At 39.9% G+C, this 72,089-nt stretch overlaps 1 protein-coding gene, 2 long non-coding RNA genes and 1 pseudogene across 3 annotated transcripts in view; 1 reads left to right on the top strand and 3 right to left on the bottom strand.

Moving 5' to 3' along the window:
* The window catches only part of LOC129136182 (uncharacterized), a 16,023-nt gene extending 11,950 nt beyond the window's left edge, over nucleotides 1-4,073 (bottom strand). Inside the window, exon 1 of the long non-coding RNA XR_008537528.2 lies at nucleotides 3,755-4,073. This is a non-coding gene — a long non-coding RNA (uncharacterized LOC129136182). The remainder of the gene's footprint in view (nucleotides 1-3,754) is intronic.
* Nucleotides 4,074-16,294: 12,221 nt separating this feature from the next.
* Nucleotides 16,295-58,643, bottom strand: LOC129136179 (shieldin complex subunit 2-like). The gene is given in 9 exon segments (XM_063781712.1): nucleotides 16,295-17,279; nucleotides 20,566-20,681; nucleotides 27,475-27,703; nucleotides 31,655-31,861; nucleotides 36,792-36,926; nucleotides 37,094-37,288; nucleotides 50,990-51,097; nucleotides 58,174-58,236; nucleotides 58,239-58,643. Coding segments are annotated over 9 exon segments (1,608 nt in total). The 5' UTR covers nucleotides 58,594-58,643; the 3' UTR covers nucleotides 16,295-17,079.
* Nucleotides 35,960-39,869, top strand: LOC129136183 (uncharacterized). Its single transcript, XR_008537529.2, has 4 exons — nucleotides 35,960-36,069; nucleotides 36,448-36,519; nucleotides 38,229-38,295; nucleotides 38,853-39,869. It is a non-coding gene; the product is annotated as an uncharacterized LOC129136183 (long non-coding RNA).
* On the bottom strand, nucleotides 40,341-41,489 carry LOC129136181 (GTP-binding protein Rheb-like; annotated as a pseudogene).
* Nucleotides 58,644-72,089: the final 13,446 nt, after the last annotated feature.

Below are 72,089 nucleotides of genomic sequence, written 5' to 3'. Positions count from 1 at the left end.
TTGTGTCTGTTTTCCCCTCCTTCCTGTTTTGTGGTGTGTTTGATCACTTATTGTTGAATGCTAACCACTATAATAAATTTTAGTGGCTCCAGGAAACATTATCTGAAAACAATGTCTGTCTCAAGGGAGGGTTTACCATGTCATCTGATAGACAGAGTGGGAAGATTTTACCTTAATCCAATGGTACCGAACTGACTAGAGTCTATGTTGCAGTTTTTGAAAGGCTTCATCTCCATCTCTGGTTTGCCCGTCTATCTAGAGTGTGGTCCTCCAAGGATTCCAACTGAGTGTCTGATGTGATTATTAGGCTTCTTTTCCTTGGTGGGTCCTGAACTCCAACTTTTATCTCATTAATATGACACTGCCAAAACCTGCTGCTTTTCGTAGCCTTTCTGCATAGCTTAACTCAGCAGATGCCTCAAGGGGAAAGTGTTCCTTTTCTGTGTCTCCCTTCTACATGATATCTCGGCCCCTTCAGTTCCAGCTGCCTTGACAACCTCAGTCTCCATTTCTTGTCTCTCCAGCTGAAGACTCTGCTGCCTTTGCTGCCTCTTAGCTATGGCCGTCTGCCCAAATGCTCGGCCTCTTAGCTAAAATCAGCACGTTTCCTGAAGGGAAAAGTAGTTCACAGAGGGCCAGCTTGCCTCCTTGTGTTTTTCTTCTTTTGAGATTATGACCCTTCAAATGTTTGTTAACTGGGAAGCTTTCCAAAAACTTTTTAAAAAAATTTTCTGTGTTTTATTCAGCCTTTCCAGTTGTTCTTGGAATGAGTGTTGGTCTGCCTCAAGCAGAAAAAAAATTCTCAGAATTCTTTTCTCAGAAAAAGGATTCTCAGCAGAGAGTGATTTTATACAGGGAATGGGATTAAACAATTCTTGGGAAAGCTGGTGAAGCCAACGAGGGAACAGTTACTTTTATCAGTGTGCAATTTTTTTTGCTATAATGGTGCATAACAACTAATCACAACATGTCAATGCCATACTTAAATAAGCACTCATTTCTAACACATCTGTGGGTTGGCTGGAGGTGGTCTGAGCTAGGGTAGGCAACTCACTTTTTTTTTTTTTTTTTAGGGTTTCACTCTTGTTGCCCAGGCTGGAGTGCAGTGGCGCCATCTCAGCTCACTGCAACCTCCGCCTCCCAGGTTCAAGTGATTCTCCTGCCTCAGTCTCCTGAGTAGCTGGGATTACAGGCATGCGCTACCACGCCCGGCTAATTTTGTCTGCCTTCCTTCCTTTCTTTCCTTTCTTTCTTTCAACGGAGTTTTGCTCTTGTTGCCCAGGCTGGAGTGCAATGGCGTGATCTCGGCTCACCGCAACCTCTGCCTCCCGGGTTCAAGCGATTCTCCTGCCTCAGCCTCCCAAGTAGCTGGGATTACAGGCATGTGCCACCACACCCGGCTACTTTTGTATTTTTAGTAGAAACGGGGTTTCTCCATGTTGGCCAGGCTGATCTCAAACTCCCGACCTCAGGTAATCCGCCTGCCTCGGGCTCCCAAAGTGCTGAGATTACAGGCGTGAGCCACTGCGCCAGGCCTAATTTTGTATTTTTTAGTAGAAACGGGGGTTTCTCCATGTTGGTCAGGCTCGTCTCGAACTCCGGACCTCAGGTGATCTGCCTGTCTCGGCCTCCCAAAGTGCTGGGATTACAGGTGTGAGCCACTGCGCCGGGCCTGGCAACTCACTTTCAAGCTGGCTGGGCTTGGCTCCTCACATTTGTGCATTCTGAACACAGGCTGCAGGGATAGCTGCTACCCCCAGGGAAAGCTCTTTTCATGGTGAAGGCAGAAGCATAAAAAGGCAAGCTGCATTGTGCAGATGCATATCTGTGTCTCTCCTTATGTTGCGTCATCCAATATCCCATTGGCCAAAGCACGTCACATAGCCAAGCTCCAAATCAAGGGTCAGAGAAGTAAATGATATCTTTTTCCCGAGGGGAACTGCAACACTACAGGGCAATGGACACAGCCACAGGGAGGGGTGAAGAATTCAGGTGGACAATGCAATGAACCATGCTGTTGTTTCCTGGAGCTGGGATCTTCAGGAATCTGTGCTTGGCTGTGCCCATCCAGTCACCAAGGAGGAACCCCCCTACTGCAGAGCTGCTTTTGGGCCTCGATGCCATTGTTGCCAAACTGACATTCCATGATGAAAATGGACTGTAATTTGTACAGCTATTTGCCAGTTACGTTTTTTCTATTTTGCACTGTGGAAATCTTTGCCCAAATTACTGCAAGAGTCTCGAGCATCCTGCTGTCATAAGTGCAGAGTCAAAGGAAGAAAACGATGATTTTTTAAACCATCTTTCTGCTTTCTAGTCTCACCTGAGTGCCTCACATTTGGCAGAATCAACCTGGAATCCTGCTCATAAGACTATCAGGGAAATATAATTCCCAGACTTCCATTTCCAGAAAAATGTAATAAATACTTTTAAAGGGGATGGAGATGGTACCGTGTGCTAATCCCACTCTGAGACAAACCTGGGTCACAGGAACCATAGGCAAGATGTCTGCAGTAGAAGGGGACCTCGAAGTACTCAAGTACTTGGCTCACAACAGCACTATTCACATAAAGCCTGGCCTGCCCCTTGGTGACCTCCTTCCCTTACGCCTCTAGACTCTACTAGGTGATCAGAAATCCCTGCAAGCTAGTTGGGGAGGGAAGAGTGAACGTGAAAAATGGAGAGGAAACACTGCTACCCGCCCAATGCCCGGAGCCAAATGCAAGCCTGGGCCAGGCTTGGGGGAGGAATCAAGAGGAAGCTTAAACTTAAAATGAAATCGAAAGTTTAGACTCCTACATGGGATTGGACATTTTAAATGCTGAACAGAGCCTATTTTTATAGCTAGAAGTTACAGGACACATTTTTGGTTAACTGAGAATGATCCAAAAATCATGTGAATTTTGTGATCCAGAAAGTCACAGAACATGCCCTAGATTTTATCCCAGGGGCAGGGAGGAGTGACCTGCAGAGCAAGTTTGAATTGGTAAATAGAAAACAAGAATAAAATAGTTTGCTGTTTACATTCCATAAGCCTGGCTCTTTCAACATCATGGGTATATTTCTTGGTTGAATTTAGTATGCCACTATGACGCCGGATTGTGATATTTGCCTAGGATGTTTTGTCCTAATATTTAGTATGGAATTATTTGCCCAAATCACCTGCCCCTCTCCACTTGTAGCTTTATTTCAAGAGGTATGTTTCTCAAAGTGGAGTGACTGCCAGAGTGGGAGAAAGGAGCTAGCCCTTACCGCTGTAGTAGGTCTTTGTACATCAGCTTGGTAAATCTGCAAAGCCCCCCCACTTCCCCCCTCCCCCCCAACCCCCCCTTCCTCCCTCCCCCCCAACCCCCCCCCCCAGGAGCCTTCCCCACGTGTGGACAAGAGAGATGGGAGGATCCGGGAGGATGTGCTGTTTCTCAGGGTCCCACAGCTAGAAGGTGATGGAGCTAGAATTTAAATCAGATTCCAAATGTCTAAAAATACTGTCATTATCACATATTACCAGAGACACCTCAAAAAAGACAGAGACGCCCTGCAGGGCCGCAACATTCCCGCAGCCTGGTAGAGTCTGCTGGGGGCCCCATGCCTGTGAGAGCCGTTCCTGCCGCTGCAGCACCGGGGAGGCTGTACATTCAACGAGTCCTTCCTCCCTTCTTTCATTCCATTCCTGCCTTCCTTCCTCCCTTCCCCCTCCGCTCCTTCCCCTAGACCTTCCTTCCGCCCTCCCTACCCCCCACACGTCTCTCCCTACCATCCTTCTTTCTGTATGAATTATCTGTTCATCTCCATTGCTGCAGTACCGTCTGGCAAATGATCTGCTTGGATGCTCCCGGCTTTTTGAGAATCGGCTGGCATCAGGGTGCTGACTGACAAACATCCCGGGGTCTGGGCACTGTGGGGACGGAGCCTGCAGACGGCGGTGTCCCCGCTAGGAGAGCCGTGGGGACGTGATTAACAGGTCAGGCCGGGCCGCGAGGTGGCGGAGGGGCCGCGCTTGCGGGCGTGGGGCGCTGGCAGAGCGCGATCCGCGGCCTGTGGCCCGCAGCCGGACCCGAGCGGCAGCCTCCCGCAGCGTGTCTCCAGCGCCCTCTACTGTTCAGCATCCTCCCTGCCGCGAGGGGAGCCGCGGAAGGGGATTCTGGCTGTGACCGCAGAGCAGGTATTAAAGGATGGATTTGGAGGTGCGAGGCCATACATTGACAACCGGTATACCATGCGTCCCAAAACCTTCCCTTGTGTCCCCTTCCAAACACTACCTCTCCCTCCCCACCAAAATAACCAACGACCTGATTTTTATGGCAAACACTGCTTTTACCACCTAACCATGCAACTTCTCTCTCTCTCTCTCTCTCTCTCACACACACACACACACACACACACACATATATATATGAAGCCTATTGTGATTTTGATTGGGATTGCATTGAGATTTTTTTCTTTTTCCTTTTCTTTTTTTTTTTTTTTTTTTTTTTTTGAGACAGAGTCTTGCTCTGTCGCCCAGGCCGGAGTGCAGTGGCGCCATCTCCGCTCACTGCAAGCTCCGCCTCCCGGGTTCACGCCATTCTCCTGCCTCAGCCTCCCGAGTAGCTAGGACTACAGGCGCCCGCCACCACGCCCGGCTAATTTTTTGTATTTTTTTTTTTTTTTTTTTTTTAGTAGAGACGGGGTTTCACCGTGTTAACCAGGATGGTCTCGATCTCCTGACCTCGTGATCTGCCCGCCTCAGCCTCCCAAAGTGCTGGGATTACAGGCGTGAGCCACTGCGCCCGGGGTTGCATTGAGTTTATAAGTCAATTCAGGGGAGAATTGACATCTTTAAAATACTGGGTCATCTAATCAGTTCACATGGTATGTACTTCTGTTTATTTACCTCTTCTCTCATTTCTCTAAATAATATTTAAAGTGTCATGGACATCTTTAATTAAATTTTTCCCCAGACATTTGAATTTTTATGCTACCACAAATGGTATTGTTTTAAAATGTTTTATTTTCTAACTCTTGCTGGTATACAGAAATAAAATTGGTTTTCCTATTTTGACCATTTATTCAGTCATGCTAAACTCACTAATTCTAATAACTTGTCTCTGGATTCTTTTGAGTTGTTAATATACATACATAGTTTTGTATCTTAGGTCCAATCTTAGTATTTTTATTTCAACTTTTTTGCCTTATTACTCTTGTTAGGAATACCAGGAAAGTATTGAATACAAGTGATGATAATGGACATCTTCGTCTTATTTCTGTTCTCAGAAATGTTTCCACATTTCATTATTAAGGAAAATATTTACCATAGTTGTAGCTCCTTGAGATAAACAGTGTTAAAATTTTTTGGCCACTCTCCATTGATTTAATGTATAGTTTTCTAAAAATGAAATATTTTACATACTGTTTCTGAGTAAGATTTTTTACCCAATGCGCTGTAAACACCAAAATCATATATTTTTATATAGTTTTACTTGGCTTACCTTGTTTTTTGCTTTAACTTGAAAAATATTTCCCTGTTAGGCCAGGCGCAGTGGTTCACGCCTGTAATCCCAGCACTTTGGGAGAGCGAGGCGAGAGGCTCACCTAAGCCTGGGAGTCTGAGACCAGTCTGGCCAACATGGAGAAACCCCATCTCTATTAAAAATACAAAATTAGCCAGGCATGGAGGCACATGCCTGTAATCCCAGCTACTCGGGAGGCTGAGGCAGAAGAATTGCTTGAACCTGAGAGGTGGAGGTTGCGGTGAGCCAAGATCGTGCCATTGCACTCCAGCCTGGGCAACAAGAGCAAAACTCTGTCTCAAAAAAAAAAAAAAAATTCCCTGTTTATTCTTTTTTTATAATCGTTTTATTGAGATATAATTCACATATATGATTCATCCATTTAAAATGTATAATTCGATGGTTATTGGAATATTTACATTTCTGTTTAATTCCCTCAATTAATTTTTAAATCAACTTGTCAACTTGTATAGGCCATCCCTCAGGGACTTTGTTTATTGTTGAATTAACTCTGTATAGTACATCTTCCCAAACAGCAGGAGCACAGTAGAGTGTTCCACTACTTCTTGTCTCCTTTTATTTCCCTCATGATATTTAAATCATTTCCTTTCAATAAATTAAGCTCTTAAAGTTTTTGGTTTTATCTGTGAGCATGATTATTTTTATTTAGAATTATGTATTACTGTTATATGGTAATATAATTTTGTAAATTTGTTATGTGTAATTAATATATTACTAGCATATTTTTTATTTCCTGGGATTATTTTTCTTAATATATATTCTAGTTATTCAAAATAGTGACATTTTAATTTATTTAAGACTTCTTGTTACGATTACATATGTATTTTTATTCTCAAATCATATAGCCAGCATTTCTACTGCTGAACAAAATGCTTTGAAATAGCAATAATACATATATCTGACTTTTATCTAGAATACATATGTCTGATCAGTAAAAAGACAAACAACCCAATAAGATAAATGTGCAGATGACTTGAGAGACACTTCACAAATGAAGGTATACAAATGGCCAATGAGCACATGAAAAGTTGTGCATCATTAGTCATCAGTGAAAGAGAAACCAAAACCAGGAGGTTCCACTTTACAGCCTCTAGAATGGCTACAGTGAAAATGACTGACATCTCAAATGTTGACAAGGATGTACAACAACTGGAAGCCTCCGTTTTGGCTGCGGAGAGTGTAAAATTGCAAAACTTTGGAGCACTGTTTGGCAGATTCTTCTCAAGTGAAATATATACCTATCCAATAAACTGACAATCTCAGTCCTAGCTATTTAAATCCCTGCCCCAACAAAAACTTATGTCCACAACAAGACTTGTTTTAAAAATGTTTTTAGCAGCTTTATTCATAATAGTTCGAAACTGGAAAGAACTCAAATGACCTTCAACAGGCGAATGGATAATATATTCACACATTGATATATTACTGAACAATAAAAAAGAATAAACTGCTGATTCACATAAAAATATGGATAAGCCTGAAAAACATTCTTAGGTTTAAAAAAGCCAGTTACAAAGGAATATATACTGTATGATTTCATTTACATGAAGTCCAAACACAGATCAAACTAGTGTATAGTGACAGAAATCAGAATAGTGGTTGGCCATCATGGATGGAGACTGCCTGGAAGTGGAGATGAACGAAAATTCTAGGGTGATGGAAATGCTCCATATCTTGTTTGGGGTTCAGTTACATGAATGTATATATTTGTCAAAACTCTAAATTGTACACTTAAGACCTGTGCATTTAACTATACGTTTTCATGAAATTTTTTTTTTAATTCCAAGAAAAAGGATCTGATTGACCCAATTTGAGTCAGGCATCCTACTGTCTTTGCATAATCAGTTTTTGCCAAGGAATCCAAACAAGCAGTATAGACGTGACCTAGAGAAGGGGCACCAGCATGGGCTTGGCTCCCACCCACAAAGTTCCAATATCTCCTACGTGATGTCAGTTTTAGGGACCAAAACCATATCATCTTTTTCTATTATTTGGATGTGATCTTTTTATTTATGTATGTTTGTTGTTGTTTTTATTTTTTTAAAGACAGGGTCTCGCTTTGTCATCCAGGCTGGAGTGTAGTGGCAGATCATAGCTCACTGCAGCCTCAAACTCCCGGGCTCAAGTGATCTTCCTGCCTCAGCCTCCTGAGTAGTGTGTCACCATGCCTGGCTAATTTTTTTTTTTTTTTTTTTTTTTTTTTTTTTTTAGTGTTTTATAGAGACAAGATCTTGCTATGTTGTCCAGGCTGGTCTCCAATTCCTGGCCTCAAGCAATCCTCCCATCTCAGGCTCCCAAGGTACAGGGATTATGGGAGTGAGCCACCACACCGGAACTGATCTTTCTAACACAGGGAAATTGTATTCTTTAGAAGTGGAGGAATATATCCTAGTAATTTGATCAAGTAAAAATAATTATAATAAAGAAGGTAAAATCAAGCCCTAATTCCCCATGTAGGGGAATAATATCATTTTGGTAAGATTCTTCCAGACAGTATGATTAGGATGTTACATAAATCAAACTGTGCTATATACAGTATGCAGAGAAGGAAATTCCTTAGCTTGTCTAAAGTCTGATAGTGTGAAGAATTTGCTGACCTGCTCTCCATGCCTGTCTGAGCACGAGTGAAGTGAATCAGAGAGAGATTGCAAGATGGAGAAAGGAGGTACAGTTGGAGAGAGTGGAGGGGGCAGGAAAGACCAGACAGAGCTGCATCTCCCATGAAAACAACTGTGTACATAAGATAGAGTGAGTACATAGAGTACATAGAAGAGTGAGCTCTGAAAGAACTCTCACATGGACCCCAGAAAGAGGAGTACTCAACGCCTGCTGCACAGAAGGCATCAGCAGTTAAGTACTGGCTAGAAAAGCGGAGTCCATCAAAGGAGAGGACCACAGTGGTAGCTGCCTGGTAAGTACCACTGTCCCCTTTCCTTCTTTTCTCCCTCCCCAGCTCACTGGAGGAGCTAGGCCTCAGGAAGCTGGGAAGGAATGGGGAGAATTCACCTTGGTGCCAGTTCACGCCCTCCCTCCAGCTCCAACAGCTGGAGTCAAAGGAAAGGAAGAGTGCACCTATCTCCTCCCCATTCCAAGTCCCTTTAGTGACTAGCTGGACATGCTCTGGAGAAGAGCAAAATGAGGTTGGAATTTAAACAATACCAGACTTTCTAAAACACAATGCCTGGGAAGTTATGTGAGGCATGTGAGACATGAGGGGATGGAAAAGGGATTCAACAGAGCATAGTTGAAATCAATGATTTAAAAAAACAAAAAAACTGGCTGATGGCTCATACCTGTAATCCAAGCACTTTAGGAGGCTGAGGCAGGTGGATTGCTTGAGCCCAGGAGTTCCAGACCAGCCTGGGCAACATGGCAAAACTCCATCTCTACAAAAAATACAAAAATTATCCAGGTGTGGTGGCACATGCCTGTAGCCCCAGTTACCAAGGAGGCTGAGGTGGGAGGATAGCTTGAGCCTGAGAGGCAGAGGTTGCAGTGAGCTGAGATCATACCACTGCACTCCAGCCTGGGCAACAGAGTGAGACCCTGTATCAAAAAAAAAAAAATTTCCATAGTTAATACCCTTTAAATGTGGACTGCTAAATAAAGCTAAAGCTAAGGAACATTAAAGAATACTTTATTAGTTGAAAAAGCATGCTCTTCTTAAATAGTAAGGCTTAACCACTGAAAACATGTCCAAATGATCCATAAATTCAAAGCAATCTCATTAAAAATATCAATGGGATAAAAATGATTCTAAACTTATCTCAAGAACAGATGGCATGCCCACTAGGATGGCTATAATCAAAAAGTCAGATAATAATAAAAAGTGCTGGTGAGGATGTGGAGAAATCAGAACTCCAATGCATTCTCATGGGAATGTAAAATAGTGCACCTGCATTAGAAAAGTTTGGCAGTTCCTCAAATGGTTAAACCATACAACCCAGCAATTCCACTCCTGGGTACATACCCAAGAGAAATGAAAATATACATCCACACAAAGACTTGCACACAAATGTTCATGATAGTATAATTAAAAATAACCAAAAAGTGGGAAAAACTCAGTTGGCCATCAACTGATGAATAGATACATAAAATGCGGTATATCCATACAATGGAATATTATTTGGCAATAAAAACAATGAAGTAGTGATACACGCTACATGTGTGAACCTTGAAAACACTATACCAAGTGAAAGAAATCAGTTACAAAGGACCACATATTGTATGATTCCATTCATGTGAAATGTCAGAATAGTGAAATCTATATAGCCACTAAGTAGAAGAGTGGTTACCTAGGGTTGGGGGAAAGGGGGTGGGTATGGAGGAGCGACTCTTAGCTCCTCTTAAGGAAGAGCTGTGGGGTGGTATAGTTAATGTAACTATGGATGATTCTTTTGGGGGTGATGAAATGTTCCAAAATTGAGTGTGCTGATGGTCACACACTCTGAATATACTAAAAAACACTGCAACATATACTCTTAATGGGGAATAAAAAAGAACAGATGGGCAAAGATGTCTGAGAAAAACAATTTTAATGAAGAAAAATATGGGGGTACTTTTCCTATCAGATGTAAAGTTATAATAATTCTAACTGTATGGTTCTGGCTCAGCAATAAATATAGAACAATGAAACAGACTAGAAACTCCACAGGTAATGCTAGCAGGAATAATAATTTCATATTATAATAAAGATCACATCTACGTCACTGATGGGAAAGAAAGAAATCAATAGTGTTGGGACAACCAGCTGACCATTTTAGGAAAATGAATCAGTTAGATCCATTCATACCATGTGCTAAATTTTAGATAATTAAAGATTTAAATACAAATATAACAATCATAAATGTTTCAAAAATTTTTTTGAAGAAAATGTGTATAATCTTATAGTAGAAAAGAAGCTATCTAGGCATGTCATAAAATCTAGAAACAATAAAGAAAAAGACTGATGGGTTGATCCATGTAAATATTTATGATTTCTGCATGTCAAAACATATATAACAAGCTTGGGAAAAATGTCTGCAACACATGTTAAAAATTACTAACTTTATAATGAGAACATACTAATTTAATAAAAGGCTTCTCCCAAATAAAAATGGTCTAAGGTAAAATATGAAAAAGCAAACTGCAAATGACTGATAAGCATATGAAACAAATGTACAATCACTTTAGCAATAAAATAATTCAATTAAGGCTGGGTGCAGTGGTTCACACCTGTAGTCTCAGTACTTTGGGAGGCTGAGGCAGGCAGATCACTTGAGGCCAGAAGTTCAAGACTAGCCTGGCCAACATGGCAAAATCCTGTCTCTACTAAAAATACAAAAACTAGCTGGGCATGGTGGTGCGCACCTGTAATCCCAGCTACTCAGGAGGCTGAGGCAGGAGAATCACTTGAACACAGGAGGCAGATGTTGCAGTGAGCCAAGATCGCACCACTGCACTCCAGCCAGGGTGACAGAGTGAAACTGTGTCTCAAAAAAAAAGAAAAAGAAAAAAGAAAAAGAAAACCTCAAAAAAAAATTCCAATTAAAACAGATAACCTTTTTTAAACCTAACAACTAGTCTTTTACTTATGCCATTCAGTTTAGAGAGAGTGTGGAAAACTTCTGATAGGAATATATTTCAGGATAACCTTTCTGAGAACATTTTAAAAGTAGGATTCAAGAGCACACACAGATAGATGATGGAATCCTGTGTAGTTGATATGATTTAATCTATGTTGATTGATTTGGAAAGACGTATATGGCAAATTGTGGAGTAAAAAAAGTACACACTAGATATTGGCCTATATGGAATGGTCCCATTTACGTAAAATTGTGTATGTGCATTCACAGATCTGTTTTCTATCAGGGTATGTGGAAAATGTTCAACAAAATAGTAACAATGGTTATTTGTTTTGTTTTGTTTTTTCAGAGACAGGGTGTTGCTCTATTGCCCAGGCTGGAGTACAGTGGTGCAATCATAGCTCACTGTAGCCTCTAACTCCTGGGCTCATGCCACACAATCCTCCTGCCTCAGCCTCCTGAGTAGCTGGGACTACAGGCATGTACCACCTTGCTCAGCTCTCGTTATCTGTTGATACTGGAATTTCTGCTTTTTTCCTGGTACAGATACATACATACAAGTACTTTGACCCCAAAATTCTATTTTCTTAGAATAAATTCCCAGAAGGAATGAAAGATGTGTGCAAAGACTATCAATGAGAATGTTGGCCAGACGTGGTAGTCTACACCTGTAATCCCAGCACTTTGGGAGGCTGAGGCAAAGGGGATCACTTGAGGCCAGGAGTTTAGACCAGCCTGGGCAACATGGCAAAAACATGTCTCTACAAAAAATACAAAAAGTATCCAGGTATGGAGGCATATGCCTGTAGTCCCAGCTACTCATAGGAGGCTGAGGCAGAAGGATCACTTGAGCCCAGGGAGGTTGAGGCTGCAGTGAGCCATGATCACACCACTGCACTCCAACCTGGTTAACAGAATGTCTCTAAAAATAAAATAAAATAAGATGTAGATACATGCAGGAGGCTGAGGTGATGGATCACTTGAGCCCAGGAGTTTGAGTCCAGCCTGGGCAACATTGAAAGACTATATATTTTAAAGTAGACAAATGTACAAAATCATACATGCATAAAACAACTGAAGGAATATCTATTAAAATGTTGGCAGCAATTAGCTTTGGTTGGTAGAATAACAGAAGGGTCACTTTTCTCACTTCGTTCATCCATATTTTCCAAAGTTTTTTAAAAAAAAGAAACGGCCTGGTGCAGTGGCTCACGCCTATAGTCCTAGCACTTTGGGAGGCCAAGGCAAGAGGGTCGGTTGAGCCCAGGAGCTCAAGACCAGCCTGGGCAACATAGGGAGACCCTGTCTCTACAAAAAATAAAAAATCAGTTGTTGTGGTCTGCACTTATAGTCCCAGCTACCAGGGAGGCTGAGGTGGAAGGATTGCTTGCGCCCAGGAGGTAGAGGCTACAGTGAGCCATAATTGTGCCACTGTACTCCAGCCTGGGTGACAGAGCAAGACTGTCTCTCAAAAAAGGCAAAACAAAACAAAACAAAAAACAAGGAACATGCGTTTTTGTTTAAAGGAAAACGTTTTTTTTTTTAAGTTTATAATTTTTTTTTTTTTTTTAAACAGAGTCTCACTCTGTCGCCCAGGCTAGAGTGCACTGGCGTGATCTCAGCTCACTGCAAGCTCCACCTCCCAGGTTCAAGCAATTCTCCTGCCTCAGCCTCCCAAGTAGCTGGGATTACAGGTGTGCACCACCACGCCTGGCTAACTTTTGTATTTTTAGTAGAGATGAGGTTTCACCATGTTGGCCAGGCTGGTCTCGAACTCCTGACCTCAAGTGATCTGCCCACCTCAGCCTCCCAGAGTGCTGGGATTATAGGCGTGAGCCACTGTGCCTGGCCTTAAGTTTATAATTTCTTAACATGGTGTTTAATTAAGCCTATTCACAAATATTCTTAAATAACATACCAAAAGAATTTACTTATACTCTAATAGGAAAGATTCTACATTAGGATGCAGAATCTGAAGGAAACAATCTTCAATTTCTTGACTTAGACATTCTTGGTAACAGACCCACACAGTAATTAGGTAGCACTTATGTATTGTGATATTACCTGGGGTGTTTATAAGCTCATCCTTTAATAAGCTAGACTAAGTGCAGTAAATCAGCTCACTCTGCAACCAACCAGTCCCACCTCCTAACTGCTCCTGAACTGCAAAGACCAAAAGCCTCATAGAAGACATATTTCCCAAAATTTCTTGCAGCTAAAGCTCTCAGTGTGAATCATGTTCCATCAATGAAACACACACACATGTGCAATATGGAAGATGACTGAAATCCAGGCTATCTTCCTGAAGCTACTGTTCCTGGCAAGTGTAGCTGTGGGGACTGAGTTTTGGGCAGCAGCAAATAACTCCCAGCTTCCATGTGCTTAAGAGTCAGTTGCCGGGATGCCAGCAGCTGCATCCTCAGTCTAAGATTGCAGCCAATGGTGATGTTTTCATGAATCCACCGTTCACGCGGCAGCCTCCTGGAGCTCAGACTGATGCCTGCTCCTCCAGCCTTCCAATACCTTTGCAAACACCTGAATTCCACATTAATCTCTCTCTGTTTAGAATACCCAGAGTGGCTTGTGTTTCCTGGGCTGAACCCTGCCTGGTAAGTCCATTTTAACAGGCTTCTAGATCTTTCCTCAAAAACTGTAAAGCTGATGATGGTTTTGAAAAAAATCACGATTTCTTAACAACGTGGAAGCAGAGAGGTCACCTTTAGCAAATGTATGCCTTAAGTGGGTAGAATTCACTTCTTAATAACAAATCAGGTTCGAGACCTCCAAAGACATAATGACAATTAATTGGCAAACCTCATCCCTTCTCACACATTTCTCCCCTGTTGACATTAAATCAAGGGCCAGGATTAAGCTACTGATAAAGATGAACACTTTATTCTAATTGTTCTATGATTCATGACCTGTGTTCCAACACCTAGAAACCCATCAGGATACAAATATATCACTTAAAATAAGGCACATAGGGATGGTTAGTTTTTCTGTCTCATTCTATATTGTTCTGAGAAATTACAGATATTTTCTTCTAAGAAAGGCATGATCAACTATTCAAGTTTTGCTGAATCTAAGGTAATGTCAGAATACTCTTAAACAACTTACGGCCTCAGATCCCAGTAGTTTAGAATTCTAGGGATGATGTAAATTCATAATCACTGTGAAAATGTTATCCTATCAAAACTCTGTAGAAACATCTATGCTTTTGCAATAACAGCGTAAAAGACCTCTTCTGATGAGAGAGAGAGAGAGGGAGAGGGAGAGAGAAAGAAAAAAGAAAGAAAGAAAGATAAATTAGGGAGTTGGGGTAACCAGGTAATTTAGGCCAATGGATTCAACTGTGCCTTAAGCTGGTACTACCCTCATTTACGTGAGTCAATCAAGTCCCCCTTTTTTGCCCAAGCTACTCTGAGTTGGGTTTTTATCACTTGCAACCAAGAGTCATGACTAACAAACCCATCCTACTGTTACCTCTTTTGCCTTGGCTCTGTATTCCACACAGATTTAATCCTGGCGCTGATATAATTTTGTTTAAATATTTCTTCACCAGCTTGCCTGTGAACTTACAGAAGGCAGACATTTGTGTCTTTGCATTCCCAGTGCCTAGCACATGGTAGACATTCAGCGAACGTCTGCAGGGTGGATCATGCACCCAATGTTGTCAACTCATTTGATGATCAGCCCCCTTTCCCCCAACCAAAAAAAAAAAAAAAGATGTAAAATGAAACAGCACTAGTGGGGAGAAAGGTGAATGCCTCTAATGCTGTTAGAAAAAGGATACCTCTGGGGAAACTAAGTGACTAACAAATAAAAATGGTTCTCTAAAAATAGGAGAGCTGTCCCTGCAAGCTGAACTATCAGAAGACGAAGAATGAGGTCTCCCTGAAATGCCCACCATAAGACTGCCACATATGGGACTGCTGGATGACACTCTGGCTACCCCACTGAGTTTTATGAAAACATAACAGAATAAAGACACTTACTTGTCAACTCAGGTAAAGAATACACACAGAAGGTGTCTTAGTCCGTTCTGGGTGCTATAACAAAATAACAGACTGGGCAATTTATAAGTAACAGAAACTTATTTTTTACAGTTTGAAGGCTGGGATGATCAAGGTGCCAGAAAATTGAAAATCTAGTGAGGGCTTGCTCTCTGCTTCAAAGATGACACCTTCTGGCTGTATCCTGTGGCAGAAGGGGACAAAGAAGCTCCCTCGGGCCACTTTTGTAAGGGCACTGATCCCATTCACAAGGGCAGAGCCCTCATGACCTAATCACCTCCCAGATGCCCCACTTCTGAATGCCATCAGAGATGAGGTTTCAACGTAAGAATTTTGGGAGGACACATTCAGACCATAGCAGGAGCAATGGGCTGATCCTGATCCCACTTAAATAGCTCATAACTTCTGTAGATAGCTCAGATTCCTCAGGACTGGAGGAAACAGTTCCCAACCTAAATAAGGGCTCCTGGAAATATGTGTTAATTAATGAAATACATACCAACAACTGTGAAGAGATGTTGGTGTGATCTGTTGACTCACCTGAAATGGTTTAAAGATTTCTTCCCAATAGGATGTGAAGAGCCATCTCTTCCTGGGGATTATGTTCTGGTTGATGTAGGGATTAGGTCTCCACTTGAGGACGAAGTGGGGAAGCGCACACTTAAGCGAACAGCTCTCTTGGTTGGCCTATATTGACTGGGCAGATTTTATATCAGAATTCCAAATCTCTGCCTAGTGTGGTTATAGTTGAGAGAGCACAGATTAGAAGGCGTCAACTACAGGCTCAAGTTTCATCACCCATTCAATGAATCATTGAAGGGAGCCAATGATTTTGTTTGAATTCCAGTCTCTCTAGATACACAATGGAGTCAATTCTTTCTGTACCCACCTTATTAGTTGCTAGACAAAACTTCGGCAATCATTTGCTCTAATTCCCTTATCTCCCCCACAAAGAAACTCATCAGTTAAAGCCTTGTTCTTACCTTTCTTGGTCACAGAACCCTCTGAGGATTTGTTGAAAGCTATGGATCCTTCTCCACAGAAACATGCATTTGTGTGTGTGTGCTCCCACAAAGGCATTTTGGCATATTATTTTTGAAAGAATCACAAAACTCTTGTGGTTCGTTCTTAGGGACGCCAAGTTAAAAAACAACAACCACCTCTGAACCAAAGGAATTTTTAAAAACATACACAGGGTAAAAGAAGCTTGTTCATGTCATCATGAATTTATTTTCAGGCAATGTGATAATCTATTAACACTCAGCATACTCTGAACTTACAGAATAAGTACCACGCCATACTTCCTCATTAATGACTATCATTTTACATGAGCTTCTTCCACAATCACAATGAGAGAACAGATTGCTACATGTTTGCTGGTAAATACATTCGGTAAGGCACTCAAATCCTAGACACGAACTAACAACAGAACGCTCTTCCCTGCTTTAATAAATTGAAACATGATCTCATTTCCTTCATTTTCAATACTTTTTATAGAAAGACACGCTTGTCTTGAACTTGTCTAAACATAGGTTTATATAAACTAATCCATTATCATTATAGTTATAATCAAGGAAATGATTTCACATTGACGGTTTTTTAGGTAGGGATAAGCGAAAGCACTGCAGCAGTTTCTGAAGGAATGTCATCTCTGTGGTTCCCCATACTTAGTACAATGCCTGGAATGTAGCAGGGACTAAATACAGTGAACAAATGGGCAAACCTTTAATTCCCAGGGATCTGCTACATATTGCCTTGACTGGTAGATCATTTCTCCAGAAGAAAGGAAGAAACCAAAAGACAAAAACAATCTTTTTAAACCTCACAGGATTTTCTTAGAAAAAAGTTTTAATTTATATATCTAGTGCAATTCTCTTTGTAAAATATATTTCATAAAAAATCCAAAGCAAAAGCCCTGTCATTCATTTATTTCAAAAGACAAATCATTTCAGTACTTCTTCCTTGAAATGCCTGCAATTTCTTCCTCTGGCCTCAGAGACGGGCATTGGCTCCATGCTTTACAATGTCAGGATAAAAATCCAGGAGGGAGAAATCTTGTTGTAATGGATAGCTGTTTTCATCTAACACAAAAAGGCTCTGAATCTTCAATACACAAGGTTCTGCGCTGACTGCCAACAAGGAGTGGAACAGGTCTGCCACGACCATCCCATAGGTGATCTCTGAGGAAGGAACTGCAGAAGACGAAAACACAGAGCTCTCAAGATCACTGCTAGCTTGACAGGAGCACACACATTGAATGGTTTCATTGTTTCTTTTGGTTCCTCAAGTCTCAAACCCATTTTAAATTTCTCCTCCCGGCCAGTAGCGGTGGCTCACACCTGTAATCCCAGCACTCTGGGAGACGGAGGTGGCCGGATTACTTGAGGTCAGGAGTTCGAGACATGCCTGGCCAACACAGTAAAACCCTGTCTCTACTAAAAATACAAAAATTAGCCGGGAGTGGTGGCACATGCCTGTAATCCCAGCTACTCGGGAAGCTGAGGCAGGAGATTTGCTTGAACCCAGGAGGTAGAGGTTGCAATGAGCTGAGATTGTGCCACTGCACTCCAGCCTGGGCAACAGAGCAAGACTCTGTCTCTAAATAAATAAACAGGTAAGTAAACTACTCTTTCTATACCTTCTCTTTCTAGTTACAAGCTATTGAGGCACTCCAGAGTGACGGCATGTGATCCCCCTGACACAAGAAACAGGCCCAGATAATACACCGTTCAGACCGACAGCAGTTCTGGTTATGCTGCAGTACATCAGACGAGTGCTCTTATCCATCCACAGTTCTTATCACAGTTACTTACGCATATATTCATTTTTTATATAAAAGAATCTTGAATCGGTCACTTAAATATTGAATCTCAATAATAAAAAATACTAAAAGTATAGCTAAATGTGTTATTTTATTTTGCATTTGTCCTACACTCTTCCCCTCACTTTTTTAGGACATGTAATCAAGACATTTGGGAGGTTGTTCAATACCAGAATGACAGAGCACCATCGACCATGCTCAGACCGTACTAACCCCTTGACAATTATCACAGTCTTTCTTGGATGGGGACTACAGAGTCCTGGAGGACCAATGACATATTTTGGGGGGTATGATAATTCTCTACAATAACTTTTAAATTTTGTATTTTCACTGCGATAAACTAAAACATAACCAATATTAGTAATAGTCTGCATGGTCTGATGACCACTTTATAACCAATGACATTTTGACTTATGATCACAATCTAATTAATGCCAAGAAGTACAACTTTAATTGTCTCAAGAATGGACAAAACACTGAAGTATATGTGATATGAGAATGATGCTTCTCTAAGAGATAAAGACTAATTTACATTATGCAAAAAAGAAGAGATAGGCCGGACACGGCAGCTCACACCTGTAATCCCAGCACTTTGGGAGACCGAGGCAGGCAGATCACCTGAGGTTGGGAGTTCAAGACCAGCCTGACTAACATAGAGAAACCCCATATCTACTAAAAATACAAAATTAGCCGGGCATGGTGGCACATGTCTGTAATCCCAGCTACTTGGGAAACTGAGGCAGGAGACTTGCTTGAATCCAGGAGGCAGAGGTTATGGTGAACTGAGATCGCGCCACAGCACTCCAGTCTAGGCAACAAGAGCAAAACTCCATCTCAAAAAAAAAAAAAAAAGAAGAGATAACACTGAAAATATATAAGTAACATTAAGAAAAGGAATGAAAATAGCCAAAAGAATAAAAATGAAATAAAGAAAATGGGGGAAAAAATGGAGAGAGGCTTCTAATTAAGATGTAGAAAGCTGGAAAAAGTGGCTCCTACCCTAACAGTTACTGGAAAAAATTGAATAAATATAAAATCATCATTTTCTTGAATACACATGAGAACCAAGGTTGTAAAACAGCCAAAAAGACTGAAACATAAGGAGACAGGTGCCTCCAGGGAGATGGAACAGGAGCACAGGTTCCCTTGGGGCAGGCCTTGGGAAGAAGACAGGTCCTCCATACAGGCAGGAAAGAAGAATGTGATTAATTTTTATTAATAAATTAATTGCAAAAAGCCAATGAACTGCCAGAGTCAGCAACATAAGGAACATCTGCATCCTCATAGGCTCTTCCACATAGTACGTCTCACCTCCACCAGGTGCTCATAAGACTGGGGGCAGGGCAAGACATCAGAGAAAGCTTCCAACTACAAAACACAAAGCACCATCTGGCCTCCCTTTTAAGGAACAAAAGCCTTCAATTGCTGGAGGAGGGACACCAAATCCTGTTGCCCCAGGGTACAGGTGAGGAACCAGTACAGATGGGGGAAAGAAAAAAGAAAAAAAAAAACCTCCATCCTGGGGGAGGACTGAAAAACCACCCTGGGTCAAGACCATTAGTGGTCCCCTACTGCTGGGGCAGGGCCAGGACCACACAAGACCCACTAAAGGCACAAGACAGAGCTCAGCTGCCATGCCACATAAGGGACAGGGCTACCAAGAAAGCGCCATATGCAACATCCTGTATAAGACTGGGGCTGGACCAGAATCAAAGAGGAACAACCCTGCTCCCACCCACCAGGTTAGGATGCACCAAATAACAACCAACAAAAGCTTGTGCAACTTGGGGAGGTGCAAGAATATGGAAAGAAACTTTCTCTGAGGCCCAGGTGCAGAGTGGAGGGCTATGCTGATGGTGGAGCAGGAATGCTGGGGAACCACTTCCCACCATAAGCACAAGATAATTTGAAACCAGTGGTGACCTGAAGGTAACCAGAGAAACAACAAAACCTGAATCCAACTCAACTTATGACAAGACTGACCATCCTGCTCACCCCTCACCTCCAGTAAACGACCAGAAGAGGCATGCCTGTTTCCAGGTACAAATACTATTTACCTCAGTTTGTACTGTTCTACTTAATATATGCAACGTTCAGCATTCAACCCAAAATTACTAGACACCCCCAACTAAAAAAAAACATGAAAAACAATCTACTATTGAAAGATAAAGCAATCACAGAACCAGATTAGCTCATCAGCTTAGAGGATCTGAGGCTAATGAGAACAGGAATGGAGTTTGAATACCTGACAAATATATTATCTTTGCTTTATTCTTAGCCACTGACAACTAAGACATCACGGTTGAAGATCTTGCAAATCCATTCCACTGACAGTGGACTATCTTCATATATATTATGTCATACACTCATTGACTTCATTCTTATAAAACTAGAGTTAAGTAAAATAGCTTTTGCTTACCAACAGGAAATGTAGGTTAAGAAGAAATTAGGTGCCTCCCGCTGTTCATGTACTAACAGGTGTAAAGCAAGTCAACCTTCTAACTTACATAGGCTTATATTTCACTTAAGCTAAATTATCCTTCTGTTTTCATATGGACAGAAAAGTTCTTAATTTAAAGTACAGTGCTCTTTCTGTTCCGATATACCATTTATACTCCTGAATAAAACAACTTCTTGATGGCACACTGATATATTACCTATCACTCTGTTGAGGCAGTCTGCAGAAATGTTGAGAAGAATCTTCTCTATCAGCTTTGATTCTACACGGATGTAAACATTATGTCTTCCATCAACGGCAGTCATTAACGTTGGCCTACAAAAGAGTAAACAACACACGACCTTCAAAAAGATTTTCAAATAAAAGAAATGCTTAAATGAAAAATAATTCCAAAAAGCACTTGGTTTTTATGCAGGATTAATTTTAATGCTTAAAACAACTCTAGGATGTTCTGTGACATCCTAGAAGGAAAAAAAGGTTTTTTTTTCCCAAGAGCTTCAAATGATAAATTACTACATTTTATTTATTCTATATCCATTTTTAAATTTCAGATACTAATATAAAAATATATTAAACTGTTTTATAAATTATTTTTAGAAATGAAAATAAAAATAATAATCACATATTTCACAATCACAATTTCAAGTTACTTTTTTCAACTGAATTCTTTCCTATCAGAAATAAACTGTTTTGCATATCAATAAACAGGGAACTGGATTAACAATTTTCAGTGCATCCTACATCTTAATGCTATGTAGCTGATAAAAAGAATGAAGAACATTTGCAAGTGCTATTAGGGAAGGAGCACCAGGATAGACTCTAGGGAACAACAATATGAACAATATTCTTCTGTCCACATGCTTCTAAAGAAAGGGATACACATGTGCTGGGATGAACATAATAAATCACTGGAAGGACATACAAAAAACCTTCTCACCAGCATGGAAGCAGCACTGGTGGGAGAGGGTTGGATGGTGAAGGAGACTTTCACTCTTTGTTTTGTAACCTCCTATGTAGTGTGCATTTTAACCATGGCATGTGGTACCTATTTTATAACTACATTGATTTTTAAAAAATAAATTGAGAACAGAATTCAGAAACAGGCTCATTAGCGGGGGAATTTAATGTAACAGAGCTAAAACATAACTACTGATTTTCCCCCTAAAAACCCACTTCCCCCTTTATTCACACGATGACTCTATGTTCCTTCCTCTTTTCACTCTACACTCTTTCCTCAGCCTCTCTCTCCCTCCATTATTTATTTCAACAAATACAAACTGAGCATCTATCATGGACTGTGGTAAGTGCTGGGTACCCACTAGTGAAAAAGACAAATCTGGTTCCGTCACTCAAGGAACGTAAAACTGTAGAGGGATAGGAAGAAATTGGGCATGTGCGGTCGCTCATGCCTGTAATCCCAGCGCTTTGGGATGCCAAGGTGAGGAGGACTGCTTGAGGCCAGGAGTTTGAGACCAGCCTGGGCAACACAACGAGACTTCATCTCTACAAAAAGAAGAAGAAAGAAAATAAGCTTTTCAACAGTGGTGCCAAGATGACTAAACAGGGATGGAACAGTCTTTTCAAAAATTCAGGCTGGGACAACTAGATATCCACATACCAAAAAATAAAATTACACCCCTTCCTTATCCCATATATAAAACTTAACTCAAAGTAGATAATAAACCTAAATGTAGGAGGTAAAACTACTAAACTCTTAGAAGAAAATACAGGAGCAAATCTCCATAACCTTGGCTTAGAAATGACACCTTTCTTAGATATGACCCGAAAGCACATGCAACAAAAAGAAAAACGGAATAAGAAGTACTGGCAAGAATATGGGGAAATTACAACCCTCATATTGCTGATGAGAATGTAAAATTGTGCAGCAATTTTGGAAAACAGCCTGGTAGTTCCTCAAAAGGTTAAACAGACAGTTACCATATGACCCAGCAATTCCACCACTCCTAGATAAATACCCAAGAGAAATGAACACACATATCCACACAAAAATTTGTACACAAATGTTCACAGCAGCATCATTCATAATAGCCAAAGAGTAGAAACAACCCAATTGTCCATCAACTGATGAATGGATAAATAAAATATGGTATGTGCATACAATAAAATATTATTTTGCAATAAAAAGGAATGAAGTAGTGATACATGCTACAACATGGATGGACCTTGAAAACATCATGCTAAGTGAAGCCAGTCACAAAAGATCACATATTATATAATATTTATATAAAATATCTAGAACAGGCAAATCTATAGAGACAGAAAGCAGATTCGTAGTTGCCATGGGTTGAGGGGCATGGGGAATGGAGAGTGACTGCTAATGAGTACGAGGCTTTGTAAAGGGCTGGGTGATGAAAATGTCCTAACTGGTTGTGGTGATAGCTACACAGCCCTGGGAATATACTACAGCCGTTGAATTGTACATTTCAGAAGATTAATTTGATGGTATATGAATTTTAACTTCAGTAAAAATGTTTTTTAGAAAAGACAGTATGCAAATACAAATTACAGTAAGCACACCCAGGCTACTATAACAGAAAATAAAGAAGGGTGGTTAGGAAAGGCCTCTCTGATAAAGCAGCATTTAATCTAAGACATGAAGAAACCAGCCTTGTGGAGTCAGACAGAGGGAAGACATTCGAGAACATCCTAAGGAGAAAAATCAAAATGTCTGAAGAGCTGAAAGAAGGCCACGTGGCTAGAGTGCTGGACGACAGGGGAGTGGCAGCAGATGAGACTGCAGAGGAAACAAGCATAAGGAGACGACTGATGGGTGAAGCAAAGGGTAATCATACTGCCAACGGGTGGAGAATAAAGGGGAGGAGGCAAGGCCAGGAGGAGCCCCACCAAGAGACTGCTGGTGTGCTGGTTTGCGCAACAGGTAGTAGGGACTCAGATGAGGCCTGAGTGATTCCAGACCAGCAGGCACTGACTTTCCATTTTGGTTTCACAGTAATTGAGGTGCAGCTAGGGGAAGATAAACAGGGATGCCACATGCCCCGCAGCATGTGGGATATGGTACATAATGAGAAACTGTCCTGAGAAAAATGTCAACAATGCCCCTGCTGAGATACACTGGACTAAGATGTTAGCAGTGGAGATGGAAAAAAGTGGATGAATTTGTGATATAGTTCTGAATGAAAATTTCTAGGACTTGCTAATAGATTAGATAGGGGAGGTAGGGAAGAGAAAATGATGCAACGATTGTGCCCAGGTTTCCAGCCTAAATAATTGGGTAGATGGTGTGCCATTTTCCAGAAAGTATAAAAATGAAGAGAACTAGATTTGAGTGTGGTTAGGAAAAACAAGAGTCTATTGTGGGTATGTTTAAATGTGAGATGGATGTCAAGCAAAGAATTTGATACCTGACTACTGGAGCCTGGAGGAGAAAATCAGGGTGAAGATGTTAAGTACAAATACGAAAACAGCTGTGATCATCCAGGCAGAATGTACAGAAAGAATAAGAGGAAGGACACAGACGAGAGCTCAAGATTAACCCCAGCATTTAAAGAGGGGGTAGAAAAGGCTGAGAAAGAAGGGCCTGAGAGACAGGTTAGAAAGCAAGGAGGAGGCTGTTTCAAGAAGGAGGAAGTGGACTGACATGCTGAATATAACTGAGAGCAGTTAGAGCGAGGAAAGAAGTATCCATGCCTCAGGCAACATCAAAAGTGTAACTTTGACAAAAGCAGCTTCTGCAGCATGGTAGGAGTAGAATGGAATAACTGAAGTGAAACTGAAGACATAATAGGGGAGAGAGAGAATATTTACAACTCTTTAACAAAGTTTGGCTGGGTATAAAACAGAATAGAAAAATGAAGGGATAAGAGGGAGATGTAATGTTAATGGATGATTTTGTTTGTTTTTTAATAAGAGAAATATGGGACTGTCTTTATAGGCTAGTAAGAATAATCCATTATGAGAGGTAATCACTGAAGATTAAGAAGGAAAAACAAAACAGGGTGCAGAAACCAAGGAAAAGTTCAATCACCACAGATAACCTTATAAGCCTAGCCCAGACTTCTCTTGCAAATTGCATTTCTTTACATCTAACCACTTTCCAACTTGTTACCTCTCAGGAACTCAAGCTCAATATAATCAAGATTTCTCCCAAGGTTACTTGTTTTAATAAATAATCTTATTGTTCACCCAACTGTCAATGATTTGCAATGTACCTGTGCTCTCTCTTTACCTACCAATCACTACATCTTGCAAACTATTTTCTGACCATTCTCAAATCTGTCCACTTCTTTTTATTCCTACGACTTCCTCTCTAGTCAAGCCACCATCATCTCCCCTCCAAAGTAAGGCAACAGCCTCTTACTGCTTCTCTGCACTAGCTTCATTCTAATCCACTCTCCAACGCACAGCTAAACTCACTTCTGATGAACAGAATTTGGTAGAAGTGATGCCACATGACTTCTGAGTCTAGGTCACAAAAAGGCTGGCTTCCACCTGGAACTCTCTTTCTTGCCTTTCCTGCTCTGAGGAAATGAGCTGCCACTTTGTGAGAACATTCAGGCAGCCCGTGGAGACACCCAAGTGAAGAGGAACTCAACTTGCCAGCCATGTGAATGAGCCACTTTGGAAATGAATCCTCCAGCCCCAGTCAAGCCTTCAGATGACTGCAGCCCCAGCCTACACCTTGACTACAATGTCTTGAGAGACCCAAACATTTCCTAGTGCTGCCTAAATAGGAGCCTTAATTGTGGTTTGACCTGCTGGGGTTTTTTGCTTCTAGTACAGAAAAATAAATGTATTTCTTGTATTCCAAAAATGTAAATCTGAATATTCTGTAGAAACATTGTTAAAAATGGTATTTGAGTTTTATGATAGCTTGAAGAGCAGGAACTATGCTATCCACATGTTAATTTAATAAATGTCTGTGGCCTCGTATGAGATTCCAATGCAATATCTAATGTTGCTTCCATTGGAAAATCAGCTCCAAGTTACAACCAATGTAAAATATGATCAACCCACTCATAGTTTGGGACTGTTATGCCACACAAATGTTCATTAAGTGTTTCTTAAATGGACTACCAAGCTTCTTGGGCACAATAAGTCTACTTAGATCAACTAGTATAACATCCACAGTACATATGTGATATGTGAACATACGTGGATTCCTAATAAATATTTGACTGAGTCTTAGAAAAATAATCAATGAGAGTTTTCTCTTATTCAGTTTGCTGATTGATTTATGTAGATGATTTTGGAGTCACATACTTGATAACTTGAAGGGAGTTTGTTAATTTCAATATTTTCTTTTCAAGGAAACCACATAATCTGGACTCTAATAACAATTTAAAGGCTTTTAGGCTGGGCTTGGTGGCTCACACCTGTAATTCCAGCACTTTGGGAGGCTGAGACGGGTGGATCACCTGAGGTCAGGAGTTCGAGACCAGCCTGACCAACATGGAGAAACCCTGTCTCTATAAAAATACAAAATTAGCCAGGCGTGGTGGCACATGCCTGTAATCCCAGCTACTTGGGAGGCTGAGACAGAAGAATCACTTGAACCTGGGAGGCAGAGGTTGCGATGAGCTGAGATCGCACCAGTGCACTCCAGCCTGGGCAACAAGAGCGAAACTCTATCTCAAAAAATTTTTAAAAAAAAGGCTTTTAAATAAATAAAAAATAATAATTCTTGCCTTAACATGACCATTCAACATTCTAGTAAGACAACAAACTAGCACTACATCTTTAATGTGATATAGTTTAGGAAGAGATCTTAAATACCTCATACTAGTTATGCCATAATCAGGTGATACTGATCTGTGAAGTCCTTCTCTTGAACAGTCATTTTGTAAACTAAAGATTCAAAGGCCCTCCTCCCCATAAGGAATAGTATTGAGCAACATTTTTGTCCAATAAATGCTTATATTGAATAGAAACATTTGGAATGATATAAATAAGTCACCTATACATACTTTTGAGGGGCCTTAACTATTAATAAATCAATGTTGTTTGTTACATACCATGCATTTTTTGTTTTGATTTTGAGACAGGGTCTCACTCTGTTGCACAAGCTAGAGTGCAGTGGTGCAAACATAGCTCACTGTAACAATCGATCTCCTGGGCTCAAACAATCCTCCTGCCTCAGCCTCCCAAGTAGCTGGGACTACAGGCCTATGTCACCACGCCCAGCTTTTTTTTTTTTTTTTTTTTTTTTCGGTAGAGATGGGGTTTCCCTATGTTTCCCTGGCTGGTCTTGAATCCCTGGGCTCAAGCGATCCCCCCACCCCGGCCTCCCAAAGTGCTGGGATTACAGGCGTAAGCCACCACACCCAGCCTACCATACATCTTAATTCAATCTTCTTTTCCACAAAAGCAACTTTCACAGTAATAGCAAAATTCATTCACTTATTTATAACAAACATAATATCTGTAAAGAGAAATAAGGTTTACAAATTAAGCTTCTATAACTTTTCTTGAAGTATGCCATGATAACATGTGGAATATATCTGAATTTAGTTTTTAGATACCGCAATATTTAGAAATAATCATAAGGAGCATAAAACACTGAGTGCTATTTTGTAAACACATGTAATTTATAAGGTAAAGAGAAAAATATCTGAGCTTTTGACTACCTATTATTCAAAAAACAATGTGTTTTTCACTGAGCTGATTAGCAGTTTTACCATACAACATTTATTTGCTAGTTTTAATTTCTAAGGTAAAGGTGGGAAAACAGCTTAAATGTCTTACTAGCTTCCACAACTCAGAGGTGAGATCATATGATACTTTTAGCCTTTAAATTCTAATTATATGTTAAGGTGGGAAAATGAGTTATTTATGAGCATTTAGATTTTGGTTAAAAAGTAAACCAAGGAAAATGTTTCTTTGGTACAGCTGTTTGAAGACAATAAAATCTCCCAATTACTGCTTTAAGAAATTCCTATCTTTAAGAAATTCCTATAACGATTCCTGGGTAATTTTTGCTTCCATAAATAGCTATCTATCACTCAGGGAAAATTTTATTCTCTTCGACTAGCTCTAGTTAATTCTTTTTAGAAAGTAAGGGTTTACAGACTAATTTTTCCGGATCTATAATAATTATTTTCCATCAAATTGGCTTGCTTAGTTGCCTTACCTATAATATATTTTCTTCATAGTAAATGGCAAGCAGCTAAAACATTGTTTGTAGATCCTGTTCTCATCTGTTTCTAGTTCCAATCCACATTTTGCACAGCCAGTATATACGATGTTGGGAAGAGAAGAAAAAATACTCTTCAGAGAACTGTGAGCATTTAGAGCTATCTTCTGAGCTGCTGTAATAGGAAATGCCAGCTCTGAAATCTGGGCTTTAATTAGAACCACTCCTACAAACAACAAACAGATATGTTATAAATTATTGGGCCAAAATTATAACTTTAATTTACAAACATGGCTAATTTTATAGTTGATTTACAGTCACTTGTAGTAAAAGGATACACTGAGGTCTTGTTCTTCGTCTTCTTTACTATTTTCCTAGAATCTAAGGGCAGGGAGGTCTGGCTGCAACTGAGAGCAAGTTTACTTGGCTAATTTGGCTGAACATGTGATGTTTCCTTCCTTCCCCATCCTCTGGAATCAGGCAAAATAAGTTCAATACCTCCTTTAGAAGAAATTCCTTCGAATACTTGAAACTAGCTAACATGCCCTCTCTCCTTGCCCTGTCTTCTTTTAAACTGATCATAGTGAAAAGCCAAATAGGGGCCGGGCGCAGTGGCTCACGCCTGTAATCCCAGCACTTTGGGAGGCCGACGCGGGCAGATCACGAGGTCAGGAGATCGAGACCATCCTGGCTAACATGGTGAAACCCTGTCTCTACTAAAAATACAAAAAATTAGCCGGGCGCAGTGGCTGGCGCCTGCAGTCCCAGCTATTCGGGAGGCTGAGGCAGGAGAATGGCTTGAACCCGGGAGGCAGAGCTTATAGTGAGCCGAGATCGCACCACTGCACTCCGGCCTGGGCGAAAGAGCGAGACTCCGTCTCAAAAAAAAAAAAAGCCAAATAGGAGGTGAACTTTTCTTCTTCTCTCTACCTAAAAATATCAATAGCCTGTTCTCTTTTAAACTTTTTTCCAACTTTCCGCTCACCATTATCATCTATATACTCTGGGTGTGGGTTATAAAAAGTTCTCATTTATTAATCGTTTCTCAGGTGACTCACAAGAAACCTCAAGCATATTCATAATTCACTGCTAATGGCTCATCCATTCACCAGTAAACAAATACTGAATATCTACTATCTCCCAGACATTATTTTTTCCTAATTTACTTTTGTCTTACTGTGTACTGGTGAGGTCTATGAGTTTTCTTGAGCATTATTCTCCCTTTCTCCATAGTCAATTTAAAGGCTTCTTTAAGCCTTAAGCCTTCAAATTTGTTCTTCTTCATCCACTTAGAAGTAAGAACACTCCAGGTCAAGAACTAATCACTCTAGTCTCCTACTGTTTTCTGGTTATCTCTTTCAGAGTCCAGTTAATGATGAGTCTTCTGTTCTTAACTTCATTTGCTTTAGTCTTTCAATGCCCAAAGACGGTTTCATCATCTCTTCCAATTGTGTCACATATCCCTACATGAGTTAGCAGGAGTGCATAGCGATCGAATATGTAACAAACTGTAGAAGATTCAATACCACATCTTTCCAAAGACATGTTAAATCACTACGAAATTATTATTTTGTTGTTGTTGTTTTGAGACAGTCTCACTCTGTCGTCCAGGCTAGAGTGCAGTGGTGCAATCTTGACTCACTGCAGTCTCAACCTCCCTGGGCACAAGTGATCCTCCCACCTCAGCTTCCTGAGTAGCTGGGACTACAGGCACACACCACCACACCTGGCTAATTTTTGTATTTTTTTGTGGAGATGGGGATTTGCCATGTTGACCAGGCTGGTCTCCAACTCCTGGGCTCAAGTGATCCACTCTTCTTGGCCTCCCAGAATGCTGGAATTACAGGCTTGAGCCAGTGTGTCTGGCCTAAAAAATTATGTAAAAAAAAAAATTTCGATTTTTATTTTAGATTCAGAGGGTAGATGTGCAGGTTTGTTACATGGGCACATCATCACCCAAGTAGAGTCTCCTGTAGTAGGCAGAGTACCCAACAGTTAGTTTTTCAACCCTTGCTCTCCTCCCTCCACTCAAAAAGTCTTTTTTTTTTTTTTTTTTTTTTGAGACAGAGTATTGCTCTGTCACCCAGTCTGCAGTGCAGTGGTGCAATCTCGGCTCACTGCAACCTCTGCCTCCTGCGTTCAAGCAATTTTCCTGCCTCAGCCTCCCAAGTAGCTGGGACTGCAGGCACCCGACATCATGCATGGCTAATTTTTGTATTTTTAGTAGAGGCAGGGTTTCACCACGTTGGCCAGGCTGGTCTCAAACTCCTGACCTCAAATGATCCACCCACCTCGGCCTCCCAAAGTGCTGGAATTATAGGCATGAGCCACCCTGCCCAGCCTAAAAAATTCTTAATAATTCAATAATTTTAAAAGAATGTTCACATAATCCTATCATTTTGTAAATTTACACAACTCTTGAAAAGAATTAAAAGGTGATGCTGAATGTAGACTTTGCTTTCAAGGGGGTCACTCCGGCTGAGCACTGAAATTCTGCTGGCGGTAAGATGAGGTACTGGGTAAGCGTCTTCATTTCTTTACAAGGACTCAGGCCTAGCCTCATCCCCCTCTGGCTTTTGTTGAGCAAGCAGACCCTTCTAGGAAATGCTCCCATGCTGATCTCTCTTTCTCCTTTTATTTAACTATAAAATAGGTTAGGGAAAAGTTGCTTGTGTTTTCATATTCTCTCTCCATTTTTGTCTTAAAAACACATACACTATGACAGAAACTATGAATTCAGCCCTCATAGCTGAACATAAAGAGAATGCAGGCCTCTGTGAACAAAGCCTCTGAAGGACTGATTTTAATGGCACAGTTTTGGCATGGCTTGCTAATGAGGAGCACACCTCCAGGACTTCCAAGAACACGCACAATTCCTGGCTGCGTCCTCAAACAAGTGGGGCTATATCCTCAGAATCTTTCATCATCAGCGTGGTGGCCTCCTATTTTGTTGTTGTCCATGATGTTATTTATTTTTATTTTTAAACCTAATTCTAGACTTCAATCCCAGCAGATAACTGTTTTGTGTAAGCAGTAAATAACAGAGTTGACTTCTCCATGGCACCAAACTAAACGTCTCTGCAAAGTAATGTAGCCCCTCAACTGTGTCTGGCATTCCTTCCTGTGGTGACCACCTCTATATGTCTGTGAAGTTGGAGAAGCAGAGCACGGGAGGGGCACATAAATATAAAACTGGCTTAGGAACTTACATGATGCTACAACATTACCAAGATTTTACCAGTTAGTATAAATCTAGAGTCTTTTATGACCATAGGCAACTTCCATTTTTGAAAATAGTATGAAATTTTTATAGTATAAAAGCTTATAAATTTTCTATCATCTGTGTTTACCTTCCAGAAATATTATTAATTTAAACTATCTGCTAGTATTAGTAAATGTTTCAGTGTAAAACTAGGAATAAGGAGTTCTTCTCTGAGAATGAAATCTCTGTATTCAATTAAAAGTTGGGTTTTTTGAGAGGTATTGTCTTTGTTTTCTGCCTGTATTCTCCTTAGCGTAGTTTTATGATATAACAATGCTAACCTTCAATCATATATTGGAAAACATATTTACACATATATGTGAATTAACCCAACTAGTAACATTTTAATCTGGCGTTTGGCCAAGATAAAGTAAGGAACTGAATTTCTGCTCCCACTTGTCATATAATAAAAAATAGGTATTTGCTCTTTGTCCCTGGTTCCTGGCACATAGTTCCTAAAACTACTGGAATCTAGTTCAGATATTTGCAAAGATTTATATTTCACTTTTATATAGAATTATACACTTTTACCACAAGTGGTAGCCTTTTTGCTCATATTAAAACTAGCAGTGGGCTGGGTGTGGTGGCTCATGCCTGTAATTCCAGCACTTTGGGAGTCCAAGGCAAGAGGATCACTTGAGTCCAAGGAGTTTGAGACCAGACTGGGCAACATAAGGAGACTCTGTCTCTGCCAAAATAATAAATAAATAAATAGCTGGGTGTGGTGGCAAGCACTGATGGTATGCACTAGCCTTCCCTTCCCTCCTCAGCTGAGCGGGGAGAATCACTTAAACCTGGGAGGTGGAGACTGCAGTGAGCTGTGTTCACACCACTGTATTCCAGCCTGAGCAACAGAGCAAGACCCTGTTTCAAAAGAAATAAAAATAGCAGAATTTATGTATATAAAGATCTTACCTGAACACTTATCTTCTAGGTGGGTTGCTAAGTCTGATATCTTCACAAAGGAGGGTGCACTTTTTTGAAATTTTGCTTTAAATGTAATTGCCCTTATATCATCATCAAACAAGCACTCACAGGATGACCAAGGCGTTGTATGCAATTCTAGGTTTTCTAGTGTGTAATTGCGCTGAACAAAAAGATATTTAAATTCCCAAATATAACCTTAAACAAAAACAGTAAAAACAAAAGTCACCAAAAAGGAAAAAAATCTAGGCTTAGTATCAGATTAAATAGATTGATCTGATTAAGTCAGTTGAATACTAATCTTTTATCACTAAAGAATTTGGGTAAACAGAGACAAAATATGAATGGTGCATTAAGACAACAGAAGCATGCTAGAGATTATTATTATTTTTTTTTTCCAAGACAGAGTCTCGCTCTGTTGCCCAGGCTGGAGAGCAGTGGTGTGATCTCGGCTCACTGAAACCTCCACCTCCCAGGTTCAAGTGATTCTCCTGCCTCGGCCTCCTGAGTAGCTGGGATTACAGGTGCGTGCCACCACTCCCGGCTAATTTTTGTATTTTTAGTAGAGACAGGGTTTCACCATGTTGGTCAGGCTGGTCTTGAACTCCTGACCTCATGATCCGCCCACCTCGGCCTCCCACAGTGCTGGGATTACAGGCATAAGCCTCCGCGCCGGGCCACCAGAGATAATTTTAATAAAATATTTTCTAAAGATTCCTTGCCCTCCTGAACAGTCATCATTTATAATAACCAACTGCTTTCTGTAAAGAAAATTCTCATGTATCTATATATAGGCAAAGTTTTGTTTTGTTTTGTTAAAGAAAGGACACTGAAATGAACCCGTCTAATACTTCACTCATATTTCAATACTTTAGTTATCTTAGTTAACTTTTCTAGAACAAAAAGCATTTAGACACAATAGTACTTATTTTTAACTCTCAGTAACAATTTTTTTTTTTTTTTTTTTGAGACGGAGTCTCACTCTGTTGCCCAGGCTGGAGCACCGTGGCGCAATCTCGGCTCACTGCAAGCTCCACGTCCTGGGTTCAAGCCATTCTCCTGCCTCAGCCTCCAGAGTAGCTGGGACTACAGGCGCCCGCCACCACGCCCGGCTAATTTTTTTTGCATTTTTAGTAGAGACGGGGTTTCACTGTGTTAGCCAGGATGGTCTCGATCTCCTGACCTCGTGATCCGCCCACCTCGGCTTCCCAAAGTGCTGGGATTACAGGCGGGAGCCACCGCGCCGGCCACAATTCTAATACTTAAAGCCACAGTAACACAGACCTTGTTACTGTTATATTCTCCATTAGTAAATTCAACTTATCTGTATTATCATATTCTGTATTAGTAAATTCAACTTCAAAACTATAATAAAACAAAAGAGGGTTTCTTAGCACTAATTTTTCTGATAACATCAGCTGTCTTTTTAGTTTCTCACTTCAGGCCATAAATCTAATTTACTACACCTGCTCATCTCCTTAGTTTCTTTCACTAGAGATTTTTTTTCTTTTTTGGTGGAAAATCATCAAACATCTCAGTAAATCTGTAAAGACAGAGCATCACTAGCTAGAACTAAAGCATATATTCCAAGTTACTGCTTAAAACCAATCACTAAAATAGCTTTCTTGTCTTATTACAAAATACCTGATTAGAAAAGTAAGCTAAGAGAAGCCAAGTGAATAAACATATAGCAGCCATAATCTCAACACCCTAAATAAGCAGTTAACATTTTAGCGGACAACCAGTTGTTTGGGATTTTATTTATTGGGATTGACTTAATAAGTCAAATATAGCTTTATATGTATGTATTATTCTACATTGCTTTTAAATATTACATAATATGCCATTGTCCAGATACACCAAAATCTTAAAAATTATTACAGCAAACCTCTATTTTGAGGGACTCTGGTTGTTTTTTATTTTTCACAATTATACATGATACCATGATAAACCCATTTTCAGCTACATCTTTATACATAGTTATGATAAGTTCCTAGAGCTAAAATTATTGGGCTAAAAGTACCCCCAATTTGTTCATATTAATTGTCAGTTATCCTCAAGAAAGGTTCTGCCAGTTTGCATTTCCAATAGCTGATGACAGTAGCTGTTTTCCCATATCTTCTCTATCAATTTCTTAAAAGAAAAATAATCTATCATCATTACTTTGTGTGTTTTCAATTACTTGTAAGAACAATTTTTCCATATATTTATTGGCCATTTTTATTTCTTCTTTGGGGACTTGCCTACTCATATCCTTTCCCCATTTATCTCTATAGATATGTGTCTTTTGCTTACTGCATTATTTTCTAACAATGTAATTTTTTTCTGTTTTTTTTGGTTGCCTTTCAATTTTGTACATGGTGGTTTTTATGTATAATAGTTCTTGTTCCTGGATTTTATTTACCCTACCAACCTTTGCATTACAAATAATTTTGCCTATATTTTCTTCTACTATTCATTGTTTCATTATTTTTGTATTTGAATCTCTAATGTATCTGAAATTTATATTGGCACAAACATAAAGTATAAATTTAATTCTATTTTTTCTCACATTGTTAGCTAGATTTTCCAAACATTAACTATTCTTTTATTTTAAAAAGCATAAGGTTTTAATTTTATTTTTAATTATAAAATAAAATATATTTATTGTTAAATATTTAAACAGTAAAGACAAGGGAGGTAACAGGTGAAACAAGACTGACCATGTTTTAATAAGCTGGTTAATAGGTACCTAAGTTCATTATGCTGGCCGGGTGCGGTGGCTGGCTCATGCCTATAATCCCAGCACTTTGGGAGGCTGAGGCGGGTGAGTCACCTGAGATCAGGAGTTCGAGATCAGCCTGGCCAACATGGTGAAACCTCGTCTCTACTAAAAATACAAAAATAAGCTGGGCATGATGGCACATGCCTGTAATTCCAGTTACTTGGGAGGCTGAGGCAGGAGAATAACTTGAACCCAGGAGGTGGAGGTTGCAGTGAACAGAGATCATGCCACTACATTCCAGCCTGGGTGACAAGAATGAAACTCCGTCTCAAAAAAAAAAAAAAAAAAAAAGTGCCTTATGCTTAGTATTCTCTCTACTTTTGTATATGCTTGAAGGCTTTTATAATAAAAGTTTTTTAAAGTAAATGCAGATGCTCACACACATATGAAATTCAAACTAAAGGTATAAAGAAAAAAATTAAAGCACATATAATACTACCATACAGAAATAACCACTGCTAGCATTTTGCTATACATGCATATTTCCAGGTTTTCAAATGCACATATGTACTTATAGATACATTTTTATTAAAATGAGATACTATTATATATAAAGGGTTTTCTTGAAAACTTTTGTGTATTAACTTATATAAACATAAAAATATTTATTATATGATAACATATTTTCTATACGTGAAGTTTTACAATCCAATTTATTTTTATTTTTTATTTTTTTTAAGATGAGAACTTGAACTCCTGGGCTCAAGCAATCCACCCACCTCAGCCTCCCAAGGTACTGGGTTAACAGGAGTGAGCCACCACACCTGGCCTATAATCTACTTTTTAAACTAAATAATACATTACATATATCTTTCTAAGCTAATGAACATACACATTTTTGGTAGTGAATATCTTTATGTATTCACCCAGATCACAAATGATTCCCTTAGCTGTTTTCCCATCCACTGAAATAAGCTCAAGCTCTCATATTTGTATTGCGTGACCCTGTCTTCCTGATCACAGTTTTTTGAATCAAATTTACTCCGGGCAATCAGATTCTCTTTGCTGGGAATTTGGAAATGGGGTTGGTCTCTTGAAAAGAAAAGTAAAATCAGGAAAATAGAATTACTTAAGTAATCCTTCAAAATTGGTATTTTTATCTTAAAAAGACTGATGTGAGGTATTGAAGTAGATGTTAAAACTTTAAAATGATGGTTATAAATAAGGGGGGCTGGATGAATGAATGTACAAAGAACAACAACATCTTAATTCCTGGATTCATATGTTTTCAATACTAACCTAAACACCATAGAGTCACCTAGAGACAACTGTAATTTCTCTTCTATTAACCAAAAAACTATTAATTTTAAAAGAATATTCACATTAAACATTGAGCAATCTGCTCTGTTACAGCTCCACTATACCTGTGACCTACATTCTTGTGAAGCACGCACTAGACTCATGTTCTCAGCCAGGCTATGGTGGTCAATGATCATAGTTAGTCTATCACTGATACATGTTTGTCAGCTTGCTCAACCAAACAAACATCTGTCCCTGTTTGATCTTAACATAAAAGTCCAAAGTTAGACTTATCTCAAATCCTAGTCATAGCTATTAATGATTAAGAGAGACAATGTGATAGATCCTATCTACAAATAACTATTTGGAAGGCAGAAGTTTGGAGAGACATTAACTCTTTCAGGTAAAAAATAATAATATACTGAATCAATCTCTAAATTAATTTAGCAGGGAAAAATAACTCATAAGCCACAAATGAAACTGTCTTTGATTGTTACAACTAAAGGACCTCACAATAGCAAAGGGAAGACACTATACTATTTTAATGAAACATCAATTCCATTTAATTCAATATACCAGAAATAATTTATGCTTTAAAGAAAAATGTAATCATGGGTCATATTTTAACACTGAACATTCTAGGGATGGCTAACAGTGCATGCTTTTAAAACAACTATAATAAAAATACGAAACAGTAATTTATTGAACATTAATTGTGACTTGAAAGAGTTAAGGTAACTCCCTTGACATCTGCCTTATAATCATAGCATTTATTTATCAGAGTACTCTGGCTGAAAAAAAATTGTAGAAGCTTCTCCAGAATTAAATGTTTAAAGAACATTATTTGAAGGAGGTAAGATCTTCACTAAAAAGGTAAAGTAGTATATCTGGGAATAAATTTAAGCCTTTATTTCACCACCATTAATTAATGAAGACTTATTAGATAAATGAATTGCTACAAGAGGTACAAAATTTTAACAGAAGAAATTTGCAGAAGAATATTCAATCATGATCACTTGTATTTCAAATGCTGTCTCGTCTCTTAAGATTTTCTCCATCTTGGGCTCATAAACATTAATCATTTACCGAAATATAAATAGGTTAAATGCTTTTTGGTGTATTTACCTTTTTTCCTTTGAAGTTGAGGGTACCAGGCTGCTCCAGGACCCCATAATACAAGCGCATAATGTTGATCTTGGGCCTGTTCCACGGTTAACATAATTTTTTTCTGCTTCTGTCCTCTATAACTGTATACTGCCTCTGGAAAAGGAAAATGAGTATCTTAGTTGGCATTACTCTATCACACGTGATACCATACTTTAATAGCTGATGATACATATATAGTGATAACCAAATGGTACACTAAGATGGTCTTGTATCTTAATTTTTTCATAATCTAAAATTAAGGAGGCAGTCAAAATGTTTACCTGTCAGTATAGTGAAATCAACAACTCTTAGTACTGCGTGGACTAATACATCAGGTTGAAGGTGCTCCAATTCTACAAAGTCTATACTGTTCACCCTCTGAGGCTGCCTCGGAGGAAGATCTCTGAGGTAGGAATGTTTTGAGGACACATATGCCAGTAAGTCTTGAAGTACAACGTCACTAACTACACTGGAATCTAAGGAAAAAAAACATACATACAGACAAAAGATGGCAACATTATATTTTTCTTGACAAATAATATTTTTTAGAACTGTATTTTATGTTGTAAAGTATGATTAGATATAAAATATAGTTTTGTTTTCTCTAAAACATGTACAATAGCTAAGTCTTGAATCAGTTTAGATGTAAAAATAAACTTATATTTTTAATCAATGGAAATGGAATTATTTACTATCCCCCAAAAACTTGTGCTGTTCCCATACTTCTTTACTTTGTTAATAATATCATTTTCTATCAATTAATCAAACACAAAATTTCTGTTCTTTTTTGACTCCACCACCCTGTAACAGCCAATTGGTTCCCCAATCCCTGGAGTCTGATTTGATCCTGCTTTCCCAACTATCCTAGCCTCTGCCGTTCTTCCTCAAGCCCCTTCTGAAACAGGCTCAGAGCCACCTCACTGGTTCTCTCCCTGAGTGTGCCTTACTCTTTCCACAGCAAGGCCTCCGTCCTCACCAATTTCCAGCTGCAAGGCTGTCTTCTTGTCCTACCCAATACCACATAGAATGATGACCACTATAGATTCACAGTGCTGCTTTTTTCCCTGAGCTCAGAGAGCTTTTGAGCATGTGCTACATTGTAATATTTTTCAAGTGTTGGATTGGTTATTTAATTCTTCAGTTACTATGTCTTTTAAATGTTTTTCTCTTTCCTGTCTCATTTTTTTTCTCACTTTTTATTAAGGTATAGTTTCTGTACAATAACATGCATATATTTTAAATGTACAGGCTGATGAGTTTTGCTGATTAAATTTTAATTTCTCTGAAGGTAAGAGAAGTATGCTTGAGTACGTGATTGATTGCTGACCAAAATAAGATATTGGCAATAAACACTTAAGTACTTTTTAGAAAGCAGACTCCATAAACTGATTTGTGATTCTTCTTTCCTTCCTTTAGACAGTAAAAGAAAAGGGATGTAACAGGTGAAACAAGACTGACCATGTTTTAATAAGCTGGCTAATAGGTACTTAAGTTCATTATGCTTTGTATTCTCTACTTTTGTATATGTTTGAAGGCTTTTACAATAAAAGTTTTTAAAAGTAAATGCAGATGCTCACACACACATAAAATTTAAACTAAAGTTACAAAGAAAAAATTAAAACCACATGTAATACTGCCAGACTGAATTCTTCTTTTACAGTATTTCCAGCAAATCTGGAATCAGAAGAGTTGTATTCAAATTCTGGTTTTGTCAATAATAAGCTCTGTGAACTTGTACATAACTTCTCTGGGCTTCGTTTTTCATGAACAAGATAGAGCTTTTGGGGAACAAAAACATCTCTGACATCAAATTATATATTTGTCCCTGATTCATAAAAATTTACATGGAAATACATGGTTATTTAGATTCCAAAAAAAGTCTACCTCATGGAAACATTGTGTTGATCTTTGACTTATTTAATAATATTCAAGATAAATTTATATTCCTGTCATATTATCAGAACTAGGTTTGTAAAACATGTAACACCTCACTATAAAGATGAAAGAACAGAAGTCTTTTCTTTTCAACTTTTACTTTAGATTTGGGTGTACATGTGCAGGTCTGTTACCTGGGAATACTGCGTGATACTGAACTTTGGGGTACAAGTGATCCTGTCACCCAGGTACTGAGCACAGTACCCAACAGGTAGTTTTTCAACCCTCTCCCTCTAGTAGTCCCCAGTGTGTATTGTTGCCACCTCTATGTCCATGAGTAGCCAGTGTTTAGCTCCCACTTATAAGTGAGAATACATGTTATTTGGTTTCCTGTTCCTCCCTCAATTCACTTAGGATAATTGCCTCCAACTGCATCTGTGTTGCTGCAATTTATTTATTTATTTATTTATTTATTTATTTATTTATTTGAGACAAGGTGTCACTCTGTTGCCCAGGCTGGAATGCAGTGGCACAATCTCAGCTCACTGTAAACTCCACTCCTGGGCTCAGGTGATCCTCCCACTTCAGCCTCCCAAATAGCTGGGGCCACAGGTGTGCACCACCACACCTAGCTAATTTTTTTGTATTTTTTGTAGAGACAGGGTTTTGCCACCTTGCCCAGGCTGGTCTCAAACTCCTGGACTCAAGCAATCTGCCTGCCTCAGCCTGTCAAAGTGTGGGAATTACAGGCATGAGCCACCACACCATCCTGATTTCATTGCTTTTTATGGCTGCGTAGAATTCCATGGTGTATATGTACCACATTTTCTTTATTCAATCCTCCACTGATGGCCACCTAGGTTGATTGCATGACTTTGCTACTGTGAATAGTGCTACAATGAATATTCAAGTGCTTATGTCTTTTTGGTAGAACAATTTGTTTTCTTTTGGATATATACCTAGTAATGGGATTGCTGGGTCAAATCATAGTTCAGTTTTAACTTCTTTGAAAAAACCCCAAACTGTTTTCAACAGCGGCTGAACTAATTTACATTCCCACCAACAGTGTATAAGCATTTCCTTTTCTATATAGCCTACCAACATCTGCCGTTTTTTGACTTTTTAATAATAGTTGTTCTGGGGCTGGGAGTGGTGGCTCACACATGTAATTCCAGCACTTTGGGAGGCTAAGACAAGAGGATCGCTTGAGCTCAGGAATTCAAGGCCAGCTTGGGCAACATGACAAAACCTAGTCTCTAAAAAAAATACAAAAATTAGCTGGGCATGGGGGCATGCACCTGTAGTCCCAGCTACTCAGGAGGCTGAGGTAGAAGAATCTCTTGAGCCTGGGAGATTGAGGCTGCAGTGAGCCATGATCAGGCCACTGCACTCCAGCCTGGGTAACAGAGTGAGATCCTGTCTCTAAAAAATAAATTTTAAAAAAGTATTATTAGGTCCCACTTTTCAATTTTTGGTTTTGTTGCAATTGCTCGAGGGCTTCATCATAATTATTTCCCAGAAGTCCTTTCCAAAAACACAATATATTGATCGAAAATAAGAATCCTCTCATGAGTTGTAACCACTTGCAAAATCAAAACCAAATTGGTAAAATGAGTAACCAAATTGGTTTACTCTTTTTTGTTTGTTTGTGTTTGTTTTTGTTTTTCTTTTGAGGTTTGCAGCTATTTTATTTACAAGTATACATTTAACACAATGAAATAAACACTGATATATTGAAGCCTAGTTAATAGTAGTGTAACAATATGCATCATTTTGATGATTACATTATTTTAAACAACAAACTACACTGAAAAATTAATGCCGATAAAATTCTTGGTCATAATATTAAGAAATACAATATATAAATTGAAAATATGATTGCTTAAAATTTGAAAATGGAAGTGAACTCATTTGGACAGACTCAGAGTTAACATAATCTGAAGGGAGGGGAGCTCTGACCCAAATGATATCTTTCAGGTTAACAGAAGAAAAAAGAAGCATAGTTTATCTTCAAGGAGAACGGGCAGTTTGCTTCTTCAGGTAGAATATATTCCCAGTGTCCTCAGGCTTTGCAGCAGAATCACATTACCGAGCATGAAGACTTGCCTTGTGAAGCTGCCCCGTCCATTTTTTTCTGCCTCCAAAATTATCCCTCGAAAAACATCAACAGCAGTCTGATTTTCTTTAGCAGAAGATTCCAAAAAAGCTGCATTCCAAGATTCTGCCAAAGCTTTCCCTTCTTCATAACTGATCACCCTTTCCATATGCAGGTCTTTCTTATTCCCAACCAACATAATAGGTATTTGTACTTTCCCCACCATATCCAACAATTTGCCATGGATAACTTTAATCACTTCAAAACTTTTGATTGATGTAACAGAATACACAAGAATATAGCCATTAATATCTATGGAGTATGTCTGAGGAAAGATAGAATATTCATCTTGCCCGGCTGTGTCTACAAGTTGAAGATGATATTCTTGTCCATTTACTGTGATCAACTTTGTAAAAGTGTTTTCTATGGTTGGATCGTAGGAGTCCACAAATTGGCCTTCAACAAATTGAATCGTCAATGAGGATTTCCCCACAGACCGGTAGCCCAGGATCGCGATCTTCCGAGACTTGGACTGCGGCATCTTGGCGGCCTCCTCAGCCCCGGCCCAACCACATCAACCGCGGCGGCGGCGGCTCCTGCTGCTGTGATCGGCGGCGGCCGCGCCGGGAGAGAGCGGCATACAGAGCAGGGGCGGCGGCGGGCGCGGCTGCCTCTCGCTCGCTAGCTCGCGCGCTCCCAGCCGCCCGGAACCGACCGCGCGGCGGCGCCCCTCCCCCCCACAACACGCCCACGTGACCGGCTGGCGACAGCACCGCCCCTCTTCGCGCCATGGCCCGCCGCCTCCGCCCCCCGAAATACGCGGGGGGTGCGTCGGGGCGACGTTTTACTTTAAAGGCAAAAAAAGGGGACGCCGCGATGCCCCCACGACTGAAACTCGCTGCGTCATGACCCGGTTTACTCTTTCAGAAGAAAAACAACTGCAATATTCTCAAAATGTCCACTGGTAGCCATTTCCCTACATCAATAAAAAACTTTAGAATATACTTTATTTAGCTACTAACCTGTAAAAAATAAAGCACCATAAATTCCTGTGTATGTGTAAAAACAAAGATTGTGAAGTAACTTCTAAAGATTATCTAATTAGTTCAAGATTTTTCACATCATTCTACAAAAACCTGAAACTCTCTAGGGGATTCATAGAATATTCTCCATCCACAATTTTGTCATAAGAGTTTTATGAAATTACTGAACTATTACTTGAATCTAGATCATCCTTAAAACCAGAGATATCTACATTTCCCAAATCTCTTGCAAAGCATTTGCATACCATGTTATTTTCATTATTTCAAAACATTCCTTCCCCTTCTATTCTATCAACATCTACAAGATATGCTGAATTTTACTTAGAAGCCATTTAGCTATCATTCATACACACACACTTTCCAAAATGTAACACCTTCAAATATACATAATAAAAGACTAAACTTGTATCTTTTACAGAAATCTCAAAATTAAAATTTAACTGACTTCAACTGGGCAAAACCACACCATCTCAGTTACTATAGGTTAATACTAAGTCTTGATAGCTGATAGGGTAAATTATTCTTCCCTGCTTTTCTTCTTAAAATGCCCTGCTGTTTTCAACCACTTACTCTTCTACATAAATATCATATAATCTTATCAAATTACATGAAAATCTTATTGGTCTTTAACTCTTTGCCTCAAGAGATCCTCCTACCTTGGCCTCCCAAAGTGCTGGCATTACAGGCATGAGCCACTGCGCCCTTGAAATCTTACGAGGATTTTTATTGAACATGCACTGAATTTACAAATCAACTTGAAAAGAACTGAAATCTTCACAATGTTAAATCTTCCAATTAATGAATAAAGTATAGGTTTATTTCATTCTTTGTTAGTTTTTCTTCATTTAAAAATTTTTCCTTTTTTAGGTCTTGCACATACTTTGTTACATTTATTACTATTAGTACAAAATAATATTGTTGTCAATGGCAGCTTCCTTTGTTATTGTTAGTCACTCTACTCTAGAAATGTGATTGACTTTTGTATGTTAATCTTATATCCAGCTACTTTGCTAAATTTTCACATTATTTCTAATAATTTGTTTGTAGTTTTCAGAGGGAAAAGGTATGTAAACCATCTATAATAATGGCAGTTTTATTTCTACCTTTCCAATCTTTACATATCTATTTTTCCATGTTTACTGCACTGGTTAATAACTCTAATATGGTGTTGAAGAAAAGTAGTAATAGTAGTATCCTAGTCATATTCCTGAATTTTAAAAGGAATGCTTCTAATATTTTTCCAATTAGGATGATAATTGTTCTGGGTTTTCTAAAGACACTCTTTATGAAGTTAAGGAAAATTTTATTCTATTCCTAATGAACAGGTGTTGAATTTTATCAAAAGCTTTCTTTGTACCTATTGAGATGATCGTATACAGTTCTTTTAAAAACTCTGTTTTGAACTAATGTAAGACTTACAAAAAAGTTGCAAAAATAGTACAGAGTTCCCTTATATTCCTCACTATGTCGACTAATGTGGGCATCTCACATATTATAAATTATCTTAAACAGGAAACTAACGTTAATTAAATATTGTTAATTAAAATGTAGATGTTATTTAAATTTTACCAATTCTCCTATTAATATGCTTTTTCTATGTAGGATTTCATCCAAGATCCCACTTCACATTTAGTTGTTATTTCTCTTTGGTCTCCTCTAGTCTATAAGAGTTTCTCAGTCTTTTCTTTTTCATTACCTTGACACTTATGAAGAATCCTGATCAATTATTTAGTAAAACGTCCTTCCCTTTGGGTTTCTCCAGTGTTTTATGATTGGAATGAAGTTATGCATTTTTGGCAATTCCACAAAAAATATGGTGGATCCTTCTCAATGGATAATATCAAAGAATTTATTATACCATACATCTTATTACTGGTGATATTTACCCCAATCACTCAGTTAACTTGGTGTCTGAAGAGTTTTCTTATAAATTTATTATTTTCCCTCTAGTAAGCTGGTATCTTGGGGAGATACTTTGAGACTATGCAATGCTCTCTCTCCTCAGACTTTCACCTACTAATTTTAGCATCTATCAGTGCATTTGTGTCGGTGCAGTATTTATTATTGTGATCTCTGCCTGATGGTAATTCTCTATTTTTGTGTTTTGTATTTTTTTTTTTCTTGAGACAGAGTCTCACTCTGTTGCCCAGGCTGAAGTGCAGTGGCATGATCATGGCTCACTGCAGCCTCAACCTCCTGGGATCAATCAAACCTCCCACCTCAGCCTCCCGAATAGCTGGGACCATAGGGGCACACCTCCAAACCTGGTTAATTTTTCTATTTTTTGTAGAGACGGGGTTTTGCCATGTTGCCCAGGCTGGTCTCAAACTCCTGGGCTCAAGCCATCCACCTGCCTCAGCCTCCCAAAGTGCTGGGATTATAGGCATGAACCACTGAGCATGGCCAGTAATTCTCTATTTTTTTTTCTTTTCTCTCAGATTTATTAATTGGAATTCCATTGGAAGGAAGAGCTCTCTCTTCCCCTCTGGTTAGTTAATGAAATAAATATATCTTTATATCAGTAAGGATTTGTAAAGATTTTAATCTATGGGTTCTAATCCAATACTATCATTATTTTCTTACTCAAATTGCTTCAGCTTTAGCCAGTAGGTGTTCCTTCAGGTTGGCTCTTGCATTATTTCAACATGTCTTGTCTGGCACCACTAGACTTCCAGGCTTATCCTGAATTTGCCCTGACCCAGTCCTGTAATCAACCACTTTTAGCAGAGCTGGTTCCTTTCATTAGAGAACTATGTTGGCCAGACACAATGGCTCACACCTGTAATCCCAGCATTTTGGGAGGCCAAGATGGGTGGACTGCTGAAGCCCAGGAGTCCGAGACCAGCCAGAGCAACATGGTGAAATCCAGTCTCTACAAGAAATACAAAAATTAGCCAGGCGTGGTAGTGCACACCTATGGTACCAGCTACTTGGAAGGCTGAAGTGGGAGGCTGGCTTGAGCCCAGGAGGCGGAAGTTGGAGTAAGCCGAGATCGCACCACTGTACTCTAGCCTGGGCAACAGAGCCAGACCCTGTCTCAAAAAAAAAGAGAGGCCGGGCACGGTGGCTCACACGTGCAATCTCAGCACTTTGGGAGGCCAAAGTGGGCAGATCATTTGAGGTCAGGAGTTCAAGACCAGCCTGGCCAACATGGTGAAACCCCATCTCTACTAAAAATACAAAAATTATCTGGGCGTGGTGGCACGTACCTGTAGTCCCAGCTACTTGGGAGGCTGAAGCAGGAGAATTGCTCGAACCCAGGAGGCAGAGGTTGCAGTGAGCCAAGATCACGCCACTGCACTCCAGCCTGGGTGACAGAACAAGAGTCCATCTCAAAAAAAAAAAAAAAGAAAAGAAAAGAAAAGAAAATGTTTACAGACGAAGATCTGGGCACCAGGTACGCTCATTATTACTGGGGAGTAACTGCATCTGTGCTGTGCTCGCTCAATGGACAGAACTAGGAGATGTTTATGTATGTGTACTATCCCACCCATATACACATGCCTATATTTCTGTATCCATTTATCTATATTAAAAATCCTCAGTTTATAACAATACCTCTGGTTCGTTTTAAGCTTCCCTTGTTTATAATTTCTTTCTCCAACAGTGAGAAATCCAGCTTTCCTTATCTACAATCTATGTACTCATTTGTTCATTCTAGTATGTACATAAGGTTATTGCTAAGCCATTCCCCTTTGAGAAACATATTTCTAACTAGATTACAGCATTTATGTACAGTCCTTTCTGTCATTAGCCTTATAGAATCCAGTCAATATACTCTTTTCCACAGCTACTTAGGTTTGTTCTTTTCTTCCCCACCCCCTTCTGTGTAGTTATTTTATTCATTTGTAACAATATTAGGTTCATTTGTAACAATAATACATTCATTTGTTAGTGTCACTTCCTCCTGACCCCTGCTATCCTGTTCCCATTCCCCACTTTCTTCCACCCCTCTCCTACGTGCCCCCTGTAGGTGACCAATCTCTTTAGTTTCTGGTTTATCCTTCCTGCATTTTCTTTCCACAAATAAACAGAGGTATTTTCTTATTCCTCCATTCCTTCTTACAGGAAGGACAGCATACTACATACAGTTTTGGGGGGCTTATGTTTTCACATAACAGTATGTCCTGGGAATCACTCCATATCAGTTCGTAGAGATCTTTTTCATTCTTTTTGTACAGCTGCATAGTACATAGTGTTCCACTATGTGAATGTACCATAACTTAGTGAATCATTCTCCTATATATTTTGCAATTATAAACAATACTGCAATGAATAACCTTGTGATATGTATTTTCATATTGTTGGAGGTGTAGCTTCAGGGTAGATTCCTAGAAGTGGGATTGCTAGGTTGAAAGCTAAGTACATATGTAATTTTGTTAGATATTGCCAAATATCCCTTCAAAAGGGTTGTAGCAATTTGCATTCCTACCACCAATGTATAAGAGGGCACATTACCTCACAGTTGCGCCAACAGAATGTGCTTTTTTTTTAAATTTTGCCAATCTGATAGGTGAGAAATGGTATCTCCATGTAGTTTTAATTTGAATTTCTCTAATAAGTTATATTTGATAGCCATTTTTATATCTTTTTTTGAAAATTGACTGTTCATCTCTTTTTCACATTTTCCCTTTCGCCAGGCTAGAGTGCAGTGGCATGAATACAGCTCACTGCAGCCTCAACCTCCTGGGTTCAAACAATCCTCCTGCCTCAGCCTCCTACGTAGCTGGGACCATAGGCATGCACCACACCTGGCTAATTTTTTGACTTTTTGTAGAGACAGGGTCTCACTATGTTGCCCAGGCTGGACTCAAACTCCTGAGCTCAAGTGATTCTCCCACCTCAGCTTTCCAAAATGCTATGATTACCAGTGTGAACAACCACACCCTTTGTCACTCAAGGTTTAAAAGTTCTTTATATATTAGGGATATTAGCCTTTTGTTGTATGCTACAAATATTTTCTCCAAGTTTGTCAGTTGTCTTTTGACTTTGTTTATAGTGTTTTGGTTATGCAAAATTTATTTTTCTATAGTAAAATGTATCAGTTTGTCTTCTACTGCCCCTGGATTCTGAGTAATATTAAGAAAAAGCCTTTCCCTACACCAAGATTACAGAGGATTCATTCAGGTTTCCTTCTTGTTGTTGCATGATTTTATTTTTTACATTTAGACTATTAATCCATATGGTGTTTATTACTGTTTGTTGTGAGATATGTGTCCAATTTTCCCTTTTTTCCAAATGGCTACCCAGTTGTCTCAGCACCATTTATTAAGAAGTTAGCTTTTATCTCACTGATTCCAGATACTATCTTTGTCATATATTAAATTGCTATATGTAGGTGGGTCTAATTCTAATCTTCTTACTCTGTTCCACTGGTCTACTTGTCTATTCATGCATCAGTACTTCACTGTTTTAATTACAGAGGCTTTATAGTATGTTTTAACATCTGGTAAAGCTAGTTCCCCTCCTCTGTAGTTTTCCTTTGTCAGTCTTTTCCTAGCTATTCTTGCATTCTGTTTTCCCATATGAGCTTTAGTATCAACTTTTATATGCCACAACATATATATTTTCATTGGAACTACATTGAATTTACATATTAACTTAGGAAGAACTGACATCATTATAATGTTGAGTCATCCTATCCAAGAACAGGGAATGTCTTTCCATTTATTCATGTCTTCATTTCTTTCTGGAGTGTTTAAATTTTTTCCTCATATAGGCTTTGCATATTTCTTGTTAACTGTATTTTGAACTATCTTCTTTATTACTATAGTAAATGAGTTTTTCACTATCATTATGCCCTCTGTTTATTATTTGTGTATATTAAGTCTAATTACTATTATTATTTTTTTTTTTTGAGACAGGGCCTTGCTCTGTTGCCCAGGCTGAAGTACAGTGGTGCAATCACAGCTCACTGCAACCTCATCCCCCAGCCTGGGCTCAAGCAATCCTTTTACCTCAGCCTCCCAAACAGCTGGGACCACAGGTATGTGCCACCACACCCAGCTTTTTTTTCTTTTTCTTTTTCTTTTTTGTAGCCCAGGCTGGTCTTGAATTCCTGGGCTGAAGCTGTCCACCCACTTTCATCTCCCAAAGGGCTAGAATTACAGACGCAAACCACTGCACTCAGCCTAATGATATTTTTTAACATTAATTTTGCATCCTGTTATATCATTGAATTATCTTATTATTTAAATTTGTTTTAACTTTGATTCCCTGGAGTTTTCAGGTATGTTATCAGAGCATTTGTAAATAGAGATAATTTTCATTCTTCTTTATCCATTCAAATGTTCAAATGCCTCTTCTTTCTTTTTTTTTTTTTTTTTTTTTTTTTGGAGACAGAATCTCGCTCTGTCGCTCAGGCTGCAGTGCAGTGTAGTGGTGCTCACTGCAACCTCCACCTCCTAGGTTCAGGCAATTCTCATGCCTCAGCCTCCTGAGTAGCTGGGACCACAGGCATGCACCACCACACCTGGCTAATTTTTCATCTTTTTAGTACAGACAGGGTTTTGCTATGTCGGCCAGGCTGGTCCCAAACTCCTGGCCTCAAGTGATCCGCCCACCTTGGCCTCTCAAAGTGCTGGGATTACAGGCGTGAGCCACCGCACCAGACCAGATGCCTCTTCTTGTCTAAGTGCATTAGCTGATAATTCTAGTATAAGATGAATAGTTGCAGAGATAGTGGACATCCTTATCTTTTTCCTGGTTTTAATGACAATGCCTCGAGTGCTTTTCTATTAAATAAGACATTGGCATTAGGACTAAGTATCTATTTTATTGATATAGTATTAATCATATTATAATGCTGTATTGATGCTATATTTATTTATTTAAGAAAAAAATTTTTTTTGAGACAAGGTCTGACTCTGGTCACCCAGGCAGAAGTGCTGTGGTACAATCATGGCTCACTGCAGCCTCAACTTTCTTTCCCACTTAAGCCTCCCCAGTAGCTGTAACTACAGGTGTGCACCACTACACCTGGCTAATTTTTCCATATTTTTAGTAGAGATGAGGTTTCACCATATCATCCAGGCTGGTGTCGAGCTCCTGGGCCCAAGTAATCCTTCTGCCTCAGCCACCCAGAGTGCTGGGATTACAGGCATAAGCCACTGTGCCAGGCTGATACTATATTTATTGATACTGAAAGGGAAAGTATCCTAGTATATTACTAGTTAACAGTATTATACAAATGTTGATTTCCTGTTGTTGATATTGTACTAAAGTTATATAAGATATCACCATTGGGAGAAGCTAGAAGAAGAGTTCATGGGACTTTATGTATTATTTTTGCAATCCCCTGTGATTCTATAATTATACAGATAATATTTTAAAAACTTTTAAATTTGAAATATTATCTGTATGCTAATAACTCTAAAATTTGCCTCTTAATTTTAAACCTGTCTTCTGAGTCCTGAACTTTGTTTCCAGTTCTTATATGACATTTCCACTTGAATATCTCAAAGATATCTAAAACTTAACATGCCTTGAAACATAGCCCTTTTCCCCACAAACCAGTTCCCTCTCAGTCTTTCCCAATAAAGGCTACCTAGTTACTTAAACCAGTAATCCAGTAGCAGTAGATTGTCCCTCTTCCCTGATCCCCAGACCCACATCATCAGAAAATCCTATTAACTCTATTTACAAATATATCTCGGCTCTTTAGCTCCACTGGCCTCCCATTATCTCTCAACTGCAGCTATTGTAACAACTTCCTAACCCTGATTCTACTCCATGATCAATCCTTCTCAACTAGAACCATGGCATTCTGTATCTTAACCCTTTGTTAGTTTCCTTCATAGCACTCATTATCACCTGCAAATATTTTACTTATATGTCTGTTTCATTCATTTTTTTTGGTCTGTCTTCCACATGAGAACATAAGCTCCAGGAGGACAGGCACCATTGTACCCCCAGTGTACAGTAAACACAGTTCCTGAAATAATGTCAACACATAATTAATATATATTGGATAGATGAAGAACTCTATTTGAGTTGTCTATGAAATATGTCAGAGTTGGTTTTCTGCTGATGGGCCACCCTAGTATATAATGAAACCTTGCCCATTCCAAACACAGTTCTTGTTATTCTAATTGTTGCTCTTCCCTTCTACTTGCTCTGCCTTTCTTTAAGAATTCAAAGATTGGAATTCCATGCTCTATCTTCCATATACATCCTATAACTTTCCTATTATTCCAGTTATCTTCTTGTATAATCAGCATATTTCTCTAGCTATTTTCTTGTATGATATTTCAGCATTTTATCAAATATATTTTGCTAGCTTATTATTTCTCCCTCTAATATTACTATGTTACTACTACATTATGTGCAGGTTCAACATCTTATATTCATTTTCTCACTTAATCTTCATAACAACCCTATAAGGTATATACGTATTTTTATCTCCATTTCACAGAAAAGGAGATAAAGGTATAGTGAAGTGAAATAACTTGCCTAAAGACAAAGACTGGAAGTAAGAGGGCCAGGATTCAAATCCTGGTCTATCTGAGTCCAGTGACCAAAACCACAAGTTTATACTGTTTCCCTTACTTTGTTTTCTTTCTTTTTTTTATGTTATTTTATTTCCTAGAGGAGGAGATAGCTGCTAGTTTCCTCATTAAACAGCTTCTTTTAAAGAAGAGAAAACTGGACATTAAAGAAGAAAGATAGCTTTTCTTAGCAGTGGTAGACAGGAGAATAAGGATTCAAACCACAGCTGTCTGAATACGAGACCAATACATTTTTATTACCTCAAGGATTCTTAATCAGAGGCTCAGAAGTTCCACAGAAGAACTTCAGAGGTCCATGGAATGCTTTAGAATTATAAGCAAAATTTTGTGCCTATCTACATAAGTCCAGTTTTCTGGAGAAATGGTCTATAGATTCTCAAAGAGGTCTCTGACTCCCTAAAAGGTGAAGAACCACCACTATACTGACAGCCTAAGAAAACGAAACATGAGACCCAATACTTCTTAAAATAAATGTGATTTACAATGTACAAGTTCATTTCTTAAAATTCTATTTTCATTCTTACTAATGAAAAGAAACCAATACTCTCCAACTGTTTAGAAAACATTTTGTAAAAGAACCATTTTAACCCTAATCTTTCCTAGTATGTTTTTATACTTTAAACACTAATACATTACTTCATTTAAAATGTGCCTTACATTCTTCAGGCTGAATAGATGAATAACTCCCAAGATTTAATAACTGACTGCTAAATGTTGATTGTAGTACTGTCTCACCAATCCATTGGTCCTCATGAATAACAACATCTAGAGAGAGAAAAAACATTCTGATCATGCCATAAATTCCTTCACAATGTGGTTAACCTACTAGTCACAGCAAAATATTATGCATGCCTCCCATATACCAAGCAACTAGAGATCAAATAGGTTAAATAACCTGCCTAAGGGCAAGAAATGACAAAACAGCAAATCTAAAATCTAAATCTAGGTAAATTAACAAAATTGCTTCTTTATATTCAAATGATAGCAGTATGGAAGTCCACTGCTCTATATAAAAAAGGTTTAATAGTTTTTATTTACATAAGGAAAATGTTATCATGTATATTTCTGATACATCAAAAATAATTTTTTTAGGACCAGAAGGCAAAGTAGTGGTTCCAAAGCCGTAGTGCCTAGGAGAGTAATAATATTCAGTATGCACTGGTCCCTTCTACTATAAATATATCTGAATATAAGGCATTCTTAACACACTTGATTATTTTTCCCTAAATAGCACGATAATTATCTTCCACATAAGTTAAAAGTGAAAGACTTTGGAGGTAGGGAACATTTTCCAATTGGAAAGAGAGAGCTGTATATCTAAGACGGATAGAGTAGAATCAGGTAGAACTAAACATACCAACAGGTAGAAACAATTGTAGGTAGAGCAAAACGTGTGAGCTGTAAAGAGAAAGAGGGGAAGGGAGCTATCTCTAAGGCAGGATCTAATCAGCATACAGTGTCAGAGGTATAAACATATATTAACAATAGTGAAATAATTTAGAGATAATAGGAAAGAAAACCAAGGATGTATAAATTCCAAGTGATTACTTACAGATTTAGATTCCAGACTCTTTCCTCAGCTTTTGAACCTTTTATCTACAACTGCCTAATGGAAATTCCCACCTGGATATTCCATTGGCTCCCCAAACTCAGCAATGTCCAAATCTGCTTTTCCTTTCATAGCGCCCAACTCATTTGTTGACGCTATGCTGCTAATAAGTAAACTAAAATCTGAAGTCATCTTGCCTCTCCCTTCCCACTCCTTGCCACCAGCCCCCACCTACCCCTCTGCTGCTTAAATGTGCCCATGCCCCACCACTACTACTGTTTTACATTACACATTCCTTTCCCTCCCAACAGGTGCTTGTCCCGCCTGCAACCCATTTCTTACAATGCTAATGAGTCATTTATCAGAGCATTAACGAGTTCAGGCGAGTGATATATCAGAGCATTAATGAGTTCAGGTGACTTACTAAAAAACAGTGGTTCCCCACTGCCTAGCCAGGAAGAGCTAGTACAGCATTCAAGACTTTTCATGATCCAACATTCAGGATGCATGTTCTTCAGAAAAAAGGAAAAGACAAGAAATTTCAAGGAGAGCATTCTGAAAGCTAGGACTGTGAAGCCTATGTTGGATTAGTGACATGGTAATCACTAGTGGTGCATGGAGGGGATGGGTAGACCGCCCTGGCCTCCTGGCTCCTTCCTACCCTCTCACTGACATGCCCCAGCTCCTAGTCCTTATTCTGTTTGTCCTTTAAACACTGTGGTTTCCCAATGTTAAGCCTCCCATCTTCTTCTAATTCTAGTCAGTAGTCTCCCTTAGGTAATCCTTATTTTTGGCATCTCTTCATTCTATTGCTAGAAGTTATAATAGCAAACTGTCTACTGTGTTGGTATTCAACAAGGTCTGGAATACATCTGTTACTTCAAATTTTTCAGTTTGGGCCGGGCGCGGTGGCTCACACCTGTAATCCCAGAACTTTGGGAGGCCGAGGTGGGCAGATCACAAGGTCAGGAGTTTGAGACCAGCCCGGCCAATATGGTGAAACCCTGTCTCTACTAAAAATACAAAAATTAGTCAGGCGTGGTGGCGGGCTCCTGCAGTCCCAGCTACTTGGGAGGCTGAGGCAGGAGAATCACTTGAACCCAGGAGGCAGAGGTTGCAGTGAGTCGAGATCACGCCACTGCACTCCAGCCTGGGCAACAGAGCAAGACTCCATCTCAAAAAAAAAAAAAAAAAAAAAGGAAGATTTCTGTTTGTGGGTATATATCAATAGGTAGTATGAACTACCCAAGCTATCCAACTAAGTTCACTGCCTCATTAGGACAACAAAAAAAAAAAAAAAAAAAGGAAGATTTCTGTTTGTGGGTATATATCAATAGGTAGTATGAACTACCCAAGCTATCCAACTAAGTTCACTGCCTCATTAGGACAACAGAAAAGTGTAGATTTCTTTTTTTCCCAACATTTCCATCTGTTCCACACAAAAGAAACTTATTCAGAAATCGGTGAACTAGATCCTCTTTTTCTTAAAAAGACCAAAAAAATCTGATTTTTTAAAAAAATGTTCATAGAAATCATCTAAATGTCTTATAATAGGAAAATGGTTAAGTAAATTGCATTACAGCCACCAGAGAGAATGTTACCTAGTCGTTAACAACTATAGAGATGTTAGGAAAAAATACAGAGATTGCAGAGTTGAGTTTACACCTACCTAGGAAAAAGGAAAAGGCCCCTGAGAGGTCCCTGCTGACATTAATTGCCTCGGTAAAATGACCATGGTCCAGGATCCAGCCCTCTTTTACAGTCTGGGAAACTTAATTTTGTTAACACTCCAAAACTAGATTTCAGCTCTGCAACATAAGCTCATACTAAATCAATTAATGAAACAAATTAAAGAAAAAAACATTTTTTTTTCATTTACAATGAGGCATTAATTGCCCAAAAAAAAACAGTATTTCAGCCTGTTCTCATGCTGTGGGCAGCTCTACAACTAGAAAGCCAAATCACAAGCAAAGAGGTATTCAGCAAGCACTGAATCAGAACAGAGGGAGTTAGGTGAATTGAACCTCCAATAATATAATCACATATAAATAATATTAGCTAATACTGCCAGTGGGATGTGGCTATGCTAAGCCTGTTCACTACAATTTTGTGTTTACCTCTTTATAAAAGATTGTACTCGGCCCAGCGCGGTGGCTCACGCCTGTAATCCCAGCACTTTGGGAGGCCGAGGCGGGCGGATCACGAGGTGAGGATATCGAGACCATCCTGGCTAACACAGTGAAACCCTGTCTCTACTAAAAATACAAAAAAATTAGCCGCGCGCGGTGGCAGGCGCCTGTAGTCCCAGCTATTCGGGAGGCTGAGGCAGGAAAATGGCGTGAACCCGAGAGGCGGAGCTTGCAGTGAGCAGACATCGCGCCACTGCACTCCAGCCTGGGTGCCAGAGCCAGACTCCGTCTCAAAAAAAAAAAAAAGATTGTACTTGACAATCCTACAGGAACACCAAGGTACATTAGCTAAGGTTCTTATTCCTCCTGTAAACTATTTGGTAGGACTATCAATATTGCTTCGAAGTTTTATTTTTCTAAATACCTCCTCTGTATCACATTCTTTCTTTAGATATTTTATTAAGCTTAATCAACTTCCTCCTGCTCTAATACACCATGTGTCAATTTTAAATCAACAAAGAACACGTAACACAATGTTAGATATGTTCGGTGAAAACATATTCTGGCCAGGCACGGTGGCTCACACTTGTAATCCTAGCATTTTGGGAGGGCGAGGTGGGCGGATCACCTGAGGACAGGAGTTCGAAACCAGCCCGGCCAACATGGTGAAACCCCGTCTCTACTAAAAATACAAAAATTAGCCAGGCATGGTGGCTTGCACCTGTAATCTCAGCTACTCGAGAGGCTGAGGCAGGAGAATCACCTGCACCCAGGAGGCGGAGGTTGCAGTGAGTCAAGATTGTGCCACTGCGCTCCAGCCTGGGTGACAGAGCAAGACTGTCTCAAAAAAAAAAAAAAATTAAATATTCTCTCTGGGTGCAGCGGCATGCGTGCCTGTAGTCCTGGCTACTTGAGAGACTGAGGCAGGAGGCTCACTTGAGCCCAGGAGTTCAGAGTTGTAGCCGATCAGGTGTCTGCACTAAGCTTGCCATCAATATAGTGACCTCCTGGGAGTGGAGGACCACAGGTTCCCTAAGGAGGGGTGAACTGGTCCAGGTTGGAAACAAGCGCATGTTAAAAATACCATGGGCACGGTAGCTCACGCCTGTAATCCTAGCACTTTGGGAGGCTGCGGCAGGAGGATCAATTGAGCCCAGGAGTTGGAGATCAGACTGGGTAATGCAGTAAGATCCTGTCCTTATTAAACAAACAAACAAAAAATTAAAAATAACAATTTAAAAATTCTCATGCTGATCAGTAATGGGATTGTGCCCGTGAGTACCCACTGCACTTGGCAACATAGCAAGACTCTGTCTCTTAAAAATAAATAAATTAAAAATTAAAAAAACAAAATGTTCTTTATGGTTACAACTATATAGTAAGAGTATAAATTCTGGAGTCTAGGAGAAACTATAGCTTTGCCACTTCCTAGATGTATGACATTGGACAAGTTACTTTACTTCTCTGGGCTTCAGCTTCCTCAACTGAAAAGTGGGGATAAAAATCAGTACCTTCCTCATATACTTGTTGTAATGAAATATGCATGTAAAATCTAAAACAGGGTCTCACAAACTAAGCTCCCAATAAATATGAGCTTCTATGTGTGATATATACACACATGCACACACATTTTAAGGAGAACAGAGAAAATAACTGGAAGGCAACACTCTCGAACTCTATTGGTGGTCATATGAAGTTTGTATAATACCAGTTTTTTCCTTTCCATATTTCCAAGTGTAATTAATATAATTTTGATAATAAAATAAGGCAACAGAAATCAATAACTGTTCCCACAGTAAAAACACAATGTGCACAGCATTATTAGACATTAGGTAAAGAAGCAGAAAGGTCTGACTCTGTTGCTCGGGCTGGAGTGCAGTGGCCCAATCAAAGCTCACTGCAGCCTCAACCTCCTGGGCTCAAGCAATCCTCTCACGTCAGCCTCCTGGGTAGCTGGGACTACAGGCTCGCAAAACTTAATTTATTTTTTGTAGAGACGGGTTCTGTGTTGCCAAGGCTGGTCTCAAATTCCTGGCCTCAAGCAATCTTCCTGCCTCAGCCTCCCAAAGTGCTGGGATTACAAGTGTGACCCACTCCACCTGACTAGGGAAGGCTTATTAAAGGAGGGGATAAGTGGAAAGAAGGGGCAGAGCTGAGAAGGATAGAACAGAGGCCCAGAAGTGGCAATGGGCAGCAGAGTGGACAATGGAAAGGAGAACAATGCAGATGCGATAAAGGGATCAATTATGCTGAGCTCAGAAGAGGCAAATGACTAAAGATCAAAACCACAATGAGATACCATCTCACACCAGTTAGAATGGCAATCATTAAAAAGTCAGGAAACAACAGGTGCTGGAGAGGATGTGGAGAAATAGGAACACTTTTACACTGTTGGTGGGACTGTAAACTAGTTCAACCATTGTGGAAGTCAGTGTGGCGATTCCTCAGGGATCTAGAACTAGAAATACCATTTGACCCAGCCATCCCATTACTGGGTATATACCCAAAGGACTATAAATCTTGCTGCTATAAAGACACATGCACATGTATGTTTATTGCGGCATTATTCACAATAGCAAAGACTTGGAACCAACCCAAATGTCCAACAATGATAGACTGGATTAAGAAAATGTGGCACATATACACCATGGAATACTATGCAGCCATAAAAAATGATGAGTTCATGTCCTTTGTAGGGACATGGATGAAATTGGAAATCATCATTCTCAGTAAACTATCACAAGAACAAAAAACCAAACACCGCATATTCTCACTCATGGATTGGAATTGAACAATGAGATCACATGGACACAGGAAGGGGAATATCACACTCTGGGGACTGTGGTGGGGTGGGGGGAGGGGGGAGGGATAGCATTGGGAGATATACCTAATGCTAGATGACGAGTTGGTGGGTGCAGCGCACCAGCATGGCACATGTATACATATGTAACTAACCTGCACAATGTGCACATGTACCCTAAAACTTAAAGTATAATAAAAATAAAAAATAAAAAATAAAAAAAGAAAGAGTCTTCAAAGACTAAGTGGGAGAAAAACAAAAACAAACAAAACTTAGCTTTATAAAATAAGCTACCACTATACCATAATGACCTCACCTGTGAGTAGAATTATATCTCCAAGAAACACCGTAAATGCCCAAAATGCTGCAGTCCTCCACAGAAAAACCTTCTTCTTAGTTTCTGATTGATCAATTACTGTAACTGTTGCTAAAGGCACTTTAGAGCCAGAATTTGGTCCGAATTTTATGTTTATTTCCTTCACATGGCATGGAGATAGCACCATGACTAAACAATTATACTTCTGGCTTTTAGAATCACAGTTTTTTATTAATGATGTTTTTTTAATACTCTTAAATTCAGACACATTTCTCCGATCCATTTCTACAGCAGAATCTCCTCCATTAGAAATCAACTTCATTTTCTTAGCTACTTGAAGGACTCTAGATAGAGCTTCAGACTGGCCCACTTTATCTTCAGAGGTACAGCTTCTTTTAATAGCACTTTTGTGGAAGGTATTTAGTTGGGAACACAGTATTCCTGAGCTACACAACTCAATACATATCTCATTTGGTGGCAGTTCATCTTCAGAACTGAAAAGTTCTTGAGATCCTGTATGTTCTTTAAGACCTTTATCAGAGTTTATGTGAATGCGGCTATTTTCTGTTTTAGGACAAACAGGACTAAAAAGTTCAAGGGACTATGCTTGGTTTTGTCCACTTTCATATGCTTCTGTAAAACCATCAAGCTGAATCGAATTCTCTTCAGGTATTCTTATCTCCCCGTAACTTGCCTTTGGTTCAGTCTCCATGTTTACATTCCCTTTATTTACAGGACTCCGCCTTTTATCTTTCTTTTGAGCTAAAAAAGCAACCTGGCTGGAGGTAATTATACTGAGAAATTCTGTATCAGTTGATATTTTAAGGTCTGAGACCTTCCTAACTGCTGCTTCAGACCTTGACTTATCTACTGCGTTCGAGGAAAATAATCCCAAACACTGGTTTTGTATTTCATGATATTCTGTTGGCACACACTCTCTTTGTACCACTTCAGGCCCTATATTAATTTTTTCAGTACTACAAACCAAATCCAACACAGCTGCACATTTATGGCCCAACTGAAACAAATTTGTGTTAAAGTTCTGACCACATATATCTGGCTGATGTTTAGGCTGTTCATCTCTAATTTTATTTTCACTGAGAAGTTTTGATACTTTTCTTCTTCGGTTAAATGCGGAACTGTGCTTTTAAATCCACATATTTGCATATTAGAGCTAGTTATATCACTCAGTCTAGAGGAGTGAATCTTCTGGGATTCTATATTCTGTGTTTCAGAAACAGAACGTACAAAGTCATCTTTCACATGAACATGTCTATTCATACAGTTTGCTAAGAAATGACCACTAAGATCTGGAGAACCAATAGATTCTGGGACTTTATAGTTTTCAAGATTTTTGTGCTGTTTTTCATCCTTCAGATATAAAGAATGTTGACTGTATAAAAGCTGAATTTTTTTCCAGGGGTCAGCAACAGACATTAAAGAAGCTGTGTCTTCTGATACTGTCATTTTCAGTGGAGCAACTGGAGCACCCCAAAAAATGTGGACTTGAGATCCTCCACTCACGATTTCTGATAAAAATGAAAAATCCAAAATTAATGTATTGTCAGCATATTTTTGCATATGGATATTAACTTAATAATGTACCAAAAGAAAATATAACTGAGTCAAAAACATAATTAACATAGGTGATTTTTTTGATATGCCATTTAATTATATAAAATTAATAAATACACAAGAAATTATTAAGGAGAAATCACAATATTCACAAAAATTTTTCACCTAAAGACTCTCTTTAGGCCGGGTGCAGTGGCTCACACCTGTAATCCCAGCTCTTTGGGAGGCCGAGGCGGGTGGATCACGAGGTAAGGAGATCGAGACCATCCTGCCTAACAGCGTGAAATGCCGTCTATACTAAAAATAAAAAATTAGCTGGGCGTGGTAGCACACGCCTGTAGTCCCAGCCACTTGAAGGCTGAGGCGGAAGAATCGCTTGAACCCAGGAGGCGGAGGTTGCAGTGAGCCTAGATTGCACCACTGCACTCTAGCCTGGGCAACAGAGTGAGACTCCATCTCAAAAAAAGACTCTCTTTAAGGGACATAAAGCTAAGCACACTCACATCAAACAAGTTAATAGGTTTTTAGTATGTTTGTTTCATTTGAGATGGAGTCTTGCTCTGTTGCCCAGGCTGGACTGCGGTGTTGCCATCTAGGCTTACTGCAACGTCCGCCTCCCAGGTTCAACCAATTCTCCTGCTTCAGCCCCCTGATTAGCTGGGATTACAGTCTGTGCCACCATGCCCGCCTAATTTTTGTACTTTTAGTAGAGACGGGGTTTCACCATGTCGGCCAGGCTGGTCTCAAACTCCTGACCTCAAGAAATCCACTTGCCTCTGCCTTTCAAAGTGCTGGGATTACAGGCGTGAGCCACCGCACCTGGCCTGTTTCTTATGTTGTAAAAACTTGCCCCATTTAAATAACAAGTTAGTAAAGAATGGGAAAAGAGGCATTTGTTTAACTATATTACAGTCACCTTTAAATTACTCATTTTGGGGCAGAGCACAGTGGTTCACGCCTGTAATCGCAGCACTTTGGGAGGCCAAGGGGGTGGATCACTTGAGGTCAGGAGTTCAAGACCAGTCAGGCCAAGATGGCAAAACCCCATCTCTACTAAAAATACAAAAATTAGCCGGCTGTGATGGCCCGTGCCTATAGTCTCAGTTACTCGGGAGTCTGAGGCAAGAGAAGTGCTTGAACCCAGGAGGAGGAGGTTGCAGTGAGCCAAGATCTCGCCACTGCACTCCAGCCTGGGTGACAAAGCGAGACTCCATCTCAAAAAAAAAAAAAAAATTACTCATTTTTGGCCAGCCATGGTGGCTCACACCGGTAATCCCAGCACTTTGGGAGGCCGAGGTGGGAGGATCACTTGAGACCAGCAGTTCGAGGCCAGCTTGGACAACATAGTAAGACCACCATCTCTACAAAAAAATTTAAAAACTAAAAAATTTCTTAAAATTAGCTGGACATAGTGGTGGAACACCTATAGTCCCAGCTACTAGGGAGACTGGGAGACTGAGGTGGGAGGATTACTTGAGCCTGAGAGGCGGACATTGCAGTGAGCCATGATCACACCACTGCACTTCAGTCTGAGTAACAAAGTAAGACCCTTTATTTATTTATTTATTTATTTATTTATTTAGAGACAGAGTTTTGCTCTTGTCACCCAGTCTGGAGTGCAATGACGCGATCTCAGCTCACTGCAACCTCCTGTCTCCCAGGTTCAAGCAATTCTCCTGTCTCAATCTACCGAGTAGCTGAGATTACAGCCATCTACCACCATGCCCAGCTAATTTTAGTTTTTTTAGTAGAGATGGGGTGTCACCATGTTGGCCAGGCTGGTCGCAAACTCCTGACCTCAAGTGATCCACCCACCTTGGCCTCCCAAAGTGTTGGGATTACAGGTGTGAGCCACCGTGCCTGGCGAGAACCTCTTTTTAAAAAAATGATTAAGAATCACTACTATTGCTATAACTACATATTCCAACCTCATTTAATCCTCATAGAAAGAATAACCTTCATAAGGAATAACTGGTATATTAGCTGTTCTATTGCATGTCATTATTAGATTTACCACTGGGGGCCCCAAATAGCACAGCAAAAGCCTTCAAGTTCAAAATACATTAATATATCAAACCCAAGTGGAAGGAGAAATATATTATCTTGAAATGTTGGTTGGGGCCAGGTGTGGTGGCTCACGCCTGTAATCCCAGCACTTTGAGAGGCCGAAGTGGGAGGATCACCTGAGGTCAGGAGTCCGAGACCAGCCTGGCCAACATGGCTAAACTTCATCTCTACTAAAAACACAAAAATTACCAGGGCGTGATGGCACGAGCCTGTAGTCTCAGCTACTAGGGAGGCTGAGGCAGGAGAATCGCTTGAACCCGGGAGGTTGCAGTGAGCCAAGATCGTGCCACTGCACTCCAGCACTCCAGCCTGGGTGACAGAGTGAGACTCTGTCTCAAAAAAAAAAAAAAAAGAGTTGGTGGGAATACTTAGATATATGCAAATAAAATGCATAACATTACCATGATAATGAATTCTCCTCCATCAGATCTTTGGCTTTCTTCTCCAATGGTTTCTTCCCTTTAGCTTCAAATCTTTATTTTATTTTATTTTATTTTTTGAGTTAGGGTCTCTCTCTTGTCACCCAGGCTGGAGTACAATGGTGCAATCATGGCTCACTGCAGCCTGAAGCTGCTGGGCTCAAGCTACCATCCAGCCACAGCCTCCGAAATAGCTGGGACTACAGATACATACTGTCACGCTCAGCTACAAATCTTTAAAAATAAAACCAACCCACCCCCCCCACAAACTTGTTTGTTGTTTCTTACATCTCATTTCTCTAATCTTCAACCACTTCTACTCCAACCATTTTGCTATAAAAGTTTTCACTATAGAAACCAATGACCTTCTAGAAGCCAAATCCAAAGGTCAGTTTTCAATACTTTTACTACCATTTGAAACTGTTTATCAATCCCTCTTTTCTGAAACATTCCGCTTTTTTGACTCTGTGAGACCACCATATTGGAATTCTTTTGTACTTAAGACAGATATGTATTGGATTATTCCTTCAATCACTCACGTAACAAACACTCAACATTACGTGCTGGGCATTATGCTAGGCCCTGGGAATTCAAAACAATAATAGAGAGCTTTAAGGAGCTTAATTTCTGAGAGGAAAAACAAACTGACTATTATAAAAAGTGACAGGAGGCCAGGAGCCTTGGCTCAAGCCTGTAATCCCAGGACTTCGGGAGGCTGAGGCAGGTGGATCACCTGAGGTCAGGAGTTCAAGACTAGCCTAGGCAACATGGTAAAATCCCGTAAAAATATGAAAATTAGCCAGGTGTGGTGGCACGCCCCTGTAATCCCAGCTACTCAGGAGTCTGAGGCATGAGAATTGCTTGAACCCAGGAGGCAGAAGTTACAGTGAGCTGAGATCCCACCACTGCACTCCAGTCTGGGTGACTCTGTCTCAAAAAAAAAAAAAAAAAAAAAAAAGTGATAGGAGCTACTACAGGATTAAAAGGAAGGGACAGCATCTCTACAAGAGAGAAGCCTGGGGCAGTTCAACCAATGTGGAACTGCCCATTGTCTGCATTTTTTGTAGGCTCTTAGGACTACAGTTAATCACAAAATTTTGGAACTGAATTTTATTAATGTTCAGAAAAAAAGTCATGTAATAAAGTCCCCGAGTCATTCCCCACTCCAAAATAGGGCCCAGGAAAGCTGCCCTAATTGCCTTACCCAAGGGACAGGCCTACTATGGGTAATCTCCAAAATGTTTAAAAGGCATGTACGACATTTACTGCTTCTGTGTCCTCACTTAATATTTTCTCCTAAATGTTCTGCAGCCTTTCATTTCCTATCTGTGATAAGACAATAATGAAGTCCAAATTGCCAAATAAGAACTCACAGTGCTTCACCACTGCAGTTGTGAAACTCTCTCCTTAGTTTCTAGAACATTACTCTTTCCTAAATTGTTCTACCTCTCCAATTTCTCTCTCTCTCTCTTCCTCCTTGGGCCACCTCTTTCCATTCCACACACCTCTAGAGAATTTCATCCAATCCCATTCATATAACTACCACATATCCAACTGTGCTTTACATATCTATACTGAGCCAATCTCTCTCCCAAACTTCAGACCTATATTTCTAGCATTACTATATTTGATAGGATCACAGTAGAATCAAAGGCGAGATTCAAAGCCCTACTTGCCTTCTAGGCAGGGGAAGATAGTAGAGCATAAAGGGATGACACGAAGCAGTCCTGAGAATTCAGAGGATCTCCCAGGGCAAGAAATATCTGAGATGAATGTGAGATCCACAAAACACAAGGTTTTTTTGTGTTTTTTTTTCTTTTCTTTCTTTTTTTTTTTTTTGAGACAGAGTCTCGCTTTTGTCACCCAGGCTGGAGTGCAATGGCGCGATCTCAGCTCACTGCAACCTCTGCCTCCTGGGTTCAAGCGATTCTCCTGCCTCAGCCTCCCAAGTAGCTGAGATTACAGGCACGCACCACCATGCCCAGCTAATTTTGTATTTTTAGTAGAGATGGGGTTTCTCCATGTAAGTCAGGCTGGTCTTGAACTCCCAAACTCAGCTGATCCGCCCGCCTCAGCCTCCCAAAGTGCTGAGATTAGAGGCATGAGCCACCGTGCTGGGTGGCACAAGGTTATTATATATAACTGTTATTTCAGTGTGCCTTCACTTATTTGTCTAAATCAGGGGTGTCTAATCTTTTGGCTTCCCTGGGCCACAACGGAAGAAGGAGAATTGTCTTGGGCCACACATAAAATACAGTTAACACTAATGATAGCTAATGAGCTTAAAAAAAAAAAATCGCAGGCTGGGCGCGGTGGCTCATGCTTATAATCCCAGCGCTTTGGGAGGCCGAGGTGGGCAGATCACTTGAGGTCAGGAGTTTGAGACCAGCCTGGCCAACATGGTAAAACCCCGTCTCTACTAAAAATACAAAAATTAGCTTGGAGTGGTGGCACACACCTGTAATCCCAGCTACGCCAGAGGCTGAGGCAGGAGAATCGCTTGAACCCAGGAGGTGGAGGTTGCAGTGAGCCAAGATCGGGCCACTGCACTCCAGCCTGGACAACAGAGCGAGACTCTGTCTCAAAAAAAATCTCAAAAAAAACTCATAATGTTTTAAGAAAGTTTACAAACTCATGTTGGGTTGCATTTAAAGCCGTCCTGGACCACATGCAGCCCCACAGGCTGTGGGTTGAACAAGCTTGGTCTAAACAAATACCCTTGTAAGTGTGGAACTGTTACCCTACCCTCCTCATCCCCCCCAAAAAAAAACTTGACTAGAAAGTGGCCCTATTAATTGAAAAAATAGTAAATTTTTAAAAAGTGTTTATACCAAAGGCTACTGCTACTAAATACTCCAATTTATAGGAGTTGTGAGTATGTGAGTAGGAGGATGGAAACTGGCAAGGGCAGGGGGAAACAAAATATGTATGATAGCCAAATTATACAGACAGAAAAGTTATGGACAACTGATTAATTTCAATAATTCTAGGATATGTTTTAGGTGTACTCAGAGGGTTAAAGCTCATTAAGATACCAGATGAAACTTGCAAGTACATCTCCATTACCACAGTTAATAATTATACAATTTCTCAATCTGCAGAAGGCCGCTTCAGTAGGAAAAACCAATACAACCATAATCCTTTATCTTTAGAGTGGTCAGAGTCTGATGAATGGGTCAAAGATTTCTAAAACAGGATGAACTGTATCAGCAGGTTTTGTCTTTGCAGAACACTGCAACTAAAAAAAATGCTTATTACAAAACATGTATCATTAAAAGAGAGTGCTTTTCCCCTCTTATTACCAGGGAGTGAAAAAACGCCCTGTAGTAATGCCTTTTCATGTCTATTTTACCAAAAACACCAAAAAAATCATAAAGTTGCTCAATAGCATCAAATGACAAAGAAGCCACATGGGATTGTAATTAAAAGCAAGGGATTTGGAACAAGAGAGATGTGGGTTCAAATTACTACTCTGCAACTTACTCAAACTTGAAATTATTGAAGTTAAGTGATAGTTGCGTGGGGTTCATTATACTATCCCTTGCTGGTGGTTAAAGAAAATCATCCTTTTATTCTTTGACCTGATTGAACCAAATTCAATTTGCTATCATAGTTCATTTGTGTTAACAACGCAGTACTAATAACCCACGTACTGTGTATATTCATGCTGAACTCTTTTAAGAATTACTAAATGCTGGGAGGCTGAGGCGGGCGGATCACAAGGTCAGGAGATCGAGGCCATCCTGACTAACACGGTGAAACCCCGTCTCCACTAAAAAATACAAAAAATTAGCCGAGCGTGGTGGTGGGCCCCTGTAGTCCCAGCTACTCGGGAGGCTGAGGCAGAAGAATGGCGTGAACCCGGGAGGCGGAGCTTGCAGTGAACCAAGATCACGCCACTGCACTCCAGCCTGGGCAACAGAGCGAGGCTCCGTCTCAAAAAAAAAAAAAAAAAAAAAAGAATTACAGGCCGGGAGCAGTGGCTCACGCCTGTAATCAATCCCAGCACTTTGGGAGGCTGAGGCGGGCAGATCACGAAGTCAGGAGATCGAGACCATCCTGGCTAAAAGGGTGAAACCCCGTCTCTACTAAAAATACAAAAAATTAGCTGGGCGTGGTGGCGGGCGCCTGTAGTCCCAGCTACTCTGGAGGCTGAGGCAGGAGCATGGCGTGAACCAGGGAGGCGGAGCTTGCAGTGAGCCAAGATTGCGCCACTGCATTCCAGCCTGGGCAACAAAGCGAGACTCCATCTCAAAAAAAAAAAAAAAAAATTAGTAAATGCTTATACCTAAATTTACTCTTTAAAATAATAGAAAATGTCCACTTTTTATGCAACTTATGAAAGGATATAAGATGATTTTTTTCCTCAGAAACAAAAGCAGTTGAAGTTTAAAGCTATCGCTCATTTAGTATCTCAAAGTAATAGCCACTAAAGCCAACCTGTGAGCAGACAACTGACTTCTGGACTCTCTTTGCATAACTTTTAATTTCCTTTGCAATTGTCTTTGGTATTCAAGTGAGACATCTGTAATCACATTCTCATCAACAACTGAGATGCCTTAGGCCAGTGTGGGTGAGCCTGTCTTATTCTGGCTTGCAATACAACGGGAATTTCTCCCTTTCACTCTTGTTCCAGGGCATTTGCCTTCTCCCAATAAAGTCCAAGCACTCAAACAGAAAGTGAACTTTACTCTAGCTGGTTTTCTGGCCTTAGGAATAGGGTGAGGCCAGGTGCAGTGGGTCATGCCTATAATCCCAGCACTTTGGGAGGCCGAAGTGGGCAGGTCATGAGGTCAGGAGTTCAAGACCATCCTGGCTAACACGACAAAACCCCCGTCTCTACTAAAAACACAAAAAATTTGCCAGGCATGGTGGCATGTGCCTGTAGTCCCAGCTACTCAGGAGGCTGAGGCAGGAGAATCGCTTGAACCCGGGAGGTGGAGGTTGCAGTGAGCCAAGATCGCGTCACTGTACTCCAGCCTGGGCGACAGAGCGAGACTCCGTCACAAAAAAAAAAAAAAGAAAGAAAGAAAGAAAGAAAGAAAGAAAGAAAGAATAAAAAGAATAAGGTGAACATGCCTTCTGATTTGCCCAGAACAGTCCTAGTTTAGGCATGCCCTTCTGGTGTCCTGTTTAGTCAGGATCTTTTTTCCTTCTCAAAGGGTTGGAGATAGACTATATGGTATTCCTAGTTAAGAACCATATAAACACATGAATAAATATTCTATTAATGAAGAATGTGCCTTCTAATACACTTTATCTAAAATATTATAACAGGATTAACAGGTAAAGGGAAACATTGCTCAGTTTTCCTGTTAAAATATTTAAATAACAATGAAATACTAATTGAAATAAGGTTGAATTTTGTCTAAAAACTATGATACACATTTGAGACTCTCAAGACTGAGGTAAGACTCAAATGAGGTAAGACAGAGAACCCATGTTTGGCAACTAAGGGGGAAAAAAAGAGGATCATGGCCTCCAGGTCTGTGTAATGAAGCTATGAAACAATGGGATAAGAGTTTTTTGGATCCAGCATTACTAGAAAATGTCTCAGCCCAGATGTCATTTGTCCAATGTCATGCCTAAGGTCGAAGAAGAAATCCTCAAATTCCTAAAATATCACACTTTGCCTCCCCATCCACACCATGCAACATCAAAAGGCCAGAATTTGGCCACGCACAGTGGCTCAAGCTTGTAATTACAGTACTTTACTTTGGGAGGCTGAGGCAGACAGGTTGCTTCAGCTCAGTAGTTCGAGACCAGTCTAGGCAACATGGTAAGACTATGTCGCTACAAAAAATTTTTTTAAAAAATTGCTGGGTAGGGTGGTATGTGCCTGTAGTCCCAGCTACTCAGGAGGCTGAAGTGAAAGGATCACCTGAGCCTGGGAGATCAAGGCTACAGTAAGCCGTGATTGTGCCACTGCACTCCAGCCTGGATGACAGAGTGAGACACTGTCTCTAAAAAAAAAAAAAAAAAAAAAAAGTAAAAATAAAAAGGACTGAACTTTAAGACTAGTAATCATGAACTCACAGGTAGGTGCCAGGGGTATGCCTGCCAACCCCTGTGCTTGCTTTCATCTCCACCCACCTCCCACAAAAGATGAAAAACAAAACAAACACAATCAAGAAAAATTTAAAAAAAAAAAAAAAAGAACTTTGCTACTTACACCTTGACATTCCTTTGTGAAAAGTCATACTCAGCAAATAACAACTCCACTATCCCAATTCCCCAGGCCAAAAACCTTGGCATCATCACTGATATCTTTCTTTTTCCCCGTGCTCTACTTCCAATTTCTCATCAAATCCTTTTGGTCCTATCTTTAACGTTCATTCAGGGTTTGACCACTTTTCTCCACCTCCACCTGCTACTGCCTGGCTCAAATCACCATCCTTCTTCCACCACCATCCCCCTAGAAAACAGAGTTTACAAAAGGAACTTGCCCCAGGTCAGGAAGACTGCAGGTAGTGGAGGGAGTACTGGCATGTAGGAAATCAAACAGCAGAACATAAGTTCTTAACTACCACACTGACTCTCTGGCTTTTTGCCTTTGCACAATGTGGAGCTAGAATCCAAGTTAGAACACTGCCATTGAGTCATATGACATATGCTCCTAAAGCACTGATTTATCTAAAGAGGTATGAAAAGAATAAAACTTCAGCATAAAGGAGCTTCCTTATTAAAGAATTCCCATAAGAAAGTTCATTATAACTTAATGATGCAGTAAATAACTGGTTTTTAAGAAGACTTCTCTCCTTTTAAAAATTTATTTTTTATTCAGCTGGTAAGTACAAGAGAATTTTTTTAAAATTTATTTTTTAAACTGTCATATTGTAATTGTACATACTTATGGGGTACAATTTGATTTTTTTTTTTTTTTTTTGAGATGGAGTCTTGCTCTGTTGCCCAGGCTGGAGTGCAATGGCACAATCTCAGCTCACTGCAACCTCTGCCTCCCAGGTTCAAGCAATTCTCCCGCCTCAGTCTCCCGAGTAGCTGGAATTACAGGCATGCACCACCACAACCAGCTAATTTTTGTATTTTTAGTAGAGATGGGGTTTCGCCATGTTGGCCAGGCTAGTCTTGAACTCCTGACCTCAGGTGATCCACCCACCGCAGACTCCCAAAGTGCTGGAATTACCAGCATGAGCCACCGCGCCGGGCCACAATTCGATGTTTTGATACATATCCATGTTGCATAATGATCCAATCAGAGCAGTTAGTGTATCCATCACCTCCTGCATTTCTCACTTGTGAAAGAACATTCAAAAGCCCCTCTTCCACCTATTTTGTAATAATATTTTACTCTTAACTATACTCACCCCACTGTGCAATAGAACACCAGAATTTGAGATCAGGAGTTTGAGACCAGCCTGGCTAACGTGGTGGACTAAAAATATGAAAATTAGCTGGGTGTGGTGGCATGCGCCTGTAATCCCAGCTACTTGGGAGGCTGAGGGAAAAGAATCATCTTGAATCCAGGAGGTGGAGGTTGCAGTGAGCCAAGACTATGCCATTGCACTCCAGCGTGGGCAACAAGAGCGAAACTCCATCTCAGAAAAAACAAAAACAAAAAACCGAACACCAGAATTTATTTCTTCTCATTGTAACATTGGTTTATGTGTTATTATTGAGAAAGGATCTTGCTCTGTCTCCCATGCTGGAGTGCAGTGGCACGAACACAGTTCACTGCAGCCTCAACCTCCCAAGCTCAAGCAATCCTCCCACCTTAGCCACCTGAGTAGATAGGACTACAGGCCCATGCCACCATGCCCGCCTTTTTAAATTTTTTTTTTGAGAGACGGGGTCTCACTATGTTGCCCAGGCTTGTCTCCAATTTCTGGGCTCAAGCAATCATCCTACCTTGACCTCCCAAAATGCTGGGATTACAAGTGTCAGTCACTGTGCCTCGTCTTTTTTTGGTTTTGTTTTGTTTTGCGACAGGATCTCCCGTCATGCTTTATCACCCTGGGTGGAATACAATTATGGCTTACCGCAGCCTTGACCTCCTGAGTTCAAGCAATCCTCCCACCTCAGCCTCCCAAGTAAGTGGGATTACAGACAAGTGCCACCATGCCTAGCTAACTTTTTATATTCTATTTTTTAATCTTTGTAGAGACAGGGGTATCACTATGTTGCCCAGGCTGGTCTCAAACTCCGGGCCTCAGCATCCCAAAGTGTTAGGATTACAGGCATGAGCCACCATGACTGGCACTAATTTTATTATTACATACCTAGGTATGATTATATTTGTTTATTCTATTTAGAGTTCACTGAGTTTCTTGGATCTGAGAGTTTATGGTTATCATCAGATTTGGAAAATTTATAGTCACTGTTTCTTTTGCTTTTTTAAGGAAATTGCCCAGGCTGGTCTTGAACTCCTGTGCTCAAAAAATCCTCTCATCTCAGCCTCTCAAAGTGCTGGGATTACAGGTATGAGCCACCATGATGAGCCACTATTTTCTTATTTTCTTTTTCTTTTTCTTTTCTTTTTCTTTTTTTTTTTTTTTTTTTTGAGATAGGTTCTCACTCTGTTGCCCAGGCTGTAGTGTAGTGGCATGATCTTGGCTTACTGCAACCTACATCTCCCTGGCTCAAGCAATTCTCATGCTTCAGCCTCCCAAGAAGCTGAGATTACAGTCGCATGCCACCAAGCCCAGCTAATTTTTGTATTTTTAGTAGAGAAGAGATTTCACCATGTTGGACAGGCTGGTCTCAAACTCCTGATCTCAAATGATCTGCACCCCCCTCGGCCCCCCAAAGTGCTAGGATTACAAGTGTGAGCCACCCACCCGGCCACCCAGACACTATTTCCTAAAGTAATTGCTTTCTACCTTTCCCCACTTTTCTGGAACTCCAATTATACATGTATTAGGCAACTTGCTATTGTCCCACAGGTTACTGATGTTCTATTAACTTTGTTCTAGTATTTTTTTTCTCTTTGTGCTTCAATGTGAATAGGTTCTACTGCTATACCTTCACATTTAATGATCTTTTTTTCTGCAGTGTCTAATCTGCTGTTAATCACATCCAGTTTTTCCCCCAGTTTTGGATATTATATCTGGTATTTTTCATCTTTAGATACTACTTGTGAGTCTTTTGGTTTTTTTTGTGACAAAGTCTCACTCCGTCACCCAGGTTGGAGTACAGTGGCATGTTCTCAGCTCACTGCAACCTCTGCCTCCCAGGTTCAAGCAATTCTCGTGCCTCAGCCTCCCAAGCTGGAATTACAGGCACATCCCACCACACCCAGCTAATTTTTGTATTTTTAGTAGAGACAGGGTTTTGCCATGTTGGGCAAGCTGATCTGCCTACCCTCAAGTCTGTAGGCGTGAGTCACCACATCTGGCTTGTGTCTTTTAATCTATCATTCATTTCTCTACTAGTCATTATAATACTTGCATTAACATATTTGGCTGATAATTCAATCATCAGAATTATTTCTAATAATTCCACATTTCTAGGTCTCTTTTCTATTGATTTTTCTCCTGGTTATGGGTCATTTTCCTGCTTTTTATTTGTATGCCTAGTAATCTTTCATTAATATATTATTAATGCTGAACATTTTAATTGTTAGGTGCTGGCATTTACTGTATTCTTTAAAAGAGTTTAGTTTTGGCACATAATTGAGTTACTTAGAATCAGCCTGGTCCTTTCAAAACCTGCCTTGAAGCTTAGGGTAGGTTTAGAAAGGCCTTTAGTCTATAGCTAATTTAACCCCACTTTGAAGACTCTAGCCAATGTCCTTTGTATGAAACAGTCTCTCCACTATGCCTAATGGAAACATAAACTATTCCCAGCTCTGTGTGAGCTCCTGGAATTGTTCAGTGTTCTGATTTCCAGTGTGACTTTCTCCAGCATTGCTGACTTCCACACTTCGCATGTGCAGATGAGTGTCCAATCAAAGATTCTCTTACTTCTATAGATTTCTGTGTAGTTCCTTTTATTGTTGTTTTCTGCCCCACAAATTCTAGTTGCCTTGACTTCTCCAAACTCTTCTGGGCTCTATTTGGATTCCCCTACTCTGTGCTACAATCTGGAAACTGCCTATAGGAACCCCTGTAGGGTTCATATCAGTTATTTCCCTTCTCTCAGGGATCACTATCCTGTGCTGCCTGTTGTCCAATGTCTGAAAACAGTTGTTTCATGCATTTTTGTCCTGTTTTCTAGCTGTTTACAGTAGGAGAATGATTCTTGTAGCAGTTAATCCCTCTTGGGCAGATGTACTGACTTTATGGTATCCCTGTTTGTGTTTTTAGTGCTTGTTCTAGAGATTACATATGCATCCAGAAGTTACTACAGTCTCCTTTCACAGAGTAAGAAATGTATGACAGTATAATTCCATCTCCTCCTTTTTGTTCTTTCATGGTTGTATAATCACATATATGCTGTAAAACCCACATCTTGTTAATGTGTATGTTTTAATGTTTTTTGAGTCCAGGTCTGCTGGAAACAAATTCTTTCCCTTTTTGATATGTCCAAAAAGTCTTTATTTTGCCATTATTTTTGAAGGCTATTTCTGCTGGCCATAGAAATCTAGGTTAACAGGTTGTTTTTTTTTTTCTTTCAGCTCTTTATGGATGTCATCCCATTGTATTTAACATTCTATTTTTTCTTTTCTTTTCTTTCTTTGTTTTTGAGACTGAGTCTCGCTCTGTCGACAGGCTGGAGTGCAGTGGCACATGATCTCGGCTCACTGCAACCTCCACCTCCTGGGTTCAAGTGATTCTCCTGCCTCAGCCTCCCAAGTAGCTGGGACTACAGGTGTGCACCACCACACCCGGCTAATTTTTGTATTTTTAGTAGAGACGCAGTTTCACCATGTTGGCCAAGATGGTCTCGACCTCTTGACCTTGTGATCTGCCCACCTCCCAAAGTTCTGAGATTACAGGTGTGAGC

This window comes from Pan troglodytes, chromosome 8 (assembly GCF_028858775.2).
Source record: "Pan troglodytes isolate AG18354 chromosome 8, NHGRI_mPanTro3-v2.0_pri, whole genome shotgun sequence".
Taxonomy (NCBI): Eukaryota; Metazoa; Chordata; class Mammalia; order Primates; family Hominidae; genus Pan; species Pan troglodytes.
The sequence above is the reverse complement of the archived record's forward strand: the minus strand, read 5'-3'. Positions and strand labels throughout refer to the sequence as shown.